The sequence below is a fragment of the Pantherophis guttatus genome, chromosome 4, assembly GCF_059756535.1.
Source record: "Pantherophis guttatus breed Tessera chromosome 4, ASM5975653v1, whole genome shotgun sequence".
NCBI classification, from domain to species: domain Eukaryota; kingdom Metazoa; phylum Chordata; class Lepidosauria; order Squamata; family Colubridae; genus Pantherophis; species Pantherophis guttatus.
In genome coordinates this window covers 10,068,475-10,140,278 of record NC_142066.1, presented here as the reverse complement: position 1 = coordinate 10,140,278, position 71,804 = coordinate 10,068,475, and the positions used below count along the sequence as shown (strand labels likewise).

The 71,804-nt window shown below is 38.9% G+C and overlaps 4 protein-coding genes across 4 annotated transcripts; 1 reads left to right on the top strand and 3 right to left on the bottom strand.

Moving 5' to 3' along the window:
* The first annotated feature begins 11,322 nt into the window (after nt 1–11,322).
* LOC117658699 (vomeronasal type-2 receptor 26-like) lies at nt 11,323–18,643 on the top strand. The gene is made up of 4 exons (XM_034406822.3): nt 11,323–12,264; nt 13,897–14,124; nt 14,644–14,770; nt 17,244–18,643. The coding sequence occupies exons 1-4, from the start codon at nt 11,449–11,451 to the stop codon at nt 18,143–18,145; spliced, it is 2,073 nt and encodes a 690-aa protein (XP_034262713.3). The 5' UTR covers nt 11,323–11,448; the 3' UTR covers nt 18,146–18,643.
* A 4,264-nt stretch (nt 18,644–22,907) lies between these two features.
* LOC148113704 (vomeronasal type-2 receptor 26-like) lies at nt 22,908–28,087 on the bottom strand. Its single transcript, XM_087893301.1, has 3 exons — nt 28,010–28,087; nt 23,946–24,021; nt 22,908–23,806 (listed from the first exon to the last, which is right to left on the bottom strand). Exons 1-3 carry the CDS (start codon nt 28,085–28,087, stop codon nt 22,908–22,910), a joined length of 1,053 nt encoding a protein of 350 aa, XP_087749427.1.
* Nucleotides 28,088–36,166: 8,079 nt separating this feature from the next.
* Nucleotides 36,167–43,691, bottom strand: LOC132711888 (vomeronasal type-2 receptor 26-like). The gene is made up of 4 exons (XM_087893300.1): nt 43,603–43,691; nt 38,292–38,397; nt 37,669–37,795; nt 36,167–37,065 (listed from the first exon to the last, which is right to left on the bottom strand). Exons 1-4 carry the CDS (start codon nt 43,689–43,691, stop codon nt 36,167–36,169), a joined length of 1,221 nt encoding a protein of 406 aa, XP_087749426.1.
* A 14,945-nt stretch (nt 43,692–58,636) lies between these two features.
* Nucleotides 58,637–65,255, bottom strand: LOC132711883 (vomeronasal type-2 receptor 26-like). Its single transcript, XM_060691771.2, has 5 exons — nt 65,178–65,255; nt 62,787–63,496; nt 60,753–60,858; nt 60,131–60,257; nt 58,637–59,535 (listed from the first exon to the last, which is right to left on the bottom strand). Exons 1-5 carry the CDS (start codon nt 65,253–65,255, stop codon nt 58,637–58,639), a joined length of 1,920 nt encoding a protein of 639 aa, XP_060547754.2.
* Nucleotides 65,256–71,804: the final 6,549 nt, after the last annotated feature.

Below are 71,804 nucleotides of genomic sequence, written 5' to 3'. Positions count from 1 at the left end.
GCTAAATCTGGACAGAAGCTACCTAGAAGCAACCAAAAAGAGAAGTAACCTAGAACTAGGGAGAAATCTCCTAAATCAACCAATGGAAGAGCTTTCCTTCAAAAGTTGTGGGTTCTCCATCACTGAAGACTTTCAAAAAGAGACTGGACAATCATTTATCTGAAATGGTATATGGTCTCCTGCTCAAGCAGGGAGTTGGATTAGAAGACCTTCAAAGTCCCTTCCAACTCTATTATTCTATATTCTATGTTCTTTAGAGATAGATCTATTGAATTACCTTCTGCTCTTCTTTGTAGCTGACAGAATAAAATATTTAAGTATAAAAAAAACTATCCATGAGTTTCTGGAGAATATCTAATATCTAATGTTCATTACAAAAGAAGTCAAGCTTTCTCTCTCATCCACTGCCCAAACTACCTGTGGAATTTTGTAGACATTTATACTTTCTGCCATATAAGATGATGTATCCGAGCCTAATCCTCCTATGATGGCCATGAGATTCTTCTGGCTATCACATTTGTAGTTAGGGACAAATTCCTGGGATTTGAAAAGCAGGTCCAGAGTGGTACGATAGGTCATCCTTGGATTGAGATAACTATCATAGATGTGGAACCCAAGACTGATGTTAGGTAAGATCTGGGAGTCCTCATTGATCTCTTTCACAGCAAAGGCCAAGGCAAGGACGTGCTGGTAGAATTTGGTTATTACACTGCAAATAGGTTAAATACCCCAGTTGAAAAATGATTCTACAATTCTTGTAAGGTGGCAATGTAATATAAGAAGAAGAAGCATTTCTGCCTCTTACTGAACTAGATAGATAACAGGTTTTCTAAAACACTCAATAATTAGTGCAGAATTTAAATATACTTTTTACACAATATTTCTGTGATTTGCAACAGATATGTACTATAACAATATAGTAGCTTTTTTCAAGCTACCACTTTTATTTTCTATCCACAGAACACAAATCTGAATATGAATAGATCATGTAGACCTTTTAAAAAGTACCTTAATTTCACTAAATGTTCCTCAAAGGACTTCTTGCATACATTTTACAACAAAGACTTTAACATAACATAAAGGAAATTATTCCTTCTCCCACACCCAAATACACTTGAAAGACAAACAGGGTTAGATAACATACAAAACCCAGCATTTATGTTCAAACAGCTTTTAGTTATAGAAGAAAGTTTTGGAGGATTTGGTTAAGCTTAGAAACTGTGGAAAGAAAAAAAAACCCTTACAGTGGTAAGCCATAACCTTTTAAAGACGGATGCTCCTTAAATTTAATTTCATAAAAGTGGTAAACAATGTGAGACACCATCCCACCAATGATAAGGCCACCAGGCTGGTACCACTCATGTGGAACAAGGAAAGCATCACTTGCAGGGCAGCTCAGAGTCACCACTTTGTTCACCAGGAATACCAGAAGTAGTAACTTCATGACTCTCTGCTTGGGGAGAAAATATCTGGGTCTATCATTGAAAGAGACGTTCTGGCTGAGGAGGCAGGAGATAGAGAATGTGTGGAAGTGAAGCTCAGAGATTCAGCATTACCCCTTTCCTGCCTCCATGTGGCTCTTGAAATATTTATGTGGATTGTTTCTCACTTCCTATTCCTTTCTGCACAGATCCTTTGTTGTGTTGGCTTTCTAGAATAATGCCGTGATTTCAGTAATTCATAAGGGACATACAGTAATTACCATTGAACAATTTTCTTTATGTAGCTGATCAACATCTTTCTTTTTGATAATGTAATGCAGGACTGAGACTGAACCTGTTTTGAAAACACCTGGTGAAATTGTTAGACTTAGAATAACTTTATTGTCACTTTGAATGTACACTAATGAGCATACATTAAAATAAAGTTTGTTGCATACAGCTCTCAAAGGGTCTCCACCTCCAATATACACTACATAAACATAACAAAATAAATAAATACAAAATTATGCATATACCCACATATATTATATGACGCAGAGAAACACCACAATCTAGTTTGGATATATACATGTATAAGACAAGAAAAATGAATCTTTCAAAACTGATGGCCTAGGGAACAAAGCCATTACAGAACCTGGTAGTTGTGCTAGAGATAGTTTTAAACCTCCTCCCAGAGAGGAGCAACAGAAACAGAATGTGAAGTTTGTGTGTGTGGTCTCTAACAATGCTTTGTGCTCTAGGACATAGCGCTTGTAAGCAGCATCCTGAATGACAGGAAGTGAGCTTCCTGTAATCTTCTCCGCTGTCCTTACTACTCTCTGTATGGACTTTCTATCTGAGGCACTTCTGCCACCAAACCAAACAGTCATGCAGTTTGTCAAAATGCTCTCAATCATGCCTCTGTAAAAAGTGGCCAGGACAGAAGGAGAAATATGTGCTCTCCTCATCTGACTCAGGAAATGCAGATGCTAGTTTGCACGCTTCACTAAGGATGTCGTGTGGAGAGACAAGTTCAGATTGTTAGTTATCTACACCCCCAGATATTTAATACAGTTGACCACCTCTATGGCTCCATCCTTAATACTGAGTGGAGTATGACCATGCTGGCTCTTCCTAAAATCTACAATGAACTCCTTTATTAACATTTAGAACCAGGTTATTTTTATTGCACCAGTCCATCAGAGCGTTTACCTCTTCCCTATAAACATCTTCACTGTCATCCCAGATAAGACCCACCACTGCCGTGTCATCCATATTAATTCACAATATGATTGAAACTATAATCAGTTAAGAGTTAATTAAAGGACCCAGATTATGGGGGCAATAAGCTGACTTTGTATAAATATACAAAAGTATGAAGGCTATTGCTTAACACGTTGTAAGCCGCCCTGAGTCTCCAGAGAAGGGCGGCATATAAATCAAATTTAAAAATAATAATAATTATTATTGGGATTATTGGTTAACGTATTTCATATGACATAATAGAATACAGCAATGTTTCTCAAGCTTGACAACTTTAAGCTGTATGGAGTTCAACTCCCAGAATTCCCCAGTCAGCTCTGGAATAGAGCATTAATGCATAAAATTCACAAAAGCAGCATATAGAATATGTATCAAAGTATAAAACACCAGAACAATGAATTATTTTGAAAATGCACAATATGGATGATGAATAAAATTATGAAAAAAATAAATTATGTATGAGCAGTTATTAGACTACTTAGACTAATAACCTAAGCCTAAGGCCAGATATCTAGATCATTTAGACTTTGGATAGCAATATCCTCAAGATGATGTAGTTCTTGCAGGGAACCAAGGAACCTTCATTCCATATTGGCATTCCATTCACATTTAGTATTATCAACCAGCCCCCATTTGTTTTTCCAATATTTTGCTGTTGTTAGTTGCGAAGTCATGTCCAACCCATCACAACCCCATGGACAACGTTCCTCCAAGCCTTCCTTTCCTCTACCATCCTCTGGAGTCCATTTAAGCTCACGCCAACTGCTTCAGTGACTCCATCCAGCCACTATATTCCCTGTCATCCCCTTCTTCTTTTGCCCTCAATCATTCCCAGCATTAGGCTCTTCTCCAGTGAGTCCTTCCTTCTCATTAGGTGGCCAAAGTATTTCAGTTTCATCTTCAGGATCTGGCCTTCTAAAGAGCAGTCAGGGTTGATCTCCTCTAGGATTGACCCGTTTGATCGCCGTGTAGTCCAAGGGAGTCACAGGAGACTTCTCCAGCACCATAGTTCAAAGGTCTCAATTCTTTGGCGCTCAGCCTTTCTTATGATCCAACTTTCATAGCCATACATTGCAACTGGGAAAACTATAGCCTTGACTATACACACTTTTATTGGCAGGGTGATGTCTCTGCTTTTTAGTATACTGTCTAGATTTGCCATAGCTTTCCTCCCCAGGAGCAAGTGTCTTTTAATTTCTTGGCTGCAGTCCCCATCTGCGGTGATCTTGGAGCCCAGGAAAATAAAATCTATCACTACCTCCATTTCTTCCCCATCTATTTGCCATGAATTGAGAGGACCAGATGCCATAATCTTAGGTTTCTTAATGTTGAGTTTCAAGCCAACTTTTGCACTCTCTTTCTTCACCTGCATCCAATATTGGTACCTGCCAATTGGGATCTGATTGAGTGCTGTCTAGTTTTTCCTTGGTCTGTTTGGTAGGAACTGCTGCTGTTCCCTGATTGACCAATGGAAACTCCTGGAAACTTCCATAGGGTGTGTCAGCTGTTTTTGGAATTGGCTTGCCATAGGATCATTGCTGGATACTTGGTTTTTCAGGTATGTCCTCTAGTTTCTTCAGGATTGAGTTAGCTGTGGAAGGAGTGTGTTTTAAGATAGTTTTAGTGCTTCTGGACTATTGTGGCATTCGGGTTCTCTAGTGGTGGACAGGCTGAGACTGCTTCTGAATTGGTCTATGTGCTTTCTCCATAGCCGTCCATCGGTTAGCTCTATCCGGTATGAGTGAGGACCTGTGATACCCATTATTTTACAGGGTACCCATGGTGCTCTGTCAGCATAGTTGTGTGCATATACTTGGTCCCCTATGTTAAAGGATCAGGTTTGGCTGACTGAATAGGATGGCTGCTTGGTAGAGTAGTTTCGGTGCAACTGGTCTAAGATAGATCTTAGCCGGCAGCCCATTAATAATTCCGCAGGGCTTTGGCTTGTTGTTCCACTGGGTGTAATAAGCTGTACTAAGCGGAATTTATCTATTCTGGCCTGCCAATCTCCTCGCCCCATTCTTGAGAGCGCTTCCTTGGCTTCCTCACCATTCTCTCCACCTGCCCATTACTGGCTGGATGGAAAGATGTGGTCAAGGCATGCTGGATTCCCTGCTCTGTTAAGAATCCCTTGATCTTGGTGGCCATGAATTGTGGCCGTTGTCTGAGACCAAGACATTAGGCAGACCATGTGTGGCAAACATTTTTCGGAGCACTCTGATCATGGCCTCCACTGTTGTTGTATTCATTGGGACTACCTCTAGCCATTTCAAATAGGCGTCCACAACAATCAGGAATGTTTGGCCATGCACAAGTCCCACAAAGTCTATATGTACCCTCGACCAGGGTGCTCGGGGCTTGTCCCATGCCTGTACTAGGGCCACTGGTGGAGCTGGTCAGGATTCCTAGCATGGGGAGCAGGTGGCAACCCATTCCGTAATATCTTTGTCCATGTTAGGCCACCATACATAACTCCTTGCCAGAGCTTTCATCCAGACAATCCCCAAGTGCCCCACATGCAATGCAGTTAGCACATAATTTCTTAGTTTAGGTGGAACAATTACTACCCCCATAACAAACAGCCCCCTTGAGCTGACATTTCATGCTGTTTTCCAATAAATGGTTTAAATTCCGTGCCAACCAACCCTTAGGCCAGCCCCTCCACATCCAGTTCAAAACAGAGCAGAAAACATTGTCTTTAGCTGAGTGCCTGGCTAAATGTCTGGGCCTGAGTCTAGACAGACAACCAGCAGGACAGGGATGCCAGGGTTCAAGTCTTCCAGCAGTTCTGGCAACAGACACCTGCTGAGGGCATCAGCGTGCCTCAGGGTCTTCCCCGACCAATGGATCAATTTTAGGTGTAGGCCGTGAGGAAAATCACCCACCTAGTAAGACGAGGGGCCAATGCAGCAGGGGTGGGAAAAGGCCCAACAGTGGTTTGTGGTTAGTGATAAGTTCAAAAGTCCAACCATTATTGGTATTTATGGAATCGTTTTATCCCAGCCACCATAGCCAGTGCTTCCCTGTCCAGCTGGTTGTAGTTCCGCTCCGCACTAAACAGAGTCCTGGAATAGTAGGCGACTCGGGCCTCCATGCCATTGGGAAGATGGTAGCTGAGGACAGCCCCAACGCCAAAGGGGGAGGCGTCACAAGCTAGCACAAGCAGCAGGATCTCGTTATATTGGATTAGGAGACTGTCAGCTGAGAGTAGTTTTTTAACAGCATCAAAAGCTGCAGCTTCTGCTCGGCCCCAGGTCCATTTGGCCTTTTTACCCAAGAGTTTGTGCAGCAGCTCAGCTATGGTTGCTTTGTTATGGAGAAAACACAGTAAAAATTCAATAGACCGAGTAAGGACTGCAACTCAATCCATTTTCAGGGTGTGGGAGCATCCTGGATAGCTCTCAGTTTGCTATCAGTGGGGTGGATACTGGCTCCATTGATCCAGTAACCCAAGAACTCAACTTTGGGTACTGCAATCTGACACTTGTCGCTTTTTACTTAGAGACCCACATCTCAAAATTTGGTTAGGATGTCCCGCAATCAGCTTCTGAGTTGTTCATCATTAGCAATGATAAGTACATCGTTGAAATAGGGCACCACCCCAGGGATTTTTTGCTTTCATTCTAAAGGGACCTATCTGTGTGTCTAGATTGAAAGATATTGGAGTTCCCACATACTTGCCCAGGTCTGTGCTGAAAAATTCTGAAATTCACAGAGTAGGTTGTCTGTGTCACCGTTGGCAATGGCATTGATATCTGACACTCACATGCTGAGGGACTTGAACCAATCTAAGCTGAGCAGGCTTGGCAAGTTCCTGCTGACTACAGTTAGTGACAACTCTCCATCAAACTTACCAAATTGTACCTGGAACTTGCGGCAACCCACAATGGGGATCCGATTCCCTTAATAGTCACCTAATTTAAGGTGTTGGTGTCTTAGCTATCTTCTCTGGAGGTGCGGAATTGCCTTTTTGATTGGCCAGGAGATGATGGTCACTGATGAACCGACGTCAATCTCCATCATGCATGGAGACCCTTCAATATGGATTGTTACATGTGGTTTCTTGTTGTAGGGAGTGCTAGCTTGCCTTATTCGCATCTGGTATGTCTCTGGCACCCCAGGATAGTTGTTTTTATGCTTTGGTCTCCCTGAGTCTCATTTGAGTCTCCTGGCTATTTGATGGCCTGGCCCATTGAAACGTGGGTTGGCTTGCTCTGTAGACCTGGGCTAGGTGCCCCTTCCATTTGCATCGCCTGCATATAGCGTCTCTGAAATGACAGAAAGCTCTTTGATGTTGCCCCCCACATCTGGCACACCCTGGTTGCTTTTCCCCAGCCTCAGGGTTCTTTTTTTGTTCCATGCGGAAAACATCTTCATCACTGTCCTTAGCACATTCATATTGTATGGATTCTTTATGGATGGTGGCCATTTTTCAGGCTACTGGGGGGCGTGTGTGGCCTGTCTTTGCAGTGACTCTGCCACTTGGTTTATGATTCCGTTGCTCTCACTTCATCTAGAGTGATGTACAAAATGAGATTTGTCTTTGCCAACAATTGGCATTGTAAATGGGTGTCTCTCATGCCACAAATGAGTTGGTCAAGGAGAATGTCGTCTAGATCTCTGAACTCACAGTGTGTGGCAGCCTTCTGTAATGCCATGATGTACTGGTTTATCAATTCCCCATCCTTCTGGTTCCATTGGCAGAACTCGTGGCATCGCACCACTTTTGACAGAACTGGGGGCATAGTGCGTTCTCAGAGTATTCTGCAGCACTTGCCATGGCACCGATTGTACCAGGGTTAGCTCTGATAGTGACTCTGCCATGTTGAAAACATTGTGCCGGCAATGACTGAGAAATAGAGCCCTCTTCCGATTATCCAACAACCTGAGGAGATCATTTGCCTCCATTAAGCATTTGAAATGAGTCATGTAGGAGCTCCATTGCTCCCTGGCTGGGTCAAATGGCATTGGCGGGGTGAATGCAGACATCTTTGCCAGTTTCTGGCATTTTGATTTTGGTGTGCAATATGTCCGTTGCTCCGATGTCCGTTCCTGCCTGGCTGGATATAGTTGTCAGCTCTTTTTCTCCGTCTACTTTATCCCACCTTCGTCGCCAGTGTTAAGTAGGGTGATTGAAGAGACAGAAACCAGGCTCAAACAACAGTTCTTTGTTATAACTATGTACAATCCAGCAGCTTGCCTACCTGACAGCTTGCCCTTATATAGGGAACTGTCAGGAGGCTTAACCAATCAAGTTCTAGTATTTTTCTCGCTTGTTCAGCGGACCTGAGTGAAGCCTATTGCTTCACTGGTAATATCTAACAAGTTTTAGTTGGCTCCATAGATTTTCAATTGGGTTAAGGTCTGGGCTATTCCCAGACCATTACAGCAGTGGAATATAATTATCTTGAAACTATCCAAAAAAAAGTGTGTTATTAGACTTCAAACCTCAAAAATACACTTTTCCCAAAAGATTTCCACAATTTTGGCCACTACTGTAGTCCAGACAGGGTCTCATTAGGGCATGAGTGATAGTGAGCAAAATTTCTCAGTCCAGGAATGAGCACAAGTGGTACATTACTGAAGATGTGCAATGGGTCCTCTGGCCATGGATGCCATTTGTTCTTCCAGAAGGCTCTAAGCATACAAAACTCTCAGATCAGCTGTGAGTTTCACATATTCTTACCACCGGTTCACCACATGTGCGTATGCTTGCTTTGCTTGTTCCCATGCCTTCTGCGCATGCGTCCGGCCTCAAAAGCATGGCTAGGGTGGCAATACATTCAGACGGGTGAGCGGGCCCACCTGCAGTCACCGCTACCAGTTCGCCCGAACCAATACGAACCGGTTGAATACCACCTCTGTCTCAGATGTATGCTGGGTCTGTCTGGGCCAGTGCTACATATTTTATTATGCTTTTTATTAATTGTGTTGTTGAGATGAGAGGAAAGGAGTGTTAGCTATTGCATTACATTCTTGTAAGTTATTGCATTACATTCTTAATTAAATTATCTTTCCATTGATATATAATTTTATGGTACTACTAAAAAAAATAGAAAAAGCTAGTTTTAGAAAATACATCTTTCCCAAAAGATTTCCACAATTTTGGCCACTAGTATACGTTGAGGACTACCTTAGATGAACGTCTCACCCAAACCTTGCTTTTTTTAGAAGAAGCTACTCCTGAGCTATATTCTGTTATCCAGGTATAAAATCCTACAATCCCACCTAAAAAAAGCTCTGTTCTCTATATGAAATACTGGAAAATAAGTCCATCGAAGTATGAATTTTAGTAAAGCAATAACAACTGCAAATATGTTTCTGCCATTTGGGGTTTGGTTATTTTAAAAGTTGAATTTACAGAGAATTTGCAAAGTTGACGATGGCTGTACTTCCCCTAAGAGAAGAGTACTTCTGGGAGAAACTGGGAAAACAATTTCATGATCAAATCTAATTTTTACTACTTCATTATTTATAAAATAGTTTCTTTTAATGACAGATGACATTCAGAGCGAAAATTGATGCTCTCCACTAGAATTATTTTGGTGACTGTCTTTTGTTCTCTTGGGCAAAGACGTAAACATCTGAAGCAAAGACAAACAATCTGTCAGTGAGAATGAGAAAGTATATAAAGGTTTTATCCCCATAGAGAGTTGCAAGTAAGAGTAAGAACTGGGAAGGGTAGAGTCTGTGTTTTCATTTGCTTCGAACTGTGGTTTTCAATAGTACCAGGGAGCTATCCTTTGAGCATAGTGTTGGGTGGATTTGGCAACTTTAATAAAGGACGTATATTGAACTACATTCTTGTTTTATGTTAGTAGTAGCAAAGTTCTTAAGAGATGTATTCAGCCAGGCTAATAGTTACTAAGGCAGGATTTTGATTGTAGTGAAATCAGATCCACTCCTATTGCAGAAGACGTTCAGATGTTTCTTCTTCTTCTTTTAATGACCCCAATAGTCAGAGTGAATAGTTTAGCAGTTCATGTGGGGGATCCAATACCTACTCTGTATGAGTGGTACCAGCAAGGTGACGTAATTTTCGGAGGGATGTCCGCTCTGATACATTACCATTTTAATGAAGTTTCATTTAAGAAGCATCCGTCTCAAGATTTTTTTGCATTTGAAGAGTATGGATTTTCTATCTTCTCCTCTTTAGTAGTTAGGAAAGTTTCAATGCATGGATAGAAAGAGGATGCTTTCTTACATAATGGCAATTCTTTCTCTCTGAGGGTGTTTCTACAACTCTGGAATTCAAGACAGCTTTTAATGAATGAAAATTCTGTCTGCCAAATGTGCAAAATTAGATCAGGTAACCTAGTTTATGTGGTGGCAGGGTGCTAGAGAGAAATAGCATGGGGTTTTCTCTAACATCAAGCCTACAAGATGAGAGCAAGCTATCATATCATTATAAGACTTTATTTTAAGTTTGTAGGGAAGAATGAAGAACAGCTTTAGGTTTTGAAATTTTATTCATGAAAACTGACGATATGTTGATTCATTCAGTGACCATGCCAATCGCAGACAATATTTAATTATGACAGAATTGTCAATTGACATAAAATATCCCTACCTAAAACAGAGAGAGTAGAGAGTAGAATAGAATAACAGAGTTGAAATGGACCTTGGACGTCTTCTAGTCCAACCACCTGCTTAGGCAGGAAACCCTACTCCACTTCAGACAAATGGTTATCCAACACCTTCTTTAAAATTTCCAGTGTTGGAGCATTCACAACTTCTGGAGGCAAGTTGTTCCACTGATTAATTATTCTAACTGTCAGGAAATTTCTCCTTAGTTCTAAGTTGCTTCTCTCCTTGATTAGTTTCCACCCATTGCTTCTTGTCCTACCCTCAGGTTCTTTGGAGAATAGCTTGACTCCCTCTTCTTTGTGGGAATCCCTGAGATATTGGAACACTGCTATCATGTCTCCCTAGTTCTTCTTTTCATTAAATTAGGCATTCCCAGTTCCTACAACCGTTCTTCATATGTTTTAGCCTCCAGCCCCCTAATCAGTGGTGGGATTCAAGTAATTTAACAACTGGTTCTCTGCCCTAATGATTTCTTCCAACAACCAGTTTTCCAAACTGCTCAGAAAGTTAACAACCGGTTCTCCCAAAGTGGTGCGAACTGGCTGAATCCCACCACTGCCCCTAATCATCTTTGTTGCTCTTACCTGCACTCTTTCTAGAGTCTCCACATATTTTTTACAGGTTATAGATATATTTAACTCAGCTAAAGCAATTGTTGTTGAGATATAAAATCTCCTTTAAAATTATTGATTTTTTCTTAACACTCTGTAAATTTTGTTTACAGGGTGTTAACAAAATACTACCAACATGTCCTTTCCTTGGCCTTTGCTGTGAAGGAGATCAATGAGAATCCACAAATCCTGTCTAATGTCAGCCTTGGTTTTCATATCCATGACAACTATTATCACCCAATGATGACCTATCGGACCACCCTGGACTTACTCTTCAAATCCCAGCAATTTGTCCCCAACTACAAGTGTGACACTATGAAAAACGTTATGGCCATTATTGGGGGACTCACCTCTGAAACGTCATCCTATATGGCAGACATTGTAGGTTTATACAAGATACCACAGGTAGGTGCTTGAAGAATAGACACAAGAGAGTTATGTTTCAGCTTACAATGAACTTACTAAAGAAGTTGAATATGTTACTGGCAATATCTTTCCACAAAATGTGTTTTTCCTTTTAGCTGACTTATGGTTCATTTGCCCCTCGGAATAGTGATAACAGTGAAATGCCATCTTCATACTCCATTGTCCCAAATGAATCTTCTCAGTACATTGGGATTATCCGGCTGCTTCAACATTTTGGGTGGACCTGGATTGGGATCCTTACTACTGATAATATGAATGGAGAACGTTTCTTGCAGACCATGGAAACCCTCCTTTCCCAACATGGAATCTGCTCTGCTTCCATCCAAAGAATTCCGTATTTAACCCAATGGGATAAAATGTATGACATGATTGGAAAAGCAACAATTATTTATAATGGCATAACTGATGAGAAGATCAATACCTTTATTGTGTGTGGAGACTCTTTGACAATTGCATGGGTGACTACTATTATATTCATGCTGGATCCCGGAGTTGGGCAGAGTTCCTTGGGGAAAGTGTGGATCATGACTGCCCAGATTGATTATGTTTTAACAGGAATTCAAAGAAAATGGGATCGACAGTTCTTTGATGGTGCCCTTTTTTTCACAATTCGCTCAAAACAAATTCCAGGATTCAAGGAATTCCTGAAATTGATAAAACCTCCTTGGATTCAAGAAGATGGATTTTTTCCATGTTTCTGGGGACAAGCATTTGATTGTTCATTACCATCACCTCGTTCGACCCCAGAGGACAACGATATTTGTACTGGAGAGGAAAAGTTGGAGGATATTCCTGGGTCTATGTTTGAAGTGCATCTTTCCGGGCACAGCTATAGTATCTACAATGCTGTCTATGTGTTGGCTCAAGCTTTACATCCTCTCTTCTTACTTGGATCTAATCACAGGCATTTGAGGAGACATAAATTATTAGACTATGAAGATACACAGCCATGGCAGGTGATTTGTGTTGTAAAAATACATTATATGAAACCATGGTAAATGCAAAGTTAGACTATAGGATTCAAACAGGGAAGAAGCAACTGTTCAAATAGTTCATCCTTTGATAAAATTTATATTTATTCCTTTATTTCCATACTTCAATATATTTTCCATTTTACTCCATGAACAACTTCAGAATGCAAGGATTAAGACTTAAATGAAGTGAGATCCGGGTCCTGGTTTTCAAATTCCTATAGCTTTTTAGGCATTTCACTGACTGATATTATTATTTTTTAAAAAATATTTTTAGTTTACATTTTCCTTTATTATACATCACATTTTAAGTTTTGCAATGACAGTGTAGTGGTTGTATTGTCCTTTTTAAGTATATATAATATTATATACCCTGATTATAACCATAATTCTCGTAGTCATACAAGTATAGTCTCTTTTCAATACATCATATCGTATGTCATAATTATAACCATTATTTTCATAATTGTACCATAACGCTCTATACATTTATCACTCTATACGTTTTAATCTATAGTCATGTACCGTCCAATAATACTATTGCTTACAATATATATGCTTATATGTATCTATACAACTTTATTTATTTCTATTTTGTTAATCTTCTTTCATTATTAAGTTACTAATCTCTGCACCTGATATCTAACCATTTGTACAATGAATCCCGTGTTTAAGTAATACTCTGATTCCTCTTTAAGTTCCATTGTTAACCTGTCCAATTCGACACATTCTAATATTTTCTTTATTACCTTTTCATCTATAGGTATACTTTTGTTTTTCCAATTTTCTGCATATGTGATTCTAGCTGCTGTTATTACATGTTACATTAAGTATGTGATTCTTTTAATGTATTTTCCCGGTAGTATATCTAGTAAGAATAGTTCTGGTTTTAGATCTCTTTGTTGTGCTGTCATCTCTTCTAACCACCTTTTTATCTTTGACCAATATTTTTTTGCCATTAGGCAGGTCCACCACATATGATAGTAGGATCCTGGTACCTGTTTACATTTCCAACACTCTGGTGACATATTCAGGAACATTTTTGCTATTCTTGCTGGTGGCAAATGCCATCTATAAAACATTTTGTACAGGTTTTCTTTGTATGCTGTTGACATCGTTAATTTGTAATTTCTTTCCCATAACTACCAATATTATTGAAGACAACAGAGGGATTCTGTTTAGTTGTGTCAGCTATCTTTCAGTCTTTACCATGTTCATAGCAGCCTTATGTCTGTGAGAATTGAATGAAATGAAAATCGGGTGGAAAATCACAAGAAGATCAGTCAGGTGAGGCTTACTTATAAAATGAGGAAGAGATCAGAGATAGAATGAGATTTTGGAAATCTAGTTCCACATCATTTCCTAGGCTATGTTGGACTGGGGAAAAACTTGCTGCAATTCATTTCTGTTATTTGACTATGACTCAGAAAAGAAGTATCTGATCCTTCGTATTATCCCCCAAATGTAGAGGGCAGCAAACAGGTTCTCAAGAGGTTGGAGAAATAATCTTTCCATATTTTCAGAGTTTCTCATTCAAAACCTTACCACAACTAAGACAAAATTACTGATATCTTTCTATTCTTTGTTTTCTATTTTTTTTTATTCCCAATAATATAGCTTCACCAATTTCTTAAAGGCATGAAATTCAATAATTCTCTTGGAGACATCATGACATTTTATGACCAAAAGAACATGGAAGGTGGATTTGATATCGCCAACATAGTCACCTTTCCCAATTCCACTTTCCAGAGACGTCAGATTGGAAAAGTGGATCCTGATGCTTTCAAAGGACAGGAATTAGTCATTAATGAGGACATGATTGTTTGGCATAGATCATTTAACCAGGTAGGGTTTCAAAGAGAGTTTATATGACATTCTCATATGGATAATTTGGATTGGAAATTTATTATTCTCTTTCCAGGCAGATCCTGAGGGATAACTAGATCAAAATTACATTTTCCACTTTGTTGAAAACTAACTTCACTAATATTGTGTACCAATATGTGAAAGAAAATAAAGGCATTTAAATGACTATATTTCCTTAGTTAAGTGAAACTTTGATGTGATTTAGAGCAAATTTGGTTGACTCATTCCTTTTGATTAAATGGATGAATTGATGTAATGAGTCACACATTCAATTTCTGGTATGCTACAAAATTGGAAATCCAGATGCTCATTAATTCAAACAGCAGATTTAAAGTTGATTTGAAATACATTCTGAAATCCTATTTATTTCTTGATCCTTTTATACATATTACGGTTTGGACATTTCTTTTTAGTGTAACAGTGAAACACAATTAACAACTGGTTTTTATTCAAAATAAGAAATCCTCATTTTCCAACATCTTTGATATTGAAAACTAGGTGCTTCCCATCTCTCTGTGCAATGAACATTGTCAGCCTGGTTATCAGAAAAGGAAGAATGAAGGGAAAAAATTCTGCTGTTATGATTGTGTCCCATGCCCAGAGGGAAAAATCTCAAATACGATCGGTATGTTAACAAGATCTCTGATTTTGTTCTTATAGAGATGAATTTGAAATATCAGCCAGAGTGCCATTACAAACAAGTACACCATGGGAACATGATTTCTGCAACATGATTTCAGCTAATTAGTTTTCAGGTTGCATATTCATTAGTTTTTATTTGGAAACAGCAAAGATATACAAAAGTGATTGTAAAATATAAAAAAATCTAGCTATATTACAGTATCCGAAAATGAGGAAGGGAAAGGAGGAATGCCCAGCTCTAAACAATTAGATCATCCTCTTTTAACAACCCCATAATCCCCTGCAGGGTGAAGTCTAAGTAACTGAATGGAGCTGAATGTTTACTGGCCGGATACCCTTCCTGTTGCCAATGCGGAGTTTTGTTCAGCAGATATATTCTCAATTTTAAATTTTAAATTCGTCTTATTTATAGGGTCATGGGTAAGGCGTTTTAAATTGGGGAGCCATTTTGAATTTAATTCTGTTTTAAACGTATTTTAATGTTTATATTGTATGTTTTTTAATTTTGGCTGTTCACTGCCCCGAGTCCTTCGGGAGAGGGGGCGGTATAAAAATCTAATAAATAAATAAATAAATAAATTGTGCCCAGAGAGAGAAATATCTGCCTCTACCTAGGATCGAACTCATAGCCTCCTGATTGTGCGGCGAGAGCTCCACCTCTAGGCCATCACATCACCCAAGCTCTAAACAATTAGATGATTTTATTTATTTATTTAGAAAATGTATATGGCTGCCCAACTCACTCATGGTGACTCTGGGAAGTTTCTAAAAATAAAACCCCAATACAAAAGCCAATAATCTCCAAAGACCTTAGTGACAACAATCAAACCAACCACTTGATGAGCTCCATGGTACACAGGAGACCCCAGGCCTATTGTTAAAACCAATGTTTTCAAGGCCTTTCTATAGAATGTCAAAGGGGGACCAATCTTAATTCTACAAAGAAGATGTTCCACAAGGAAGGAGCACCATGGAAAAATCAGCAGATTGTTCCCTTCAGATGGAGTTCCTTAAGAAAGCAAGCTCACAACATATCCCACCTCCTTTCTCAAGTTGGGTATAACTGGGAAAAAACAATATCTCAAATAATCTGGTCCCTAAGATATGTAGGGCTTTAAAGGTGAGAAACAACATGTTGAAATGGCATCCAATGGAACTTCTGTAAAAGAGGTGAAACATATATAAATCTTGGGTTGTATAGAACCATGCAGGCCACCTCATTTTGAAACAATTGAAGCTCCCAGATACATTTTAAGGGCAACCCCATGTAGAGGACTATCATTCAAATCTGAATGATAGTCATTTAAGCTCCATTGGTGAGGAAGGAAGGAAGGAAGGAAGGAAGGAAGGAAGGAAGGAAGGAAGGAAGGAAGGAAGGAAGGAAGGAAGGATTGAGAATTTATGTTTTGTTATTAGACTAATGAAACATTTTGTCAGCTGTCTGACTAGAGAACCCCAAAAAACAGAAACACTCTTGGGATCTTTGAATTTCTGAAAAATAAAACTTTATGGGATACACCATTTTGGTACTGAAGAATCAAAACCAGCTCTGGTTTTCCTGTGCAAATGCTTTCTTAGTTAAACAGTACTTTCCCATTCTTCCCACCCCTAGGTGATCACATTGTCCAATTTTGACCCGTCCTTTTGTTATGAGAACAGTCCATCTCTTTCTCAATCACCTGCAGTGGTGACCTCTCACAGTCCATGCACACATTCAAACATTCTATTTCCCCCCCCTTTCCTCCCTCCAGTCATTGATGTTGAGAAGTGTTAGTTTTGAAAGAAGTAAAACGGTTCAATCTTAACAAGTTTATTTAAAAATAACAACAACAATAATACTTTATTTCAAATGCTAATCATTTTCATTTCCCAATTACATTTATTATGCTCCACAAAAATGAACTTTAAAAGAAGTGAAGAGGTGAGAGAAATAATATATATTGAAGAATATAGGATATTGATATTGTAACAATTCAGATATTATAGGTAGATGTCATTAAGATGATGCTTGTTGTAAATTGTTTTACTTGCATTTATAAATGTATTATGTGGTTTCTTAAATTAATAAAAGTTTAAAAATTAAAAAAAAAGAAGTGAAGAAAGAAAAAAATAGAAAATAAAATTATTATATAAAAACGATGTCTTGTAGCATCAGAAAATTATGTTTTTGATGTAGTTTCTCCTCAAACTATGTGTAAAATATTGATCTTTTTGGAATTACCTCCTTGATAGTTTGTTTTTGCTTTTCACTTGAAATTTAGGGGAAACATTTCATTTAATTTACTTGCTTTCAATGTCCTGGAGATCTGTAAGCAAATTATAACAAAAAGGAATGCATCATGAAAACAATTAGTGACTTGTCTTACACAGAACTTTCAGGAATCAGTTTAGCCAGTGTTGCTACTCTACATTTATTCACTGCAACATTGGTGGGTTTTTTTTTCCTTCAATTTCAGACATGGTAGCTTGTGTCCAATGTCCAGAAGATCGATATGCAAACCAAGAAAGAAATGGATGTCTCCTGAAAAGGATAAACTTTCTGTCTCATGAAGAACCTTTAGGATATAGTTTAGCTTGTCTTGCTGCTGTGTTTTCCCTCATTACAACATGGGTGCTGGGAACTTTTATTAAGCACAAGGACAGCCCTATTGTGAAAGCCAACAACCGGGATCTCACCTACACTCTCCTCATCTCCCTTCTCTTCTGCTTCCTCTGCTCTTTGCTCTTTCTTGGACCACCTGGGAGAGTCACCTGTCTCCTCAGACAGTCTGCATTTGGTCTCATCTTCTCATTGTCCATCTCTTGTGTGTTGGCCAAAACCATCCTTGTTTCTCTTGCCTTCAAGGCCACCAAACCAGGATCTCGGATGAGGACTTGGGTGGGGAAAAGACTGGCTGTTTCTATTGTCCTTTTCTGCTCTCTATTCCAAGCAAGCATCTGTATTGTGTGGTTGTCAACTTCTCCCCCATTCCCAGAATTAGATGTGCACTCAGTCACTGAAGAAATGATTTTACAATGCAATGAAGGGTCAGTTGTTATGTTTTATTGTGTCCTGAGCTATATGGCCCTCCTTTCATTTGCCAGCTTCATTGTGGCTTTCCAGGCTCGTAAACTGCCCGACAGCTTTAATGAAGCCAAGTTCATCACCTTCAGCATGTTGGCTTTCTGCAGTGTGTGGGTCTCCTTTGTGCCAACCTACCTGAGCACCAGGGGAAAAGCCATGGTGGCTGTGGAGATCTTCTCCATCTTGTGCTCTACTGCTGCACTCCTAGGATGCATTTTTTCCCCCAAGTGTTACATTATTGTGTTGAGGCCTGATTTAAACAACAAGGAACAACTGATAAGAAGACATGCTTAAATATATTTTTATTTGCTTGATTATGTTTTTAGGTTAATAGGAGTAAGATTCATCAAAATTAGAAAATAAATTTTAAGTTATCCATATTAAAGGGTCTTTAACATTCTGATTTACTTGTTCTGAAATCTGGATTTAGGGGAAATCTGCATTAAGGGAAAGTTTAAGCTTTTCTCCAATGATATTTTAGGATGTCTCACAAATATAGCGTGGGAACTAGAGAGAAACAATTTTATAATCAAGCATTGATAATTTTCCAACTGTCCTCATATATTCTCTGGGCTGACACAATTAGTTTTCATGAACTACCCATTGTAAATGTGAGTATAATGATGAAGTTTAAAATGTGAAGCGGAAGTCCCACTCTGCATTAGAAAGTTTCTTTTTTAAGTGAAAATATAGGGGTGTCTACTATATAGTCACAGAAGTAATGTAAAATAATGTAATGTAAATAATTTCTTTTAAAATCAACAATTATTTTTAACAATAAAGCAAGAAAACAAAATTGATCATCTTGAATCATTATTGGAAGGATGTTCTAACACGTGTTTGCTTGAATTTGTTCCTCCGGGGAATGGTGCACCCCTGGGCCTCTGCCCCCGACCCAAGGCGAAGAGCGAGCAGGCAGCATGCATTGCTTACCTTTGGTGAGCTGAGTTGAGTGGATGAGGCAATTGGTGAGGTGATTAGCTGGGCCGCATGGTGAAGGCAACATATATAGGGTGGGAGGGCTGGAAGAGGTGAGTGTCGAGCCGCCGGAAGAGGCGAGCGGCCGGAAGGGGCGAGTGGCCAGAAGGGGACAGTGTGGGTGGGACCAGTCAGTACCAGTTCAGCGAACCAATTGAAATTGCTGCTACTGGTTCACCCAAACTGGTCCAAACCGGTCAAATACCACCTTTGGAACAAATCTGTTCCAAAGAAGTCCTCCTTCCCCTCATCCAAATCAGCAGTTGACACCCATGTTGCTGGCTGGAAAACATCTATAACGTCAGCAAGTATCTCCCCCTCATCCTTGGGACATGAATGCCCAAGTGGATAGTTGTGCATCATCAACCATTCTGCTTCTCCCCAGTGGTACCCACTGAGGCTGGTTAAGCCTGTCAACTATGGATTACTTGGGTGAAGTGTAGGGAGCTGGAAGTTTGGTGAGACAAGGCTTTTTAGGGAAATATTGGTGGAATTGCTGCAAAAAGTTGGGAGCACTCAGAATTTGGGTCAAATACTGGATGCCCTTGCCTGGATGCTTTCATCTAGAATCCAAAATTTCTTCCATTTCATATACTCTCCCCTCCAATAACAATGGCAAAAGTGGTGTCAGAGTTCCAAGTAACACCCTCAATGAAAGAAGACTCCAAGGCTAGTCATTCCTCAAAGTTCTATTTTACTAGAGATGTCATATTGGCACATCTGGTAAAACCCAAATCTGAGAGTTCCGGGTTTTCCACACCCAAAAGAAAGTCAAAGATCAATCTCCTGCACCCACAAGTCCATCACATGGTCCAATTATTTCAATGTCCCACCTGGAGATGGCCCCCAGTCACTCCCATTCAGGTGCAGGCCGAATGCCCTTGACTCCCAGAGAAAGGAATGTTGTTATGGCTAATCGTCCTCCACTCTGTGCAATCCCCCTCCCGTTTTCCAAGACACTAAATGTGGCAGCCCTGAAGCTCCAAGGATAAATATGGCATCCAGGGCTGACAGGCATAAGAGTTGAGAGCACAAGGTGCTTAGGGACTCTTTGAGCAACAACAAATGGTGAAAAACTGGAATTTGAAAGGAACTTCCCTTCAGCAGTTCCAAGAAGATTCCATCCCTATTTGCACTCTGATACAGCTGGCCTCAAGAGCTCTCAGGGAGAGTGCTAAGACCAGATGACTGCAAAGAAATTTGAACCTTCCAACCCTTCCCTTCCCCATCCTGGCAAAACCTTACCCCCATGGCCCCCACCATCCTGGCCAGAATCAATAAAGCTTCCTGGATGAGAAGTTTTATTTAAAGTGACTTTGTTTATCTAACATTTAAAGGCGATAGAATAGAATAACAGAGTTGGAAGGGATCTAGGAGGTCTTCTAGTCCAACCCCCTGCTCAGGAAGGAAAACATCTACCATTTCAGACAAATGCTTGTCTGATCTCTTCTTTAAAAATTCCAATGCTGGAGCATTCACAACTTCTGGAGGCAAGTTGTTCCACTGATTAATTGTTCTAATTGTCAGGAAATGTCTCCTTAGTTCTAGGTTGCTTCCCTCCTTGATTAGTTTCCACTCACAGCATCTTGTCCTGCCCTCAGGTGCTTTGGAGAATAGCTTGATTCAGTGGTGAAATTCAATTTTTTTTTACTACCGGTTCTGTGGATGTGGCTTGGTGGGCGTGGTGTGGCTTAGTGGGCGTAGCTTGGTGGGCATGGCAGGGGAAGGATCCTGCAAAATCTCAATTCCCACCCCACTCTGGGGCCAGCCACAGGTGGTATTTGCTGGTTCTCCAAACTACTCCAAAGTTCCACTACCGGTTCTCCAGAACCTGTCAGAACCTGTTGAATTTCACCCCTGGTTTGATTCCTTCTTCTTTGTGGTAACCCCTGAGATATTGGAACCCAGCTATTATCTCACCCCTATAATGTCTTTGTCTCTTTCTTCCTCAGGGAAAAAACATCCTAGCTGTCTTTTTCCAGTTGCACCAAATTCTGCAGGGCACAGATTGCACAAATGGTGCAGTACAGCATTCACTATTGGATGGTCGGTTGCTGCTTCTGCTTCTAGATTAGCTGCCATTCCAATCAGTGATGGGATTCAATTTTTTTTTACCACTGGTTCAGTGGGTGTGGCTTGGTGGACGTGATTTGGTGGGCATGGCATGGGAAGGATACTGTAAAATCTCCATTTCCACCCCACTCCAGGGGAAGGATACTGTAAAATCTCCATTTCTACTGCAATGTTCTCTACATGGGGCTCCCCTTGGGGTGTACCCGGAGGCTACAGTTAGTCCAGAATGCGGCCGCGCAGGGGATTATGGAAGCGACGGGGCGCTCACATATGACACCTCTCCTGCGCGAGCTGCACTGGCTTCCTGTGGTCTTCCGGGTGTGCTTCAAGGTGTTGGTGACCACCTTTAAAGTGCTCCATGGCTTAGGGCCGGGGTATCTGAGAGACCGTCTTCTGCCGCCAATAGCCTCCCACCGACCAGTTCGCTCACACAGAGAGGTCCTCCTCAGGGTGCCGTCGGCCAGACAGTGCCGGCTGGTGACACCCAGGGGGAGAGCCTTCTCTGTGGCAGCACCTGCCCTCTGGAATGACCTACCCTCTGAGATACGCACGATATCATACCTCCAGACTTTTCATCGGGCCCTGAAAACACACCTATTTCATCTAGCCAGGCTGGCTTGATCCCATCCTCTCAGTTTTAATTGAATTCGGTTTTAATTGGGTTGTTTTTAAATCTTGGGCCGAAATTATTTAATTGTTTTTTAAATTGTTTTTAAATTTTATATGCAATGTTTTATCTTGGCTGTACACCGCCCTGAGTCCTGCAGGAGAAGGGCGGTATAGAAATAAAATAAAATAAAAAATAAATAAAATAAATTTCCACCCCACCCCACTCCAGAGGAAGGGAAGGATACTGTAAAATCTCTATTCCCTCCCCACCCACTAACCTGCTTTCCAGCTTTTGTGTGGGGCAACAAAAGAAAACCCAGCCAATCAGCTGGGACTCGATCAGCTGGGACTCAGGAAGCAGTGAATAGATGGAGGCAGGGCCAGTCAGAGGTGATATTTGCCGGTTCTCCAAACTACTAAAAAATTCCCCTACCGGTTCTCCAGAACTGGTCAGAACCGGCTTAACACCACCTCTGGTTCTGGTATTTTCCTTTGCTCCCCAGTAAAAAAAATTGAGAGTGGAGATAATGTCAGGCAGAAAAACGAGATCCACAAGTGAAGGTTCAAATAAATTGATTTATTGTTTAAAGTCCATCCAGAGGAATCTACTCAACTAATGATAACCATACTTTGAGAAAGGATCAATGGCTTTCAAGGGGGTTTTAGACTTAGTTCACTTGTGGTTAGGTCTCTAAACTAATCCCTTTTTTTACTCTACCAACCTTCCATACAAATAAAATCACTCGTCATTATAGTTATTGAGTAGCAACTACCTTGAATATAGATGAGACAGAAGCAAGAATACATTTCATTTCATTTCACTAAATTTCAAGTATTATTAATATCTGATAACTGATAGCATTGGAAATAAATTTCTGGGTAAAGGGTGAATGTCCCAGTTAAAAAAAGTGTAATTTTTCAAGATTAAACTTAAACGTATGGGATTCACAAACTCAATAAATTTTACATTTGAAAGAACCATAAAAAATCCAAAATTGATATTTTATGATACTGAGTTAAATAAATGTTTCTAAAATAGAAATCAGCTTTTTACTGAATTCAAAGTATTAAAACCATGAAAATGTCTCTGCAAATCTGGAACTTCATTTGAGTCAATTTGTCAAACACCTTAACAGGAAGCAGGAAAGCTAAATTATCAAAGTCAATAGGTGTGTTGAAAAGGAGAAAGCATTAGGTTAAATAATCTTGGAAAATGGTGAAAATAAAGCACAATGAGCACTGATTTTGGAATGGGCAATCATAATAAATAATCATAAATACCCTACACAAATCTTTCTTTGACAGAAGTAAAAACTTATGTTATATATTTTTCCTACAGATAGAAGTCTTTTTATTCCTTTTTTCAACAATTTCTCTGACCCAGAAATATAACACATTAATTTCTCTTTGTCAGCTGCTCCCGGTGGTTGAGGTCAGGCCGGAAAACAATGATGTAGCATTTTGGCAAAAATATGCATCCCACTAATGCAGCACCAGAAGACAAGATGGAGAATATCTCCACGGCTACCATGGCTTTTCCCTTTGTGCTCAGATAGGCTGGAAAGAAGGAGATCCACACACTGCAAAAGGCCAACATGCTGAAGGTGATGAACTTGGCTTCGTTAAAGCTGTCGGGTAATTTACGGGCAAGAAAAGCCACAACAAAACTGGCGATGGCCAAGATACCCATATAGCCCAAGACACAGTAGAAGAAGAAAGCTGATCCCTCATTGCACTGTAAAATCATTTCTTGCAGCTCTGAGTGCATGTCCATCTCAGGGAATGGGGGAGATGTTGACAACCAAAGAATAAAAATGCATACTTGTAAGAAAAAGCATAAGAGGACAATAGAAAAGGCCAATCTTTTCCCCACCCATCTCCTCATCTGAGATCCAGGTTTAGTGGCCATGAAAGCCACAACCACAGTGATGGTTTTGGCCAGTACACTAGAAATGGCCACTGAGAAAATGAGGCCAAACAGTGATTGTCGGAGAAGGCAGGTTACTTTGCCAGGTTGGCTGAGGAAGAACAAAGTGGAGAGAAAACAGAGCAGAAGAGAGACAAGCAGGGTGTAAGTGAGGGACCGGTTGTTGGCTTTGACAATGGGAGTATCCCTGTACTTAATAAAAGTTCCAAGAACCCAAGCGGTCAAGAAGAAGAAACAAAGAGCTGCTGAGGATAAGGCAATTCCTAAGGTTTCTCCAAAAGTTAGAAACATCACCGGTTTCAGGATACAGCCTTTCTTTTCTTTATTTGGATAATGATCTTGTGGACATTCAAAGCAATCTTCCATATCTGGAAGGGAAATCAATGATATTTTTTTTCATCTAGACATTCCAAATTATTAAAAATCACTTTATTAATGTTATGCAACCTAAATAAAGTTTTAAAGCTTACTTAAGTCTAATGAAAATTGGTAGAATTCCTACCCTACCATTTTGATTTGAAATCTTCCCTTCTGGGCATGGAACACAGTCATAGCAGCAGAACTGATCCCCCTCAATCCCCTTCTTCCAGGATCCAGGGAAACAAGGGTCATTGCATAGAGAGAGTGGGAGAACCTGATAATAAATATGAAAATGTTTTGAAAAGAAGAATTTTTAAAAGAATTTATGAAATTTCTCCTTAATTGAGTGACATGTTTATTGACTTCCAAAATGGACACTGAATTAACTGGGATTTATAGTGTAAATGAAAATGATGTAGATATTACAATGTTGTACCAAGTGCTGTTGCACCATTTTTTTCAATTTGAGGAATGATGGATAATCAGCATTTGAAAATAACATTTCACTGTTTATTTTTTAAAAAATCAGAAATTAAATTTCTAAAGAAACTATTTTCAATATTGAATCCTAATGGATTTAGGCATGGTCGATTCACTAATTCGATACCTGGTTAAAAGCTGGATTCCAGACAATCACATCTTCATCAATCCATAATTCTTTCCCTTTTGGAGCCTCTAGATCCAGCTTTCCAACTCTAGATCTCTGAAAGGACCTGTTTGGAAAAGTGATCAAGTTGGTGATGTCGAATCCACCTGTTGCTTCCCCTTTCTCATTCAGGAACACTCTCTCCCCAGCTGAATTGTTGAAAGAAATGCCTTGAAGAAATGGATGGAGCTACTTGAAAGGGAACGCAAAAGAGAAGGGGTTAAAAGCAATATAATAGAGAAGAGAAAATCATATCCAAGTTTCATTCACTAATTCTTCCCATTCCTATAACAATTATTAAATATATATACTAAGAAATTTGATAATTGATAATGGATGGAAATGTACATCTCCCCACTTATTATTCTATTATTAATTTGATATTACTTAAATAACTAATTCAACTTAGATCATGTCTAATCTTCCCTCATTGGTACAAAGCTATTTGGCAGCCTGGGGTCAGGCTAATTTTCTTTGGCCAAATTTTAGAATCTGAGACTCAAGCATTTTTCCATAGATAGATGAGAGATTGAGGGATTTAAAAATGACCACTTTTATTTAATTCCTCTAAAACTCTGATAGAGACATAAAGTTGTTTGTCAGACTGGAAAAATTCCTAAGCCACACAGAAATTTATTGGAGAATTATTATTCTTGGAAGAGACAAATAAAGTAATCTAAAATATCATTTTAACTATCTCTCATTGTGCAAGCTATTCTGATTTACTAAATAACTCCTATCAACACTTAAATCATGATTGATACAGAAGGTTCCGGATGATCAGAATAACAACAGAAATCAGTTTTTCTGTATCTAACAGAGCTGGAAGGGACTTTGGAGATCTCCTGGTTTAACACCCTTGTTCAAGAAGGGGACCATACAACATTTCAAACATATTGCTGTCCAATCTTTTCATAAAAATCTCCTGTCATGGAGCACCCACAACTTCTGAAGGCAAGCTGTTCCATTAATTAATTGTTCTCACTGTCAGGAAATTCGTACTTATTTTTACGTTGTTTCACATACTTAAATTGATTCCACATGTAGAAAATGTCAAGACTTTCAAGAAGGAGTTCAAATGATAATTCTACATTAAACTGTTCTTTGAAATAAAAGAAGAGTCCAATGCAAAGAGAATACCTGCCACGCCTGCAGATTTGGAACATCAGTTTTTTTACCCATCATAGTTTTCCTCCTATTGGACCCCAACATGTGTAGAGTCCGCAAAGCATGAGCCACAGCATAAACAGCATTGTAGACACTGTAGCTTTGTCCAGTCATTTCCATTTCAAACACGGGCCCAGGAAGATCCTCCAGTTTCATCTCCACAGTGCACTGCCTACTGTGTGTTTCTTGTAACTCTGGTTTTGGAAATGAACAGTCAAATGCTTGTTCCCAAACTTCCTGCAGAAACCCATCTCTGTAGTCTGAAAGAGGATTTATGGTCTGAAGAAATTCCTTGAAACCTACAATTGCTGTTGAATGAACAGTGAAGGAAATAGCCCCATGGAACATCTGGAGATCTGAACTGATTTGAATGCCTGAAAGTACAAAATCAATCTGTGCAGTCATGATCCACACCTTTCTAAATATTGCACTTTCCTTACTTGCAGGATCTACCAGAAATGTTACAAATCTTAGCCACAAAATTGTCACTGATTCTCCATAGAGAAGAAATGTGTTGGCTTTGCTAGTCATCAAATTAATGGAAATAATGGAGATTGTTTGATAAAGTTGTGGGAAGTTTTCTATGGGAAGTTGTTGAGAAAGCCTTTCTATAAACGCTGAGCAGATTCCGTTCTGTGAAAGTAAGGGATGTATTTTCTGTAAGAATTTTTCTCCATTGTTATTATCAACAGAAAATATCCCAATCCACGTCCACCTGAAATGATGAAGCAGTTGGATGATCCCCATGTACTGATGGTCTTCTTTTGGAACCATGAAATAAACTGAAGAGAGTTTACTGGTCTGAATTTCCTCTTGGGCTAATGAGCCATATGTCAGCTAAAAGAAAGGCCAGCAGTATTCTGTTTGGTTGTTAGATAAAACTTGACAAGGGAAAAGCAATAGACGCAATTTACATAGACTTCTGCAAAGCCTTTGATTGGTACACGACAAACTACTGTTAAAACTAAGTTCTTACGGCATTTCTGGATCCCTATACAAATGGACAGCCGCATTCCTGTCAAATAGGCAACAAGTAGTCAAAATAGGGAGGGCCCTATCAAATCCTGCACCAGTTAACAGTGGTGTTCCCTAAGGCAGAGTTCTAGGACCCACACTCTTTCTGCTTTACATCAATGACCTATGTGATCATATTAAAAGCAGCTGCATCCTCTTCACTGATGATGTAAAATTATTCAACACCACTAACAATACCACTACCCTACAAACCGACCCTGACCCTGTGTCTGAATGGTTGCGGAATTGGCAACTCCAAATCTCAATTAATAAATGCTCTGTCGAACACATTGGCAATAAAAATCAGAACATCAAATACAAGTTGGACGGAAACGACCTCGTAGACAACCCCCACTCTGTCAAGGACGTAGGAGTACTCACTTCAAATGATCTAAGCCCCAGATACAGCTCATCTGCCTGGAATCCACATTGTATAGTGGACATTAATATGATTGAAAGGGTCCAGAGGTACTTCACAAGAAGAGTACACCTCTCCTCTACTCACAATAGAATTCCCTATGCCACCAGATTTGAAATTTTGGGCTTGGAAAATGTGAACTGTGCTGCCTGCAGTATGATCTAAGCACAGTATACAAAATTATCTGTTACAACATCTTACCTGTCAACGATTTCTTCAGCTTCAACCTCAATAATACACAGGGAAACAATTGGTACAAACTCAAGGTAAACTGCTCCAAACTTGATTGCAGAAAATACAACTTCAGCAATAGAGTGGTCAAAACCTGGAATGCTCTACCTGAGTCAGTTGTTACATCCTCTAACTCTTACAGCTTCAACCTTAAACTGTCTACCATGGACCTCACCCCATTCCTAAGAAGTCCTTAAAGGGGGCATGCATAAATGTACCAGCGTGCCTACCATCCCTGTCCTACTATCCCCATTTATTTCTATTCATTTATTTCACTCATATCCATGTTTATATTAATATATCTGCTATCTTGTACATGTTTGACAAACTATAAATACAAAATATAATTTTCCTATCTAGATTTCATATAAAACATATCCAATGAACATTTTTCCCTAGAATACTTTTAAGTAATAATATAGAAAGGAATTTCTTAGAAATATTTCAAACACATATACTAGATCAATTGTTTTAATAGAAACAATTCAAATCTTCTTTTACCTATGCCTAAGGGTTGGACTTGAAGATCTCCAAGATCCTTTCCAACTCTGTTATTCTATTCTATGGAATCACCTTTGATAATCACTTCCTGACATTACAATTTCAGAAAATATTGCTAACTAGTAGACCTTAAGCTAGCAGAACAGAAACCTAAGCTTAACCTTTGACGCTCATTAATCATTCCATAATAACAATAAGGTGAAGAATTTTCTGCTCAACCCCCTCAGAACTTACTTGTGGAATCTTGAAGAAACCTGTAACTTCAGCTACATAAGATGATGTATCAAAATCCAGTCCTCCAATGATAGCCATGAGATTCTTCTGTCTATCACATTTGTAGTTAGAGACAAATTCCTGGGATTTGAAAAGTAGGTCCAGAGTGCTGCGATAGGTCTTCCTTGGATTGTGATAACTGTCATAGATGTGGAACCCCAGAGTGATGTTAGGTAAGATGTGGGAGTCCTCATTGATCTCCTTCACAGCAAAGGCCAAGGCAAGGACGTGTTGATGAAATTTGGTGATTACACTGCAAATAATTTAAATATCCAAGTTGAAAAAGGAAGTTTATAATTCTAATTAGTTGGCATCATTTCCTTATGAATAAGAAGCATTTATTTCTTTGATGAAAGAAGCAACATAATAGATCTTCTAAAATGCTGACTAATTTAACAAGGTTTAAATTTTTCTATGGTATTTCCATGATAAGCAACAAGCATCTACTACAATAAATAAAAATGCCTAGTACTTTCTTTCATGGTACTAGATTTATTTTGTAACACATTCCCAATATAGAATATGAACAAATCCAGCAGTTATCAGTCATTTCTTGTATGTATGTTTTGTGAAGAATGACAATGCAGAATTTTTTAAGCTCACTAAATGTTAAACCTTAAGCTCACTAAATATTCTTCAAAAGCTTTCTTGAACCAACATTTTGCATATTTTATGATACATCCTTTATCACCAAGTAAAGAAAATTGTTTATTCTCCCATAACTAGAAACATTGAAAGGCAGAGAGGCTTCCGTTTAGATATAAAGCCTACATTTATGCCGAAAACCTTTTATTAATATCAGCAATTTAGTGAGAATCGATTAAGATCAGAAAAAAAAACCCCTTACTTTGGTACATCATAAAATGTTATATAAGGATTGTCCTCAAAATTCGTTTCATAAAAATTGTAAAAGATGTGAGACACCATCCCACCAATGATGAGGTCACCAGGTTGGTACCACTCATGAGGAATAAGGAAAGCATCACTTGCAGGGCAGCTTGGAGTCACTATTTTCTTCACCAGGAATACCAAGAGGAGCAACCTCTTCATTCTTAGAAATGTCTCACTTCCATCATCTTCTATCCTACCTCAGTGTATTATTATTCCAATGGCTAATCCATTGATTAATTCAAGGTTTATATCTGAGAGTGTATCTAATCAGAAAATCCACCATTGTCTATTTGAAGATCAACGAGAGTTCAAATTTGTTTCTTAATATCATCACCGTTTGAACAGATATTTTGGCAGAGGATAATAGAGGGAGTCAACTTGTAGCAATGGCTCTGACACAACAATTATTGTCCTTCTGCCAATCTCCCTGGGGTTCAAGTGTTGCTGTATAACTATATGTTGATTGTTGTCGACTTGAAATACCCTTCTATACAATCTTTGATGATTTTGCCTATTAAGAAAATATGATGATTCCTATAGGAGCTAATTATTTTGTTTTCGATGAGAGAATAAATGTTTTTTTTTTTCAAGTGCACAATCGCTAATAAAATGTACAAAGGGGAATTTGCAATACAAAATACCCTTGATTTTTGAAATTGATCTTATTTTTTTATAATGAACGATGAATGTAGTTCACCTTCATTTCTTTTTTCTTTTTTAATTTTTTATTGAAATTTATTATAATACAATACAGTACAATCAGTCAGACAGTGTTATTTTTCTACACAGGTTAGATTGATTCTTCTTTTACTTTTCATCAAAATATAACATAATTTACATATGCATTTTAAGATTTATATTAACTTTTATTTTTTCTTTATTCTATTATCAATCCACCTGTACCAATCATCCCACATCGTATAATATTCTGAGTCTTCTTTCTCATTTAATTCTAACGTTAATTTGTTCATTTCGGCACATTCTAGAACCTTCTGAATAATATGTTCCTCTGGTGGTGTGTCCTTTCCTTTCCAATATTGGACGTAAGCTATTCTTGTTGCAGTGAGTATATATATGATTAGATATCCCCCTCCCCCCCGATATTTCGTCTTTAGTATTCTCAGGAGAAATGTTTTAGGTATCAATTCGATTTTTTCATTGGTTGATTCTTGTAGCCAATTTTGAATTTTTCTCCAATACCTCATCGCTTCAGGACAGTTCACCTTCATTTCTATAGCATTAAGGTGCATAGAAATTTTGGCATTCCCTCATTTTAAGAAGTTTTCCATTATTTCTTTCCAGATTCCCCTAGAAGGGAAGGGATAGCTTAATTGTTTCCACAACATATAGGTTTTACTTATGTTAGCCATGAGGAGGCAGTATATTTTTATTCTATTTGGAAATGGAAGGGGCCCTGTAGCCTTAGATATTACTTTGGGTTTCAATCCTTCTGTGGATCAATTCCAGCACAGGGCTTAACTCCATAGTAAAGTCTGTGGTCATCTACCCCTCACAATTTCCAAAGAGAGGAAAGTTGTTCTTATTTTATTTCCTTCTTTTCTCCCTCTCTTCTCCCATCTGTTACTCACTCACATTATCAGATTTCATTTTACTATCATTGCTGAACACAACAGAACTAAAAATTCTACAGACTAAAATGCACAATGTATGAATTCACTACTTTCTTCTTCTTCTTCTTCTTCTTCTTCTTCTTCTTCTTCTTCTTCTTCTTCTTCTTCTTCTTCTTCTTCTCCTTCTCCTTCTCCTTCTCCTTCTCCTTCTCCTTCTCCTTCTCCTTCTTCTTCTTCTTCTTCTTCTTCTTCTTCCATATCCATCACTGGACATCGGCGATCATGTAGGCGAGCCTATTTTTTATCACCACCCATATGAAAAAGTGCTGCTGAGTTTTGTCCAAACCAGTCCCTTACATTTGGAAGCCATGATGTTATTCTTCTGCCTGGACCTCATTTGCCTTCAATCTTTCCCTGGAGGATTAAGTGACGGATGCTATATTTTTCTTGCCATTTCTGTTTGGTCCAAAATATTCAATTTATGCTTAACTAGGGTCATTTTGCTTTTAATTTGTTCATCCTCCGGATCTGTTTGTAGTTGATTTTCTAATTTCTTAATTTCCTCTGACAACATGTTATCTTCTCTCCACTTATCTTTATTTCTTTTTGCACTATATGCTATTGTAATTCCCCTTAAATAAGCTTTTGTAGTGTCCCAAAGATTTTGTAATGAGGTGTAGTGTTTTTTATTGTCTCTAAAAAATAATTCCAATTCTTTCAGAATCTTTTGAATATATTCTTTCTCTTTTAAAATTTGTGGATTCAATGTCCATCTACCTTTCTTTTATGCCCTTTCCATATTATTTTGAGAGGATTATGATCGGCCCAAGTGTTTGGCATAATCTCTAAAGTTTCAACATCTTTAACTAGATCTCCATATATCCAGGCCATATCGATTCTCAACCAGGATCTATGGGGGTTGGAATAGAAGGTAAATTTTGTTTCTTGTGGATTACAAAATCTCCAGATGTCTAATAGATTTAATTCTTCTGCCATTTCAAAAAAAAAAAATGGGTAAGATGTTCCTTTTTATTTTTTGTTTTTTGGTTATTTACATAATCTTTTTTAATGTCCACTATTGCATTATAATCACCAATCAAACAAACATTGTCATTCCCTATCTCTATTATCTTATCATATACTTTTTTATAAAAATCCGCTTGGTTCTTATCAGGTGCATATATCACCACTAACAAAATCTTTTTTTGACCTATTACTATTTCAATTATCAACATTCTACCTCTTGTATCTGTGTATATTTGTTTAGCTCTTATCCCCTGTTTAATGTATACCACCACTCCTCTTTTTTTTTTCTTCTGCCAATGTTATATAAAGTTTCCCCAATTTGTTATATTGTAAATATTTTTCATCTTGTTTTTGGATGTGTACCTCCTGGAGGCACACAATATCTACTTGTTGTTTTACTAATTTGGAAAATATGAGCCTTCTTTTAGATGGTGAATTTAAACCATTCACATTTAATGATATTAATTTCAGTTCCTCTTCCATTATTTATTTTGTGTCTCTCATTGCCTTCTTTGGATCCCTGTTCTTACTCCCTCTTCTCCTTGATGATGTTTCTCCTCTTTTCTTTTCTCCTCTTGGTCTTTCTTTTGTGTCTCCTGCCTTTGTTTGTCGTGTGATTACAATTCCTCCCTGCTACTATAATCTTCTTCTGTGCCAGCTAGCTGGTCATACAGTTCTTGAGCTTTCTCCATATTATCCACTTTAATTTTTTTTTCATTCCAGGAGACTAGCATCCCCTCCAGAGTGATCCATTGAAACAGTATATCCCTTTTATTTAATTGGGTTGCTAAAAAGCGATAATCTTTCCGTAGTTCGAGGACCTTCCTAGGGATTTGTTTCAGCATAATAATTTCTTTTCCTCTGTACATCATTGGTTCCTCTCTTGTGATCTTATATATCATATCTCTCACTTTCTTACAAGCGAATCTTATGTGGACTTCCCTGGGGAGTTTATGGCATCTAGCATAACTTGTATAGACCCTGTACACCTCATCTAATTCATTTCCTATCTCTCGCTTGTCCCTTTGCAGTGCATCTGAAATTAAGCCTGCCATCAGTATCCCTAGATCTTCATCTTTTGTCTCCATGACATTTTGGAACCTCAGAAAAAAGGAAGCCTGATCCATCTCCAATTTTAATAAGGAAGCTCCTATCTGTCATTTCTAATTTTTTCTCAGTTTGTTCTGTTCTATTTTCAATAGTTTTTATTCTCTCTTCATTCTTCTGTATTGCTTCTTGAATGGCGCTCATTTTTTCATCCAACTTGTGCAACTCGATCTTCATCTCTCCCATTTCTGAATTTATGTCTGGTCTAATTTCTCTATGACTTTTTGTCATATTTTCCTGTAGTTTTCCCATCGTTTCTTGTAATGATATCAGGACAGCTTGCATTGCCTGCATATTTGGAGAGTTGTTCGATTTTCCAGTAGTTAACATTCCTTCGGTGAGTCTTTGGTTCGATGGAGATGCAGTCGGTGTTGGGACTAATGGTGTAGCCTTCTTTCCTGTTCTCAGGGTTGTAATGGTGGTCATTTCTCTTATAATTTTATGCTGTTCACCTAAAATTTTATCTATATTCTCCCAAATTACCATCCAATTTTATTGATCTAGTTTGTATTTATATATATATTATACTTTTCTGTAAATTAAGCTAATTTCCTTCTACTCAATGTAATTCTATCTCTTTAAATCAATATCAGTTTTACTATTATGTATCAATAAGTAGGTTAGTTGATAATAAAAATAGTAAAGATAATATGAATAATAAATATTAACTATTGGGTATTTAGTACAATAAATACAATATATAAAATAAATATGATAAATACTCTTCAGTCTAATTACAAGGATCAAATTATTCACAAGTACAGTTGATAAAGTTAGTAATTACAATAAATACAGTTGGTATTGGGTACAAGAAATATTATTATATTTTTCTACAACTATCACCACAACTGACTATTTCCTAAGTTTCTTAAATAGATATAATTTTGTCAGCATGGTTAAATATTTATATATTTCTAAAAACTATATATGATCTATAGCCAGCTCTAACAATACTAAGTAATATTTTAAACATATAGATATGGAGGGATATTAAGCTAAAAAAAGTTGATAAGAGCGCAAAGAAAAAGGAAGAAAAGGGGTATTTGAATTTTTGAATATTATTATTCCCGTTATATTCACTATTGCATCAGCTTCCGTCTTACGATGTCAATCTCTCTCTGTTTGCACAGTCACTTTTCATAGTTTGCATAGTCTTTTCTTCTCAACTGTAAGCCTTTCGTTTCTCCGTTGGAGCTCAAGTTTCTGAGATTCAAAGTCCAAAATACAGTTCCTTATTTGCATTCCTTGTTTATCTCACAGAGTGAAACTCTGGTCCCTTCGCTTTTTAAATGTTTTTGTTCTCTTCTGCTCACTATACTGCTCCTGATGCCAGAATGCCACCAATTGTTCAAAATAGTCCTTCTCTATTGGAGACTCACTCTGTCCCTTTAATCGTTCCTCCGGCTACTTCTTTGCTGGTCTTCAAACCTCGGCTAAATCCACTGCTCGGGTTATGCCTGCTGTACTGTCTTTTCTCCTCACTTCCCTTTTCTTTGGCCGGTGCATCACACCTCCAGGACTGCCATTAGGGCAGGCTTCTTCCAGGTCGGGTTGGAGGTTCTCTTCCTAGCGCTGCAGGAAACCGCACCTTTCTTCGCTGCCTCAGAGACTTCCTCCTTCTATTGTTTGTCCCTCTAGGACAAAACTTCGCCTCTCAAGGCCCCCGATCCCTAGAAATCCGGCACAAGGAATGGAGTCTCAGTTCCTCTGAACCACCACAGCACGATGCCACCACCGGAAGTCAAAGTCTGACCTTTCTATTACCCCACTCAAGCTAATGAATTGTGAGGGATAATTATAAACTATTGGATAGGTATCCGATCTCAGAGATGGCCATGAAATTCTGATAGCAATCCATAATCAAGTCATTAGCTAAGTGATCTAAGTGCCCAGCTGAGGCTGTTAATGTTGTGGTCTGCCAGCAGCCTTAGGAGCTGGTAGCAGAGTCGGACAGTGAGGAGGCTGGGGAGGACAATGGGCCAGTCCTGGAGTCAGGGGAAGGCCCAGACGAGGGCTCTGCGTCTGAGACAGAGATGGGGCCAGGGCCATCTGGGAGTGATGCATGGACTCTGGAGCCTCCAGAGTAGGACAGCAGGGAGGCAGAGGAACAGAAGGAGTCTCTCCCTAGTGCACACATGCAAAGCAGCACTTGTCCAGAAGACAAGAGCAGCTAAAGCAAAAAGGACGACTTGGGAGTAAGGCCAGGAGATGATTGGCCCTCCATTAAGGTTTAAAAGAGCAGCAACGGCTCTTGGGATCTTTGTAGGAAAACAATGTTGCTACATTTGTTTCTTGTCGGCGTCTCTTCCTTTTGAACTTTGTGGGGGTTTTGCCAAGAAAAGCCTTTGGCAGGGTGCCAAAGAAGACAAAGGTTTGTGATAAGACCAAAGGACTGTTTATGAAGGACTTGTTTTGGAATTAATTTGGACTAAGCTGAGAATGAAGTAATTCTCAGCTGTTCTAATAAAATATGTTTGTTTAGGACTGATTGTGTCTGATAATAACTATTTGGGCCTAGGTCACAACAGTTAATAGACTCAATAAAGGAGATTCATGACTGGTTGATTGGGAATCCCACTGCTAAAGTTCCCACAAACAGCTCTCCTTGTGCTTTGAAGGTTGTCGTCCATTCTGATTCTCCTCTTAATCTTTCTGGTAAGCTTCCATGACTCCTTTGCAGCATGAATTGTAGTACCGAGGCTGCTGGTGGTGTCAGAGGAGCAAGAGGTACCAGTTATACCAAACCTGCATTTGTTATGTTCTTAGAGTGCTGTCAAATTGCACAAATGGCACACAGGGTGCAGGACAGTGTCCACTGTTGTGTGGTCAGCCATTGCTTCTGCTTGTAGGTCTGATGCCTTACTGGTGCTTTCCATTGGTCCCCAGTGAATTTTTTTTCGAGTATAAATTAATCAGGCAGAAAATAAACAGATGCACACATGGAGGTTTAAGTAATGTGATTTATTGCTTAAAGTGTATGCACAGGAATCTAAACAAATAATGTCAGCCTTTTTTTAAAAGATTCAAGATTCAACAAATTTTACATTTGAAAGAACCCTAACAAATCCAAAACTGCTATCCTACGATACTGTGTTAACTATACGTTCATAAAATGATAGTCAGCCTTTTACTGTATTTATGCAACATTTTAGGAATGGATAGTATAAAAATGATGAACATGTCTCTGTAAACATTGGACATCATTTGAGCCAATAGCTGTAATATCCTAACAGAAAGCAAGAAAGCCTGATGACCAAAATCAAGTTGAAGGTATGTGTTGAAAAGGAGAAAAGAGTAGGTTAAAAAAAAAACTTGGAAAAGGGTGATAACACAGCAACGTGAGCACTTCTTTTGGAATGGGCAATCATAACAAATCTTAATAATCATAAACATCATATACAAATCCTTCTTTCACAAAAATAAAAAATAACTGTTCCTATAATTATATATGTTTCTTACAGCCTGCATTCTTTTTATTTCTTTTTTCAACAATTTCTCTGACCCAGGAATATCACATGGGGTATTAATTCCTCTTTATGAGTTGCTCCTTGTGGTTGAGATCAGGACGCAAAACAATGATGTAGCATTTTGGCAGGAATATGCATCCCAGTAATGCAGCGCTGGAGGCCAAGATGGAGAAGACCTCCACAGCTACCATGGCTTTTCCTTTTGTGCTCAGATAGGCTGGAAAGAAGGAGATCCACACACTGCAAAAGGCCAACATGCTGAAGGTGATGAACTTGGCTTCATTAAAGCTGTCAGGTAATTTACGGGCAAAGAAAGCCACAATAAAGCTGGCTACGGCCAAGATACCCATGTAGCACAAGATACAATAGAAAAAGGAAGCTGAGCCCTCATTGCAATGTAAAATCATTTCATGGAGCTCTGAATGCATGTCCAACTCAGGGAATGGGGGAAATGTTGACAGCCAAAGGATACAAATGCATACTTGTAAGAGAGAGCATGAGAGGACAATGGAAAAGGCCAATCTTTTCCCCACCCATTTCCTCATCTGAGATCCTGGTTTAGTGGCTATGAAAGCCACAACCACAGTGATAGTTTTGGCCAGTATACTAGAAATGGCTACTGAGAAAGTGATGCCAAACATTGATTGTCGGAGAAGGCAGGTCACTTTGCCAGGTTGGCTGAGGAAGAAGAAAGAGGAGAGAAAACAGAGCAGAAGAGAGACAAGCAGGGTGTAGGTGAGGGACCGGTTGTTGGCTTTGACAATGGGAGTATCCCTATACTTAATAAAAGTTCCAAGTACCCAAAATGTCAAGAAGGAGAAACAAAGAGCTGCTGAGACTAAACTGATTCCTAAGTTTTCTTCAAAGGTTAGAAACACCACCGTTTTCAGGATACATCCTTTCTTTTCTTTATTTGGATAATGATCTTCTGAACATTCAAAACAGTCGTCCATATCTGGAAAGAAAATCAAGGATATTTTTTTTCCGTCTAGGCCACAGCTGTAAAACTTGTGGCCCACAAGCCAGATGTGTCTCGTCCTGGTCTTGCCCATGCCCAGTTTAGCAAAGGGGGAAAAAGTCACGATACATCACATGATGGCACTGTGATGATGTGACTTTGACACCCCTGATCTACGCAGTCCGTATTATTGAGGGGTGCTTGGTGCTCTCTGAGCTTGCTTGTTTTCTTGCACACGTTTCATTACCATAAAAATGTACCATCATCAGTGCTAGTAAGGAGTGCTGTTTGCTTGCTAAGGTGTTTTTGGGCTACTTTAAATGAAGTCCTTACAGTGGATACCCACACAACTGACAGCAAACAGCACACCTTACTACCACTGATGATGTTACCTAGTTAGGGTAATGAAACATCTGCAAAAAAACCAAACAAAAAAAAAACCAAGCAAGCTCAGAAAATACCAAGGACTCCTCATTTCAACCCGAGCTGCAAATATTCTCCTTTCTTGGTATTCCATATGATTGAAAATCACCTTATTAATTTTATGTATCCAAGTAGTTTATCAAAGTCTAATTAAGTTTGGTAGAATTCTTAGCCTACCATTTTGATTCGAAATCTTCCCTTCTGGGCAGGGAACACAGTCATAGCAGCAGAACTGATCCCCCTCAATCCCCTTCTTCCAGGATCCAGGGAAACAAGGATCATTGCATCGAGAAAATGGAAGAACCTGGTGATAAGCATAAAAAGGTTTTGAAAAGGGAGATATTTAAAACAGTTTGTAATTTTTCTGTTTACGGAGATGAATTATTTTTGACTTCCTAAAGGATACTGAATTAACTGGGATTTATAGTGTAAATGAAAAAGATGTAGGTATTACTTAATCCACAATTTAAAAGGATGTAAAAATTAAGCAAGTAGAAATTAGAATAGTGTACAAAATTTCCTGTTTGAGGGACAGGGTGGGCAAATAATAACAATTGGATACAAACTCATGGAAAGATGTCCACTCTTGTGATTTCAAATGGTAATACAATTCAAATACCCAAAGATGGCTTTTGTATTGTAATATCATTTTGTCAATTTAATGAGTGCTTGATCATCAACAACATTTGAAAAGGATACTCCACTGTTTCTTTAAAATCCAGAAATTAGATTTCAAAAGAGATTATGTTCAGTATAGGATCATAATGGTTTAAGGCACAGACAATTCATGAATTTGATACCTGATTAAAAGCTGGATTCCAGACAATCACATCTTCATCAATCCATAATTCCTTCCCTTTTGGAGCCTCTAGATCCAGCTTTCCAACTTTAACTCTCTGAAAGGATCTGTTTGGAAAAGTGATCAAGTTAGTGATGTCGAATCCACCTGTTGCTTCCCCTTTCTCATTCAGGAACATTGTCTCCCCAGCTGAATTGTTAAAAGAAATGCCTTGAAGAAATGAATGAAGCTATTTGAAAGAGAATAGAAGAGAGAGGAAACTGAAAGCAATATAATAGAAAAGTGAAGTCATATTCCAGTTTCATTCACTTATTCTTACCATTCCTATAACTATTATTAAATATGTACGCTTAGAAATTTGATAATTGATATTGCATGGAAACTTGGTCCACTCTATTATTAATTTGATATTATTGTAAGAAAAGGTAAACATGAATTGAAGCAGAATGAAAAATAGGTTTTGGGAATTATGTAACGTCCTTCAATTATGATTTGGGTTCCCTACTTAAATAACTAATTCAACCTAGCCTAATCTTTCCTCATTGGTATAAAGCTATTTTAGAGTTTGAGGTCTGACTAATTTCCTTTAACCAAATTTTAGAATCTGAAAGCATTCTTTGATAGATGGATGAGAGGAAGAGATTATTGTAAACTTAGGTTTGTTTCATACTATGGCTGCCACATGTAAAAAGGACCACTTTTATTTTATTCCTCTAAAACTCTGACAGAGGCAGAAAGCTTTGCTTGTGACCCATGAAAATTTCATGAGCTACACCGAAAGTTCAAGGAGAATTGATTATTTTTGGAGGAGACAATAAAAAGTAAGCTAAATTATAACTCCATCTGTGATTGTACAAGCTAGGGTGATTTACTAAACAACTCCTGCCAACATCTAAACCATAAATTATACAGTATCTCCTTGATGATCAGAATAATAGAATAACAACAGAAACCATTTTTCTCTTTTAGCCAGAACAGTATAATAGGGTGGGAAGGGACTTTGAAGGTCTTCTAGTCAAACACCTGCTCAAGGAGAAGACCCTATGCCATTTCAGACCCTTCTCTTCATAAAAATCTACGGTGTTGTAGCATCCACAACTTCTGCAGAGAAGTTATTCAACTAATTCATTGATAATTGTGCTCACCATCAGGAAATTCTTCCTTATTTCTACTTTGTTTCTCATACTTGCTTCCATTTGCAGAAAACATTAAGACATAAAACATTAAGACATTAAGATAGGGGACTGGAGGCTAAAACATATGAAGAACGGTTGCAGGAACTGGGTATGTCTAGTTTGATGAAAAGAAGGACTAGAGGAGAGACATGATAGCACTCTTCCAATATCTCAGGGGTTGCCATAAAGAAGAAGGAGTCAAACTATTCTTCAAAGCACCTGAGGGTAGAACAAGAAGCAATGGGTGGAAACTAATCAAGGAGAGAAGCAATTTAGAACTAAGGAGAAATTTCCTGACAGTGAGAGCAATTAATAAGTGGAACAACTTGCCTGCAGAAGTTGTAAATACCCCAACACTGGAAATTTTAAGAAGATGTTGGATAACCACTTGTCTGAAGTGTTGTAGGGTTTTTTGCCTGGGCAGGGGGTTGGACTAGAATACCTCCAAGGTCCCTTCCAACTCTGTTATTCTATTCTATTCTATTCTATTCTATTCTATTCTATTCTATTCTATTCTATTCTATTCTATTTCCAAATTGGGTTCAAAGATTTTTACATCGAACAGAAGAAGAAAAAAAGGAGAAGGAGAAGGAGAAGGAGAAGGAGAAGGAGAAGGAGAAGGAGGAGGAGGAGAAGAAGAAGAAGAAGAAGAAGAAGAAGAAGAAGAAGAAGAAGAAGAAGAAGAAGAAGAAGAAGAAGAAGAAGAAGAAGAAGAAGAAGAAGAAGAAGAAGAAGAAGAAGAAGAAGAAGAATCCAGTGCAGAGAGAATACCTGCCAAGCCTGCAGTTTGGAAGCTCAGATTTTTTAACCACAGTTTTTTTTCTATTGTACCGTAATGTGGACAGAGCCTGCAAAGCATGAGCCACAGCATAAACAGCATTGTAGACACTGTAGCTTTGGCCATTCATTTCCATTTCAAACACAGGCTCAGGAAGATCCTCCAGCTTCATCTCCTCAGTGCAATTCTTACTGTGTGTTTCTTGTAACTCTGGCTTTGGAAAAGAACAATCAAATGCTTGTTCCCAAACATCTTGTTGAAACCCATCCCTGTAGTCTGAAAGAGGATTTATGGTCTGAAGAAATTCCTTGAAACCTGCAACTGCTGTTGAATGAACAGTGAAGGAAATGGCCCCATGGAACATCTGGAGATCCCAACTGACTTGAATGCCTGAAAGTACAAAATCAATTTGTGCAGTCATGATCCACACCTTTCCAAATAAAGCAGTTTCCTTGCTTTCAGGATCTACCACAAATAATATCAATCTTAGCGATATAATTGACCAGGATTCTCCATAGACAAGAAACACATTGGCTTTCCTATTCATCATATTAATAGACATAAGTGTCATTATTTGATAAAATTCTACTAATCTTTCCAAGTGGATTTGTTGAGGAAGCCTTTCTATAAACGCTGAGCAGATTCCATTCTCTGAAAGTAAGGGCTGCATTTTCTGTAAGAATTTTTCTCCATTGTTATTATCAAAGGAAAATATCCCAATCCACGTCCACCTGAAATGGCGAAGCAGTTGGATGATCCCGATGTACTGATGGTCTTCTTTGGGAACCATGAAATAAAGTGAAGAGAGCTTACTGGTCTGAAATTCCTCTTGGGCTAATGAACCATAGGTCAGCTATAAGAAAGTCCAGAAGTATTCTGATGACTCTTTTGATCAAATTTAATTTTTCTATTTGTTTTCATATAAAATATATCCAAGGAACACTTTTTGTACCATTCCCTAAAGAATATAGAAAAAAAGGGAAGAAGGGAAGAAGGGAAGGAAAAAGAAATGAGAAGGAAGGGAGAAGGAAAAAGAAGGAAAGGAAGGAAGGAAGGAAGGAAGGAAGGAAGGAAGGAAGGAAGGAAGGAAGGAAGGAAGGAAGGAATCCTGCCTTAGCATCAGTAGCCCTGCTGCCCTTTCACCATCCCTTTGTCTCTTCCTCCTGACTTCTCCTAGTGTTCTCTCATCCTATCACTAAGGATGTTTTGGTTACAAATCCAGGTCTCCTCGAGTGGAGAGGGAATGGCCTCCCTCTGTCTGCACCCACCATGAGTAACCTGGCCAAGGAGAGTGAACAGCATCCTCAAGAAGGAGGTAAGCACAGCTGGGCACCCCATCGGGGCTGGGCTGGGCTGTGGGGTCCCAGCATTTTGGAGAGCTGGGGGCTTGCCCTCCATTGCCTAAGGCTCTGGACAGCCTGAGCCACCATCCAGGGGTCCTCCACATGGCCTGAGAGGGACAGTGAGGCTCCTCTGGAGGACAAGGATTTGTCCAGAATGCGGCCGCGTGGGTAGTTATGGGAGCAACTCGTTGTGCCCACATGACACCCCTCCTGCGCGAGCTGCACTGGCTCCCAGTGGTCTTCCGGGTGCGATTCAAGGTGTTGGTTACCACCTTTAAAGCGCTCCATGGCATTGGACCTGGATACCTTCGAGACCGTCTTCTGCCACCAGTAGCCTCCCACCGGCCAGTTCGCTCCCACAGAGAGGGTCTCCTCAGGGTGCCATCGGCCAAATTATGTCGGCTGGCGACACCCAGAGGGAGGGCCTTCTCTGTGGGAGCCCCTGCCCTTTGGAATGATCTGCCCCTAGAAATTTGTAAAATCTCTGATCTCCGTGTGTTTCGCTGTGCCCTCAAAACCATGTTGTTCCACCAGGCTGGGCTATCAATGTAAAGATTTTTAATTGGTTTTAAATGGGATTTTAAATTTGGGGTTTTACAAATTGGGCCTATTATTTAATAATTTTAATTATTTTAAAATTTTGTCTATCTTTGTGTTTTTAATTAGGCTGTACACCGCCCTGAGTCCTTCGGGAGAAGGGCGGTATAGAAATAAAATAAATAAATAAATAAATAAGGATTTGGCACTCTTCCTGATCTTGCCTTCCTCTGCTGCAGACAATGGATTCCCCCCAGTTCCACCCAGGCCACCACAGGTGCCCCAACATGATGGATATGGAGCTGATCATGTCCACACCAGCTACGCCCAACACTGCCCTTATGCAGCCTTCAATGAAATTGAGCTTGACACCCCTGTACTAGATCAATTGCTTTGTGCAAAGCAGTTCAAATCTTCTCTCAGCTATTGGATGACCCCAATATTCACTTTGTCTAACTGGCATGGTAGTTTCAGGAAACAATGCTAAGTATTTGACCTTAAGCCATGCAGACCATATTAACCCATATTAAGAAAAACATAAGACTAATTTGGGATGTTCATTAATTATTCCATAACAACAATAAGATTAAGAATTTTCCCCTCAACCCTTTCAAAACTTACTTGTGGAATCTTGAAGAATCCTATAATTTCAGCTACATAAAATGATGTGACAAAATCCAATCCCCCAATGATAGCCATGAGATTCTTCTGGGTGTCACATTTGTAGTTAGGGACAAATTCCTGGGATTTGAAAAGCAGGTCCAGAGTGGTGCGATAGGTCATCCTTGAATTGTAGTAACTGTCATAGATGTGGAACCCAAGAGTGACGTTAGGTAAGATCTGGGAGTCCTCATTGATCTCCTTCACAGCAAAGGCCAAGGCAAGGATGTGCTGGTAGAATTTGATTATGACACTGCAATTGATTTAAATACCCCAGTTGAAAAAGGAAGTTGGCAAATTCTCATAAGGTGGCATCATTTCTATATAAAATTTCTTTCTCTGATGAAAGTGGGAAAGTAATAGGTTTTCTAAAATGCTGTACAACCAAAAACAATTCCAGCATGTATCAGTCATTTATTGTATATACTGTATTTGGTTAAGAACAATGATACAGATTTAAAACAAATATTACAAATGTTCTCCAAAATATCTTTTGCACCAAAGTTTCATACATTATATGACAAGTAAATAAAGTCAAACAAAATTTCTGTATTCTCCCATAACTAGAAACATTTGAAGGACCGAGAGGCTTAGATTAGATATAAAGCCTATATTTATACTCTCAGAAGCAATTTTGGGGAAACTGATTAAGATTAGAAAAAGAAAAAGAAAATTCTTACTTTGTTATATTGTAAGTTGTTATACAAGGATATTCCTTAAAATTAATTTGCAAAAGGCTGTAAATGATGTGAGACACCATCCCACCAATGATGAGGTCACCAGGCTGGTACCATTCCTGTGGAACAAAGAAAGCATCACTTGCAGGGCAGCTCAGAGTCACTATTTTCTTCACCAGGAATATCAGGAGGAGCCACATCTTCACTCTTGAAAATGTCTCTGTCTTTCATGGTGATTAATTCAAGGTTTATATCAGAGAGTGCACCTAATCAGAAAACCCACCCCTGGGATATCCATGAAATTTCAAATTCATTTCTCGAATTGCATCAGGGTTTGAACAAATATACTGGCGGGGGAGAATAAAGGAAGGAAACCTGTAGCCGTGACTCAGACACACAGCCATTATTATCCTTGCGCCAATCCCCTGAGATTCAAGATACATTGATTGTTGTTGAATTGAAATAGCCGCCTATGCAAGTCTTTGAGTTTTTACCCAGTTCACAAAATATGGCGATTCCTGTAGGAGATGATTACATTGTTTTTGATGAGAGAATAAATAGATAGTGTTTAAATACTTTTTTTGAAATGCACAATTGCTAATAAAATGTAGAGAGGGGAATTCTGCAATACAAAATACACTTGATTTTTGATTTTTTTTTTTTTTACAATGAATAATGAGTGCAGTTCTATCTTCTTTGCCTTGCATTAAGATGCATAGATATTTTGGCATTCCCTCATTTAACCATTTCCATGGTTTTCTTCCAGGTCCCCCTAGATGGGAGGGGATACCTCTATTTTTTCCACAACGTTAGGTCGGTTGACATTTTTACTCACGTTAGCCATGAGGAGGCTGTATATGTTTAATTTATTTGGAAATGAACAGGAGTCTGCATCCTTAAATGTTACCCTGGCTTTGAAAACACTTGACGGATCAATTCCAGAACAAGGTTTAACTCCATAATTTCCAAACAAAAGAAAGTTGTACTCGTGTTCTTTCTTTCTTCGATCTTCCTTCCTTCCTTCCTTCCTTCCTTCCTTCCTTCCTTCCTTCCTTCTTTCCCTCCTCTCTCTCTTTCTCTCTCTCCCTCCCTCCCTCTCTCCCTCCCTCCCTCCCTCTCTCTCCCATCTGTTCCTGACTCAAATTATTAGATTTCATTTTACTATCATTTTTTGACACAACAGAACTAAAAATTCCAAACTAAAATACACCAAGTATGAATGCACTGTAGAGACCTATTTGATAGAGCGGGTAAAGGAGAAAAGAGGTGATGGAGTCTAATGTTTATGATTAATTTCTCTCTTCAGATCATTATTTAATGGCAGAAACCAGAGCTCTGATTTACTGTGTGAGAAATGCAGAGGGAGAGAATTCTCTTGTTTGTTCTGGGCATGCCTCGGTTGCTTGGGGAGATGTGCAACCTGCTCTCCACCCCAAGACACTGGCCTGACCCAGCCACAACCTAAGTCAGCCTTGCTAACATGAGGGCTGGCGGGGTGGGAATGGGATCTTGGAGAAGGGCACAAAAGAAAGAGGGATGGGCTAGCAGTGCCCAGCCATAGCTTTAAGAAGCTCAGGACAGTGGGAAAAGGGGGCTGGCCCTGCGAAACCTCGCATGCCCACCCCAGGGATCAGGCTCGGAGAAAGACACTCGCCCATCATCCAGTTTCCCCCTCTCTCTATGTCTCTCTCTGTGTGTTTAGCTCTCTCTCTCTCATGTGCACTCTCTCTCTCTCTGTGTCTCTGCATCTCTTCTCTCTCTCTTGGAACGCCAAGGCTGGGACAAGCTGGAGAGCTCTCCTCAGAGCTCTTCGCTATTCCTTTTCTTTCTTCTTTTTGGAAATTTGGGCTGGCTGAGGAACATGCAGGAGCCACAGCAGAAGCTTCCCTTTGGGCCACCCTCCTCCTCCTCTCCCCCTCCTTCTCCTCCCATGAACCTCTGGCTGGTGTGGCAGGGCCAGGAGGGTGCGCATGCACAGGAAGACCCACCTCAAGCAAGCGGCCGCCCACCCATGCACGCCTTTGCTGCACTTTGCCCGAGTCTGGCCACTCACTTGAGGAAGGTCTCCCAACACATGTGCACCCTCCCGGCCCCACCACAGCACTGCCGAGCCCGCTTGCAAACTCTGCCGAGCGCCACCACACTCTCAACAACCTTCGCAACAAAGCAAAGGTTGGAGACTGGATGATAGTTTGCTAATATAGCCGGGTCCAGGGAAGGCTTCTTGAGGAGGGGCTTCACCACCACCCCTTTCAAAGAGGGAGGGAAGAAACCCTCACTCAAAGAAGCATTAATAATCCCCTGGAGCCAGCCTCGTGTAACCACCCGGGAGGCCAGCACCAACCAGGAGGGACACGGATCCAATAAAGATGTGGCAGCGCTAAGCCTACCCAGAATCCTGTCCATGTCCTCGGGAATCACGGGGTCAAACCCCTCCCAGATAACATTCTCAAGACCCACCTCTGTCACCCCATCTGAATCTACCCAATCAGAGTCCAAGCCTTCCCGAATCTGAGTGACTTTGTCATGCAGGAATTGCACAAAATCCTCAGCCCTGCCCTGTAAGGGGTCTTCCCTCGCTCCCAGTTGAAGGAGGGAGCGGGTCCCCCTAAACAGGGCTGCTGGGCGGTTCTCTGCAGACCTGATAAGAGCGGAAAATAATTAAATTTTGCCACTTTTATCGCCACTAGGTAGATCTTAATATGAGACCTCACCAGTGTTCAGTCAGATTCGGAGCGGCTGGCCCTCCAATCGCTCTCCAGGCATCTTTTCCAGCGCTTCATCTCTCTCAGCTCCTTGGAGAACCAGGGAGCCAGCTGAGATCGGCACCAGGTGAGAGGCCGCAAAGGCACAATGCGGTCCAAAGCTCCAGTGGCCGCCCTATCCCAGGAGGCCACCAGTTCTTCAGTCGCGCCGTGAGCCAGTGCCTCAGGGAATGGCCCAAGCTCCGTCAGGAACCTGTCAGGGTCCATCAGGCGCCTGGGACGGAACCATCTAGTTGGCTCCGTCTCCCTGAGGTGAGGGGTAGCGGTTTGAAAGTCCATGCAAAGGAGAGAGTGATCAGACCATGACAATGGCTTGAAGACTAAATCCCCTATTTCCAGATCAATCTGCCACTGACCAGAGACAAAAATCAGATCCAGAGTGTGTTTCAGAGTGTGAGTAGGGTCATGAACTAACTGGGTCAGGTCCAAGGCTGTCATGGAAGCCATGAACTCCCGAGCCGCCTTAGATGTTTCACCGACAGATGGCAGGTTGAAATGCCCCATAACCATAAGTCTGGGGGTATCAACTGCCATCCGGCTATCACGTCAGGCAGCTCGGGCAGGGCCGCTGCCATGCAGCAGGGAGCCAAGTACATAATCAGCAGGCCCATCTGCACCCCACGGCCCCACTTCACGAGGAGGGACTCACACCCGGCTATCTGAGGTACAGTGGTTTCCCTCGGACATAGACTTTCTTTAATAATAACCGCCACCCCCCCTGCCCCTACCCTGGGCCCTTGGCTGATGGAATGCTCTGAAGCCTGGTGGGCACATCTCAACAAGAGGCACCCCCCCTTCCGGACCCAACCAGGTCTCCATGATACCCACCAGGTCCGCTCCCCCCTCTTGAATAAGATCATGAATGAGGGGGGCTTTATTTACCACGGACCTGGCATTGCACAACATCAGCCGGCCCAGGCCCTGAGGATCTGCGCTACCTGGGGAACGAGAAAATCATTGGGGACCGGAGTGCGCAATCGCTCGAAGATAGCGAGTGCGCACTCCCGAAACATGATATGGCCCCCTGCTTCTTTATAGATTAAGAAGTCTATAATGTTGGCTTTTTATCCACTGATACTGCAATCCCTTATTCCCACTAATGTGATAGGGTCAAGGCAACATAAAATTCCAACAATGGACTTTTTAATGTTTAATGTTTGAACAGTCCCTTTTGTTTTGTTTTTTTCAAAACAAGTTTTATTGGTGTCCCCCCCCCCCCACATTCACCCACATCTTTTTTGAACAGAGTATCGGCCATATCTTATCTTGTACAATTTATCAAATTCAAATACATTTTACTCAATTACAATTTTTGCCACAATTCCCCCCCCCTTTTTAATCATATCTCAATATTTCTTTGCTTACTTATATAAACAACTTCTTCATTCGCCCTCAAATTCTATTTTTCCTGCTTATTCATATTTATTCTCTTCTATTTTTTAACCATTCATTCTTTATCTTACTTTCTTTTTCCCTCCTCTCCTGCTCCTCTCTTATTCCTCTTCCGTTCTCCTTCTCCTCCTTTCTTCCTCCCTGTCTAACCCTCTCTCCTACTCTGATTTCCCCTCTCTTCCATCCCTCCCCTCTCTTCCATCCCCCTCTCTTCTCCCCTTCTCCTCCATCTCTCTACTCTCTACTCCTCTTTCATCTCTCTTTATTGCTGTATTCATTTTCAATTTAATATTTTCCACTATGGTGACCAGGCAACCCCGATCTTTCTCATTTATTAAAAATATTACTCGAAATTCCCCTCCACTTTTTAATTATTAACAAATATTTCAACTTATTACATTTTTTCCTTGAAATTTTCTTCCGTTTTACTTCTTACAGGTCTGTCATTTACATCATTTACTAACATTTCATTTTCATTCAATTTTACATTTCAATTTCAATTCCCATCTTAATTTCAATTAATTCTTTTGTTGCTTTTATTTCTCTCCACTTAGTGCTTCCTTCAACATCAAAAACAGTTCATTGTTTTTCACGTTTCATTTACTGATCTATTTTACATTGAACAGTATTTTCACATATAATTTCTACAGCTAACAGCCTTCTCTTTATTAACATTTTAATATTTTCACTGACTCTTAACCATTTTCTTTTAAACTCTCCACAATCCCATTTCTTGATGCTTTCCTCCCTTTCTCCCATTCCCTTACCTTCTTCCTCTTCCTTTTCTTATATCTCCCTTTCTGCCTCTTTTTTTAATTTTCCCTCTGTTAATTTTCCCTCTCAATATTTCCCCATTTGTTTCTCTTCTTTTCAGTTTTGAGATGTATTCTCTCTTATCCATTTTTATTCTATCACTGTTAATCCCAGTGTAATCATCTTTATCTTTATTTTCATTTATTTCCTTTTCAATATTTTCTCCTTGTTTCTCTTGCTTCTCATTCATCTTTTCTCTTTCTTTTTTCCTGCATTCTAACCAATCCTCTGCTTCCTTATTTCCCCTAAATGCTTCTCTTATTTTTTCAAATGTCTCCCTTAATATATCACATTCATCCTCCCAATTCTCCATATTGTCATTTAGAAGGCTAGAATTTTCCAATTTATTATTTTCATTTACTTATACTTCTAGTTTCAAAGTGGATGTGATATCTCCTTTTTCTTTCCAGATAGTGTCCAATTCAAATGCTCACTTGAGCCATCACAATCTCAGTCCTCGTCCTCTCTGCTTCTCTTAATCTTTTCAGCTGTATACTCCTATGGCTCTTTCCCATGATCTCTCCTCCAGCAGATGTCTCTTTTCAATTCACAACTCTTTCAGCAACAAAGTATCCATTTTATAATGCCCATTTCCTCTCTTCCGAGTTAAATCTTTTTATTGTTTAAAAAATGTTCCTCTGTCTCCTTTTCCCTTGTCTTGTTTTTATTTCTTTCAAAATCCAATTTTAAATCCAGGTGGAAGATTCCTTTTAGGGCTTTTGTTTTAACTTTAAAGTTCCTCTCCCCCCCTCTCCGCTTAAATTCCCAAGTAAGAGCCTGGTGGCACAGCAGACTAAACTGCTGCTGTTAAAATAGCACTTAGTTGCCAGCTGCCTGCAATTACTGTGAGTTCAATTCTCACCAGGCTCAAGGTTGACTCAGCCTTCCATCCTTTTGAGGTAGGTAAAATGAGGACCCGGTTTATGGGAGCAATAAACTGACTTTGTATAAAATAGAACACCGCTTGGGGGCGGGGGTCAAAAAGCCCTACTAAGCAGGTATACAGTATACAAAAGTATGAAGGCTATTGCTTAATGCATTGCAAGCCGCCCTGAGTCTCCGGAGAAGGGCGGCATATAAATCGAACTAATAAATAAATAAATAAATAAATAAATAAATAAATAAATAAATAAATAAATAAACAAACAAACAAACAAACAAATAAATAAATAAATAAATAAATGCAGATTAGCTGCTAATTGCTCGTTGGGACTTCTTTCAAGCTTTTAAAAGTTTTTTCTTCTTACCTGTGAGTTGGCCAATCACTCATCCGGTAACAATACTCTGTTCAATCACCACTCCTGCACTTCCTCTTTCTGATCATGGCCACTCCAGCCTTTGACAGCTCTATGGCTGCCTTCCTTTGCCAATGGGTCGAAGACTAATGCCGGCACTTCAGGGAACTTGCTCTTTCCCTATCCGTGCGAGCCTGCATCTTCTTTCTTCACTGTCCCTAAAAGACAGCTATGATCCCTAGGGATCCCCAAAATCAGCTGGGATATCGGCGCTCTTCTGGAGCTCCAGAATCCACACCGTATCGCCTGATGCCGGCCACGCCCTCTCCCTGAACAGTCCCTTTTGTGAGCTCTGTGTTCCATACAATGATCTCCCATGCCCTGTCTGAGAGGTCTTTTTTCCTTTCTGGAGGCTCTGGTTGGGCAGATTCTCACTACATGCCCAAAATCTCCACAGTAAAAAGCAGAGGGTCGGGTCATTGCATTTCTGTCTTTCTTCAGCAGCCAATAATCTCTTTATGGCTCCTATTTGCATGGGCTTCTCTCCCTGGGGCTTCATCTTTGTCAGCAGTAAGCTTTGTCAGAAGCTAAACTGTGATGTTAGTTGTCTCTGACGTCTGAATTGGCTTTGAATCACTTCCAAGCATGAGCTGATGATAATACAAAGGAGGTAGAAGTCCTTGCCTTTGTCAGGGTTCCAAGTAACACCCTGAATGAAAGAAGAGGTTTGAGGTTTGAGGAAAAAAGAATCTCTGAGACTCTGACATTCCTCAAGGTTCCATTTCATTAGAGATGTCATATTGGCACATCTGGGAAAACCCAAATCTGAAAGTTTCCAGGTCTTCCCCACCCAAAGAAAAGTTCAAGTCCCTGCCCAACACCCATAAGTCCATCACATGATCCAGTCAAAGCACTGTCCCAACTGGAGATGCCTCCCAGGTCCAGCCTCCCAGGTGCAGGGCAAGATGGCCTTGACTTTCTGAAAAAGGAATGTTATTATGACTATATATATTACCCATGCTCCATGCAATCCCCCCTCCCAATTTCCCACAACAGTAAATGTGGCAGGCCTGAAGGTCCAAATGTAAAAGATGGCTTCCAGGTCTGACAGCCTTATGATTTCAGTGCCAATTTGGTTCTTCAGTCCCCATCTCAACGGAACAATTACAGTTGCCTTATTCTAGTCTAGGTCTGCTGTGATTAATTTGTATTCTACTACATAAAGTCTGACCTTTCCTTCTTTCTTTCTTTCCTTTTTTTGAAAAACCTTTATTAACACTTAAAATCCAAAAATACAAATTAAAATACCTCTACAACAAAAATACATCTGTAATAATTATTCAATTCAACGTCTTTCTGACAGTACTTAATTCTTAACTTTCTTCATCTATTCTCACATATTCCTACTTAATCAATATATTTAATCACATTTTATATCTTATTTTGTTCTATACATTCCTTATTTTTAATTTCTATCCATTGATACCAATTATCCCAAGTTAAGTAATATTCCGAGTCTTCCTTATTATTTAATTCTAAAGTAAGTTTGTCCATTTCTGCACATTCAAAAATTTTCTGGATTATTGCACAGTCTGTTGGAATAGTGGACATTTTCCAGGCTTGTACAAGTACGATTCTAGCTGCTGTAGTTATATGAATAATTAAATATTTTATCCTTTTAGGATAATTATCTTTAATAATCCCCAGAAGAAACAGTTCAGGTATAAATTCTATTTTATAATGTGTAATTTCTTTTAGCCATTTTTGTATTTTAATCCAGAATTTTTTAACTTCTGGGCAAAGCCACCATACATGGAAGTAGGTGCCTTGTACTTGATTGCATTTCCAGCAATTAGGTTTTAGGTTAGTGTACATTTTTGTGAGTCTTGTTGGGGTTAAATGCCACCGATAGAACATTTTATACTCGTTTTCTTTATATGCAACGGATTTTGTTAATGTATAGTTTTTCTCCCATATTTTTTCCCATTCTTCTAACTCATTGTTGTGCCCAATATTTTTTGCTCATGCTATCATTGGTCCCTTTACAATTTCTTCTTCTAAATCAAAATTTAATAAATAATTATATAGTTTAGATAATAATTTCTCTTCCGGGCCTGTCAATAATTAATCTAATTGTGTAAATTTTGATTCAAATCCAAATTCCTCTAAATCTTTTCTGTATCTAGATTGCAATTGAAGATACAGCCACCAATCTATGATTATTCCCTGTTCCTTTAGTTCTTGGTTAGTTTTTAACCTTCCTCCATTGTCCAAAATTTCATTGTATTTTACCATTTTACCAATATCTAATGTGTTGCGGTAGATCATTGCCTCCATAGTGGATAACCAGCCTGGCATTTTGAGATAATGTTTCTTCCTAATTCCCTCCCAAGTCTGTATCAGTGAATCTCGAATTGTATATCTATAAAAATATGAATGTGAATATTTCTTATTTCCGGTGTTCCATATGGAGGCATGCCACCCCATCTGGAGATCATGTCCTTCTAATTTTAAAATTCTCCTATTCTTTAAACTAATCCATTCTCTAACCCAGACCAAACTCGCTGCTTTGTAATAAGTTTCCCATGCAGGGAGTCCAAAGCCACCTGTGCTTCTTCTATCCTGAACTGAGATTAATTTTATCCTCACCTTTTTTCCTGCCCATACAAACTTCATAATTGTTTTGTTTAACTCTTTAAAAAACTTTTTATCTAATTTTATAGGAATCGTTTGCAATAAATAGAGTAGTTTTGGCAAGATAGTTATTTTAATTATTGCGATTTTCCAATCGCAATAATAGTGACAACTGTAATTTCCCCCATCTTTCTAAGTCTTTCCCTATTTGACATAGGACAACCCTGTCTAACTCCTTTCATTATCTTAAATGAATTTGTAATCTCCCCGTTTATTATTACCCTTGCCTTTTGCTTGGAATAGATCAATTCAATCATCTTTTCCAATTTTTCTCCAAATTTCATGGCTTTAATTTGTCGAATCATAAATTCCCAATTTACATTATCGAAGGCTTTTTGTGCATCCAGAAAGACAAGGGCAACTTGTCTTTCTGGATGTGCCTCGTATAATATATTAAAGCCATTATATTAATCACTATTCTGTTATTGTTTCTAATTTGTCTCTTAGGAAGAAATCCATTTTAATCTGTGTGTATCTTATCATTTAGTATTTTTTTTTACCCGTTCCGCCATAATGTTTATAAATATTTTGTAATCCGAATTTAAGAGTGAGATTGGTCTATAATTCTTGATTTGTTTATTATCTGTGCCTTCTTTAGGAATCAAAGTAATATATGCCTCCTTCCATGATTCTGGTAACTTTGCTTCCCTCAGGACTTCATTACATACTTCCAATAATAATAATTCTACCGAATCTCCTAAGTGTTTATAAATTTCCCCTGGCAATCGATCTGGTCCTGGGGTCTTGTTATTTTTTTTTCGAATGTTTCTTTAATTTCTAATAATGTTATCTCCTTATTCAATATTTCCCTTTCTTCTTCCATCAGTGAAAACCCAGTCCCTTCCTTCAAGTAATCACTTATTCTTCCCCATTCTGTCCCTTCCTGTCTATAGAGCCTCTCAAAGAATTCTTGTGTGATTTCTTTTTTCTTCTTCATATTGCTTTCCACAATTCCATTTTCATCCTGTAGTTGGTGTATTATTCTTTTTTCTCTCTCCTTTTTTAATTGATAAGCCAGCCACCTCCTTGGTTTATTTGCATGTTCAAAATAATTTTGTTTTGCAAATTTTAAGTTTGTTGCCATTTCTGTTTGGTCCAAAATATTCAATTTATGCTTAACTAGGATCATTTTGCTTTTAATTTGTTCATCCTCCGGATCTGTTTGTAGTTGATTTTCTAATTTCTTAATTTCCTCTGACAACATGTTATGTTCTCTCCACTTATCTTTATTTCTTTTTGCACTATATGCTATTGTAATCCCCCTTAAATAAGCTTTTGTAGTGTCCCAAAGATTTTGTAATGAGGTGTAGTGTTTTTTATTGTCTCTAAAAAATAATTCCAATTCTTTCAGAATCTTTTGAATATATTCTTTCTCTTTTAAAATTTGTGGATTCAATGTCCATCTACCTTTCTTTTATGCCCTTTCCATATTATTTTGAGAGGATTATGATCGGCCCAAGTGTTTGGCATAATCTCTACAGTTTCAACATCTTTAACTAGATCTCCATATATCCAAGCTATATCGATTCTCGACCAGGATCTATGGGGGTTGGAATAGAAGGTAAATTTTGTTTCTTGTGGATTACAAAATCTCCAGATGTCTAATAGATTTAATTCTTCTGCCATTTCAAAAAAAAAAAATGGGTAAGATGTTCCTTTTTATTTTTTGTTTTTTGGTTATTTACATAATCTTTTTTAATGTTCACTATTGCATTATAATCACCAATCAAACAAACATTGTCATTCCCTATCTCTATTATCTTATCATATACTTTTTTATAAAAATCCACTTGGTTCTTATCAGGTGCATATATCACCACTAACAAAATCTTTTTTTGACCTATTACCATTTCAATTATCAACATTCTACCTCTTGTATCTGTGTATATTTGTTTAACTCTTATCCCCTGTTTAATGTATACCACCACTCCTCTTTTTTTTTTCTTCTGCCAATGTTATATAAAGTTTCCCCAATTTGTTATATTGTAAATATTTTTTATTATGTTTTTGGATGTGTACCTCCTGGAGGCACACAATATCTACTTGTTGTTTTACTAATTTGGAAAATATGAGTCTTCTTATAGACGGTGAATTTAAACCATTCACATTTAATGATATTAATTTCAGTTCCTCTTCCATTATTTATTTTGTGTCTCTCATTGCCTTCTTTGGATCCCTGTTCTTACTCCCTCTTCTCCTTGATGATGTTTCTCCTCTTTTCTTTTATCCTCTTGGTCTTTCTTTTGTGTCTCCTGCCTTTGTTTGTCGTGTGATTACAATTCCTCCCTGCTACTATAATCTTCTTCTGTGCCAGCTAGCTGGTCATACAGTTCTTGAGCTTTCTCCATATTATCCACTTTAATTTTTTTTTCATTCCAGGAGACTAGCATCCCCTCCAGAGTGATCCATCGAAACCGTATATCCCTTTTATTTAATTGGGTTGCTAAAAAGCGATAATCTTTCCGTAGTTCGAGGACCTTCCTAGGGATTTGTTTCAGCATAATAATTTCTTTTCCTCTGTACATCATTGGTTCCTCTCTTGTGATCTTATATATCATATCTCTCACTTTCTTACAAGCGAATCTTATGTGGACTTCCCTGGGGAGTTTATGGCATCTAGCATAACTTGTATAGACCCTGTACACCTCATCTAATTCATTTCCTATCTCTCGCTTGTCCCTTTGCAGTGCATCTGAAATTAAGCCTGCCATCAGTATCCCTAGGTCTTCATCTTTTGTCTCCATGACATTTTGGAACCTCAGAAAAAAGGAAGCCTGATCCATCTCCAATTTTAATAAGGAAGCTCCTATCTGTCATTTCTAAATTTTTCTCAGTTTGTTCTGTTCTATTTTCAATAGTTTTTATTCTCTCTTCATTCTTCTGTATTGCTTCTTGAATGGCGCTCATTTTTTCATCCAACTTGTGCAACTCGATCTTCATCTCTCCCATTTCTGAATTTATATCTGATCTAATTTCTCTATGACTTTTTGTCATATTTTCCTGTAGTTTTCCCATCGTTTCTTGTAATGATATCAGGACAGCTTGCATTACCTGCATATTTGGAGAGTTGTTCGATTTTCCAGTAGTTAACATTCCTTCAGTGAGTCTTTGGTTTGATGGAGATGCAGTCAGTGTTAGGACTAATGGTGTAGCCTTCTTTCCTGTTTTCAGGGTTGTAATGGTGGTCATTTCTCTTATAATTTTATGCTGTTCACCTAAAATTTTATCTATATTCTCCCAAATTATCATCCAATTTTATTGATCTAGTTTGTATTTATATATATATTATACTTTTCTGTAAATTAAGCTAATTTCCTTCTACTCAATGTAATTCTATCTCTTTAAATCAATATCAGTTTTACTATTATGTATCAATAAGTAGGTTAGTTGATAATAAAAATAGTAAAGATAATATGAATAATAAATATTAACTATTGGGTATTTAGTACAATAAATACAATATATAAAATAAATATGATAAATACTCTTCAGTCTAATTACAAGGATCAAATTATTCACAAGTACAGTTGATAAAGTTAGTAATTACAATAAATACAGTTGGTATTGGGTTCAAGAAATATTATTATATTTTTCTACAACTATCACCACAACTGACTATTTCCTAAGTTTCTTAAATAGATATAATTTTGTCAGCATGGTTAAATATTTATATATTTCTAAAAACTATATATGATCTATAGCCAGCTCTAACAATACTAAGTAATATTTTAAACATATAGATATGGAGGGATATTAAGCTAAAAAAAGTTGATAAGAGCGCAAAGAAAAAGGAAGAAAGGGGGTATTTGAATTTTTGAATATTATTATTCCCGTTATATTCACTATTGCATCAGCTTCCGTCTTACGATGTCAATCTCTCTCTGTTTGCACAGTCACTTTTCATAGTTTGCATAGTCTTTTCTTCTCAACTGTAAGCCTTTCGTTTCTCCATTGGAGCTCAAGTTTCTGAGATTCAAAGTCCAAAATACAGTTCCTTATTTGCATTCCTTTTTTATCTCACAGAGTGAAACTCTGGTCGCTTTTTAAATGTTTTTGTTCTCTTCTGCTCACTATACTGCTCCTGATGCCAGAATGCCACCAATTGTTCAAAATAGTCCTTCTCTATTGGAGACTCACTCTGTCCCTTTAATCATTCCTCCGGCTACTTCTTTGCTGGTCTTCAAACCTCGGCTAAATCCACTGCTCGGGTTATGCCTGCTGTACTGTCTTTTCTCCTCACTTCCCTTTTCTTTGGCCGGTGCATCACACCTCCAGGACTGCCATTAGGGCAGGCTTCTTCCAGGTCGGGTTGGAGGTTCTCTTCCTAGCACTGCAGGAAACCGCACCTTTCTTCGCTGCCTCAGAGACTTCCTCCTTCTATTGTTTGTCCCTCTAGGACAAAACTTCGCCTCTCAAGGCCCCCGATCCCTAGAAATCCGGCACAAGGAATGGAGTCTCAGTTCCTCTGAACCACCACAGCACGATGCCACCACCGGAAGTCAAAGTCTGACCTTTCTATTACCCCACTCAAGCTAATGAATTGTGAGGGATAATTATAAACTATTGGATAGGTATCCGATCTCAGAGATGGCCATGAAATTCTGATAGCAATCCATAATCAAGTCATTAGCTAAGTGATCTAAGAGCCCAGCTGAGGCTGTTAATGTTGTGGTCTGCCAGCAGCCTTAGGAGCTGGTAGCAGAGTCGGACAGTGAGGAGGCTGGGGAGGACAATGGGCCAGTCCTGGAGTCAGGGGAAGGCCCAGACGAGGGCTCTGCGTCTGAGACAGAGATGGGGCCAGGGCCATCTGGGAGTGATGCATGGACTCTGGAGCCTCCAGAGTAGGACAGCAGGGAGGCAGAGGAACAGAAGGAGTCTCTCCCTAGTGCACACATGCAAAGAGCTTCCAGAAGACAAGAGCAGCTAAAGCAAATAGGACGACTTGGGAGTAAGGCCAGGAGATGATTGGCCCCTCCCATAAGGTTTAAAAGAGCAGCAACGGCTCCTGGGATCTTTGTAGGAAAACAATGTTGTTACATTTGTTTCGTATTGGTGTCTCTTCCTTTTGAACTTTGTGAGGGTTTTGCCAAGAAAAGCCTTTGGCAGGGTGCCAAAGAAGACAAAGGTTTGTGATAAGACCAAAGGACTGTTTATGAAGGACTTGTTTTGGAATTAATTTGGACTAAGCTGAGAATGAAGTAATTCTCAGCTGTTCTAATAAAATATGTTTGTTTAGGACTGATTGTGTTTGATAATAACTATTTGGGCCTAGATCACAACAGTTAATAGACTCAATAAAGGAGATTCATGACTGGTTGATTGGGAATCCCACTGCTAAAGTTCCCACAAACAACTCTCCTTGTGCTTTGAAGGTTGTCGTCCATTCTGATTCTCCTCTGAATCTTTCTGGTATGCTTCCATAACTCCTTTGCAGCATGAATTGTAGTACCGAGGCTGCTGCTGGTGTCAGAGGAGCAAGAGGTACCAGTTATACCAAATCTGCATTTGTTATGTTCTTAGAGTGCTGTCAAATTGCACAAATTGCACACAGGGTGCAGGACAGTGTCCACTGTTGTGTGGTCAGCCATTGCTTCTGCTTGTAGGTCTGATGCCTTACTGGTGCTTTCCATTGGTCCCCAGTGAAATTTTTTTCGAGTATAAATTAATCAGGCAGAAAATAAACAGATGCACACATGGAGGTTTAAGTAATGTGATTTATTGCTTAAAGTGTATGCACAGGAATCTAAACAAATAATGTCAGCCTTTTTTTAAAAGATTCAAGATTCAACAAATTTTACATTTGAAAGAACCCTAACAAATCCAAAACTGCTATCCTACGATACTGTGTTAACTATACGTTCATAAAATGATAGTCAGCCTTTTACTGTATTTATGCAACATTTTAGGAATGGATAGTATAAAAATGATGAACATGTCTCTGTAAACATTGGACATCATTTGAGCCAATAGCTGTAATATCCTAACAGAAAGCAAGAAAGCCTGATGACCAAAATCAAGTTGAAGGTATGTGTTGAAAAGGAGAAAAGAGTAGGTTAAAAAAAAAACTTGGAAAAGGGTGATAACACAGCAACGTGAGCACTTCTTTTGGAATGGGCAATCATAACAAATCTTAATAATCATAAACATCATATACAAATCCTTCTTTCACAAAAATAAAAAATAACTGTTCCTATAATTATATATGTTCATTACAGCCTGCATTCTTTTTATTTCTTTTTTCAACAATTTCTCTGACCCAGGAATATCACATGGGGTATTAATTCCTCTTTATGAGTTGCTCCTTGTGGTTGAGATCAGGACGCAAAACAATGATGTAGCATTTTGGCAGGAATATGCATCCCAGTAATGCAGCGCTGGAGGCCAAGATGGAGAAGACCTCCACAGCTACCATGGCTTTTCCTTTTGTGCTCAGATAGGCTGGAAAGAAGGAGATCCACACACTGCAGAAGGCCAACATGCTGAAGGTGATGAACTTTGCTTCGTTAAAGCTGTCAGGTAATTTACGGGCAAAGAAAGCCACAATAAAGCTGGCTACGGCCAAGATACCCATGTAGCACAAGACACAATAGAAAAAGGAAGCTGAGCCCTCATTGCAATGTAAAATCATTTCATGGAGCTCTGAATGCATGTCCAACTCAGGAAATGGGGGAAATGTTGACAGCCAAAGGATACAAATGCATACTTGTAAGAGAGAGCATGAGAGGACAATGGAAAAGGCCAATCTTTTCCGCACCCATCTCCTCATTTGAGATCCTGGTTTAGTGGCTATGAAAGCCACAACCACAGTGATGGTTTTGGCCAGTACACTAGAAATGGCTACTGAGAAAGTGATGCCAAACATTGATTGTCGGAGAAGGCAGGTCACTTTGCCAGGTTGGCTGAGGAAGAAGAAAGAGGAGAGAAAACAGAGCAGAAGAGAGACAAGGAGAGTGTAGGTGAGGGACCGGTTGTTGGCTTTGACAATGGGAGTATCCCTATACTTAATAAAAGTTCCAAGTACCCAAAATGTCAAGAAGGAGAAACAAAGAGCTGCTGAGACTAAACTGATTCCTAAGTTTTCTTCAAAGGTTAGAAACACCACCGTTTTCAGGATACATCCTTTCTTTTCTTTATTTGGATAATGATCTTCTGAACATTCAAAACAGTCGTCCATATCTGGAAAGAAAATCAAGGATATTTTTTTTCCGTCTAGGCCACAGCTGTAAAATTTGTGGCCCACAAGCCAGATGTGTCTCGTCCTGGTCTTGCCCATGCCCAGTTTAGCAAAGGGGGAAAAAGTCATGATACATCACATGATGGCACTGTGATGATGTGAGTTTGACACCCCTGATCTACGCAGTCCGTATTATTGAGGGGTGCTTGGTGCTCTCAGAGCTTGCTTGTTTTCTTGCACACGTTTCATTACCATAAAAATGTACCATCATCAGTGCTAGTAAGGAGTGCTGTTTGCTTGGTAAGGTGTGTTTGGGCTAGTTTAAATAAAGTCCTTACAGTGGATACCCACAAAACTGACAGCAAACATCACACCTTACTACCACTGATGATGTTACCTGGTTAGGGTAATGAAACATCTGCAAAACAACAACAACAACAAGCAAGCTCAGAAAGTACCAAGGACTCCTCATTTCAACCTGAGCTGCAAATATTCTCCTTTCTTCGTATTCCATATGATTGAAAATCACCTTATTAATTGTATGCATCCAAGTAGTTTATCAAAGTCTAATTAAGTTTGGTAGAATTCCTAGCCTACCATTTTGATTTGAAATCTTCCCTTCTGGGCAGGGAACACAGTCATAGCAGCAGAACTGATCCCCCTCAATCCCCTTCTTCCAGGATCCAGGGAAACAAGGATCATTGCATCGAGAAAATGGAAGAACCTGGTGATAAGCATAAAAAGGTTTTGAAAAGGGAGATATTTAAAACAGTTTGTAATTTTTCTGTTTACGGAGATGAATTATTTTTGACTTCCTAAAGGATACTGAATTAACTGGGATTTATAGTGTAAGTGAAAAAGATGTAGGTATTACTTAATCCACAATTTAAAAGGATGTAAAATTAAGCAAGTAGAAATTAGAATAGTGTACAAAATTTCCTGTTTGAGGGACAGGGTGGGCAAATAATAACAAATGGATACAAACTCATGGAAAGATGTCCACTCTTGTGATTTCAAATGGTAATACAATTCAAATACCCAAAGATGGCTTTTGTATTGTAATATCATTTTGTCAATTTAATGAGTGCTTGATCATCAACAACATTTGAAAAGGATACTCCACTGTTTCTTTAAAATCCAGACATTAGATTTCAAAAGAGATTATGTTCAGTATAGGATCATAATGGATTAAGGCATAGACAGTTCATAAATTTGATACCTGGTGAAAAGCTGGATTCCAGACAATCGTATCTTCATCAATCCATAATTCCTTCCCTTTTGGAGCCTCTAGATCCAGCTTTCCAACTTTAACTCTCTGAAAGGATCTGTTTGGAAAAGTGATCAAGTTAGTGATGTCGAATCCACCTGTTGCTTCCCCTTTCTCATTCAGGAACACTCTCTCCCCAACTGAATTGTTAAAAGAAATGCCTTGAAGAAATGAATGAAGCTATTTGAAAGAGAATAAAAGAGAGACGAAACTGAAAGCAATATAATAGAAAAGTGAAGTCATATTCCAGTTTCATTCACTCATTCTTACCATTCCTATAACTATTATTAAATATGTATGCTTAGAAATTTGATAAATTGATATTGCATGGAAACTTGGTCCACTCTATTATTAATTTGATATTATTGTAAGAAAAGGTAAACATGAATTGAAGCAGAATGAAAAATAGGTTTTGGGAATTATGTAACATCCTTCAATTATTATTTGCGTTCCCTACTTAAATAACTAATTCAACCTAGCCTAATCTTTCCTCTTTGGTATAAAGCTATTTTAGAGTTTGAGGTCTGACTAATTTCCTTTAACCAAATTTTAGAATCTGAAAGCATTCTTTGATAGATGGATGAGAGGAAGAGATTACTGTAAACTTAGGTTTGTTTCATACTATGGCTGCCACATGTAAAAAGGACCACTTTTATTTTATTCCTCTAAAACTCTGATAGAGGCAGAAAGCTTTGCTTGTCACCCATGAAAATTTCATGAGCTACACTGAAAGTTCAAGGAGAATTGATTATTTTTGGAGGAGACAATAAAAAGTAACCTAAATTATAACTTCATCTGTGATTGTACAAGCTAGGGTAATTTACTAAACAGCTCCTGCCAACATCTAAACCATAAGTTATACAGTATCTCCTTGATGATCAGAATAATAGAATAACAATAGAAACCATTTTTCTCTTTTAGACAGAACAGTATAATAGGGTGGGAAGGGACTTTGAAGGTCTTCTAGTCAAACACCTCCTCAAGGAGAAGACCCTATGCCATTTCAGACCCTTCTCTTCATAAAAATCTACGGTGTTGTAGCATCCACAACTTCTGCAGAGAAGTTATTCAACTAATTCATTGATAAATGTGCTCACCATCAGGAAATTCTTCCTTATTTCTACTTTGTTTCTCATACTTGCTTCCATTTGCAGAAAACATTAAGACATTAAGATAGGGGACTGGAGGCTAAAACATATGAAGAATGGTTGCAGGAACTGGGTATGTCTAGTTTGATGAAGAGAAGGACTAGAGGAGAGACATGATAGCAGTGTTCCAATATCTCAGGGGTTGCCACAAAGAAGGAGTCAAACTATTCTTCAAAGCACCTGAGGGTAGAACAAGAAGCAATGGGTGGAAACTAATCAAGGAGAAAAGCAATTTAGAACTAAGGAGAAATTTCCTGACAGAACAATTAATCAGTTGGACAACTTGCCTGCAGAAGTTATGAATACCCCAACACTGGAAATTTTAAGATGATGTTGGATAACCATTTGTCTGAAGTGGTGTAGGGTTTCCTGCCTGGGCAGGGAGTTGGACTAGAAGACCTCCAAGGTCTCTTCCACCTCTGTTACTCTACTCTATTCTATTCCATTTCCAAATTGGGTTCAAAGATAATTTTACATCAAGAAGAAGAAGAGGAAGAGGAAGAGGAAGAAGAAGAGGAAACAGAAGTGGAAGAGGAGGAGGAGGAGGAGGAGGAGGAGGAGGAGGAGGAGGAGGAGAAGAAGAAGAAGAAGAAGAAGAAGAAGAAGAAGAAGAAGAAGAAGAAGAAGAAGAAGAAGAAGAAGAAGAAGAAGAAGAAGAAGAAGAAGAATCCAGTGCAGAGAGAATACCTGCCAAGCCTGCGGCTTTGGAAGCTCAGATTTTTTAACCACAGTTTTTTTTCTATTGTACCGTAATGTGGACAGAGCCTGCAAAGCATGAGCCACAGCATAAACAGCATTGTAGACACTGTAGCTTTGGCCAGTCATTTCCATTTCAAACACAGGCTCAGGAAGATCCTCCAGCTTCATCTCCACAGTGCAGCGAGTATTGTCCATTTCTTGTAACTCTGGCTTTGGAAAAGAACAATCAAATGCTTGTTCCCAAACATCTTGTTGAAACCCATCTCTGTAGTCTGAAAGAGGATTAATGGTCTGAAGAAATTCCTTGAAACCTACAACTGCTGTTGAGTGAACAGTGAACGAAATGGCCCCATTGAACATCTTCAGATCCCATCTGATATGAGTGCCTGGTAATACAAAATCAATTTGTGCAGTCATGATCCACACCTTTCCAAATAAAGCAGTTTCCTTGCTTTCAGGATCTACCACAAATAATATCAATCTTAGCGATATAATTGACCAGGATTCTCCATAGACAAGAAACACATTGGCTTTCCTATTCATCATATTAATAGACATAAGTGTCATTATTTGATAAAATTCTACTAATCTTTCCAAGTGGATTTGTTGAGGAAGCCTTTCTATAAACGCTGAGCAGATTCCATTCTCTGAAAGTAAGGGGTGCATTTTCTGTAAGAATTTTTCTCCATTGTTATTATCAAAGGAAAATATCCCAATCCACGTCCACCTGAAATGGCGAAGCAGTTGGATGATCCCGATGTACTGATGGTCTTCTTTGGGAACCATGAAATAAAGTGAAGAGAGCTTACTGGTCTGAAATTCCTCTTGGGCTAATGAACCATAGGTCAGCTATAAGAAAGTCCAGAAGTATTCTGATGACTCTTTTGATCAAATTTAATTTTTCTATTTGTTTTCATATAAAATATATCCAAGGAACACTTTCTGTACCATTCCCTAAAGAATATAGAAAAGAAGGGAAGAAGGGAAGAAGGGAAGGAAAAAGAAATGAGAAGGAAGGGAGAAGGAAAAAGAAGGAAAGGAAGGAAGGAAGGAAGGAAGGAAGGAAGGAAGGAAGGAAGGAAGGAAGGAAGGAAGGAAGGAAGGAAGAAACAAGATTATAATGAGAGCAAGGGAGTATCTGAGGGAAATCAGTAGCCCTGCTGCCCTTTCACCATCCCTTTGTCTCTTCCTCCTGACTTCTCCTAGTGTTCTCTCATCCTATCACTAAGAATGCTTTGGTTACAAATCCAGGTCTCCTCGAGTGGAGAGGGAATGGCCTCCCTCTGCCTGCACCCACCATAAGTAACCTGGCCAAGGAGAGTGAACAGCATCCTCAAGAAGGAGGTAAGCACAGCTGGGCACCCCATCGGGGCTGGGCTGGGCTGTGGGGTCCCAGCATCCTGGAGAGCTGGGGGCTTGCCCTCCACTGCCTAAGGCTCTGGACAGCCTGAGCCACCATCCAGGGGTCCTCCACATGGCCTGAGAGGGACAGTGAGGCTCCTCTGGAGGACAAGGATTTGTCCAGAATGCGGCCGCGTGGGTAGTTATGGGAGCAACTCGTTGTGCCCACATGACACCCCTCCTGCGCGAGCTGCACTGGCTCCCAGTGGTCTTCCGGGTGCGATTCAAGGTGTTGGTTACCACCTTTAAAGCGCTCCATGGCATTGGACCTGGATACCTTCGAGACCGTCTTCTGCCACCAGTAGTCTCCCACCGGCCAGTTCGCTCCCACAGAGAGGGTCTCCTCAGGGTGCCATTGGCCAAATTATGTCGGCTGGCGACACCCAGAGGGAGGGCCTTCTCTGTGGGAGCCCCTGCCCTTTGGAATGATCTGCCCCTAGAAATTTGTAAAATCTCTGATCTCCGTGTGTTTCGCTGTGCCCTCAAAACCATGTTGTTCCACCAGGCTGGGCTATCAATGTAAAGATTTTTAATTGGTTTTAAATGGGATTTTAAATTTGGGGTTTTACAAATTGGGCCTATTATTTAATAATTTTAATTATTTTTAAATTTTGTCTATCTTTGTGTTTTTAATTAGGCTGTACACTGCCCTGAGTCCTTCGGGAGAAGGGCGGTATAGAAATAAAATTAATAAATAAATAAATAAGGATTTGGCACTCTTCCGGATCTTGCCTTCCTCTGCTGCAGACAATGGATTCCCCCCAGTTCCACCCAGGCCACCACAGGTGCCCCAACATGATGGATATGGAGCTGATCATGTCCACACCAGCTACGCCCAACACTGCCCTTATGCAGCCTTCAATGAAATTGAGCTTGACACCCCTGTACTAGATCAATTGCTTTGTGCAAAGCAGTTCAAATCTTCTCTCAGCTATTGGATGACCCCAATATTCACTTTGTCTAACTGGCATGGTAGTTTCAGGAAACAATGCTAAGTATTTGACCTTAAGCCATGCAGACCATATTAACCCATATTAAGAAAAACATAAGACTAATTTGGGATGTTCATTAATTATTCCATAACAACAATAAGATTAAGAATTTTCCCCTCAACCCTTTCAAAACTTACTTGTGGAATCTTGAAGAATCCTATAATTTCAGCTACATAAAATGATGTGACAAAATCCAATCCCCCAATGATAGCCATGAGATTCTTCTGGGTGTCACATTTGTAGTTAGGGACAAATTCCTGGGATTTGAAAAGCAGGTCCAGAGTGGTGCGATAGGTCATCCTTGAATTGTAGTAACTGTCATAGATGTGGAACCCAAGAGTGACGTTAGGTAAGATCTGGGAGTCCTCATTGATCTCCTTCACAGCAAAGGCCAAGGCAAGGATGTGCTGGTAGAATTTGATTATAACACTGCAATTGATTTAAATACCCCAGTTGAAAAAGGAAGTTGGCACATTCTCATAAGGTGGCATCATTTCTATATAAAATTTCTTTCTCTGATGAAAGTGGGAAAGTAATAGGTTTTCTAAAATGCTGTACAACCAAAAACAATTCCAGCATGTATCAGTCATTTATTGTATATACTGTATTTGGTTAAGAACAATGATACAGATTTAAAAAGAATATTACAAATGTTCTCCAAAAGATCTTTTGCACCAAAGTTTCATACATTATATGACAAGTAAATAAAGTCAAACAAAATTTCTGTATTCTCCCATAACTAGAAACATTTGAAGGACTGAGAGGCTTAGATTAGATATAAAGCCTATATTTATACTCTCATAAGCAATTTTGGGGAAACTGATTAAGATTAGAAAAAGAAAATTCTTACTTTGTTATATTGTAAGTTGTTATACAAGGATATTCCTTAAAATTAATTTGCAAAAGGCTGTAAATGATGTGAGACACCATCCCACCAATGACGAGGTCACCAGGCTGGTACCATTCCTGTGGAACAAAGAAAGCATCACTTGCAGGGCAGCTCAGAGTCACTATTTTCTTCACCAGGAATATCAGGAGGAGCCACATCTTCACTCTTGAAAATGTCTCTGTCTTTCATGGTGATTAATTCAAGGTTTATATCAGAGAGTGCACCTAATCAGAAAACCCACCCCTGGGATATCCATGAAATTGCAAATTCATTTCTCGAATTGCATCAGGGTTTGAACAAATATACTGGCGGGGGAGAATAAAGGAAGGAAATCTGTTGCCGTGACTCAGACACACTGCCATTATTATCCTTGCGCCAATCCCCTGAGATTCAAGATACATTGATTGTTGTTGAATTGAAATAGCCGCCTATGCAAGTCTTTGAGTTTTTACCCAGTTCACAAAATATGGCGATTCCTGTAGGAGATGATTACATTGTTTTTGATGAGAGAATAAATAGATAGTGTTTAAATACTTTTTTTGAAATGCACAATTGCTAATAAAATGTAGAGAGGGGAATTCTGCAATACAAAATACACTTGATTTTTGATTATTTTTTTTTTACAATGAATAATGAGTGCAGTTCTATCTTCTTTGCCTTGCATTAAGATGCATAGATATTTTGGCATTCCCTCATTTAACCATTTCCATGGTTTTCTTCCAGGTCCCCCTAGATGGGAGGGGATACCTCTATTTTTTCCACAACGTTAGGTCAGTTGACATTTTTACTCACGTTAGCCATGAGGAGGCTGTATATGTTTATTTTATTTGGAAATGAACAGGAGTCTGCATCCTTAAATGTTACCCTGGCTTTGAAAACACTTGACGGATCAATTCCAGAACAAGGTTTAACTCCATAATTTCCAAACAAAAGAAAGTTGTACTCGTGTTCTTTCTTTCTTCGATCTTCCTTCCTTCCTTCCTTCCTTCCTTCCTTCCTTCCTTCCTTCCTTCCTTCCTTCCTTCCTTCCTTCCATCTTTCCCTCTCTCTCCCTCTCCCTCTCTCTCTCTCTCTCTCTCTCTCTCTCTCTCTCTCTCTCTCACTTTCTCTCTCTCTCTCTCTCTCTCTCCCTCTCTCTCCCATCTGTTCCTGACTCAAATTATTACATTTCATTTTACTATCATTTTTGGACACAACAGAACTAAAAATTCCAAACTAAAATACACCAAGTTTCTCCTGGGAACCAAGGACGTTCTCACCAGGTTCTGGGGAGGCGTGGACTGAAACCAACTGGAGTTGGGATGGTGACCGGATTGGACCATGTGACAGACATGTGGACTGGGGATTTTTTTTTTTTTTTTACTTTTCATTTGGGTGGGGAAAACCATGGGACTTTCAGAGTTGGGTTTTCACCAAATGTGCCAATATGGCATGCCTAATAAATTTGGACTTCGAGGAGCACCTTGGCCTCGTAGTTATGATTGCGTTGTATCTATTACTTGGAACCCCAACAACTATTTCTGGGAGATACATTCCTCCAGGAGTTTACTGATTTCATTATCTGAATTTTGATCTGCTGGATGGAACAAAAAATTTCTGTCAGAATCAGCTTCCTGGTTTTGCTCAGAAGAGCAGGCAAAATTAGTCAATGTGGTTTTCTGACACACTAATTCAGGGCAGTGTCAGCAGCTGACAAGGAGTTCAACTGAAGGGGAAACCCATTCTTGGCATTGTCTGAAGCAATGGTGGTGCAGCTCTAAAGAAAAGATGAATACCATTTGCTTCCATCTTAGGGGTAGATTCCGCCAATGCATTGTAACCATTTTCCTGGAGGCTGACAGATCCAGTCCCAGCCATAGTTACTATTAGTGATAGAGACAACTGTAACCTTACAGAACAAATTGAGATTTCAATTTGAGAAAATTGAGAGTTCAAAGCCCTGGGGAAAGAACTTGTACATCAGAAAGGGACCCTAAAGAAGGAGAAGAAATAAAATTAGAATTCACATACATTGGGGGCGGGGGAAAACAATCTCTAAGAGTTTGTTTGGGCATGGCTATCAGACAAAAGAAAAACAGCAAGAATTTCAAAGTGTATCTTTAAATGAATTTCCTACAACTTGACATATACAGTTTGAAGATGTTCTGCCTGGCTTAAGCTCTATTACTTAGCATGATTTTGAAACTACAATGCCAAATACTAATCTTATCTAATTACTAATTACCCTGTCCTAATGTTCCCTTTTATTCATATCCATTTCATGTATTCGTAATTATGTTTATACTTGTATCTGTTATCTAATACATGCTTGATGAAAATAAATAAATAAAAAATAAAAATAAAGTATGAATTCATAGCCATTCCATACGGGAGGGAAGATTTGAACTGTTTGCTTCTATGGGAAAAAAAAAAAGATCAATTAGATGTGTTTGAAATAATTCCAAAAAAATTCCTTTTTGTATTAATACTTAGAAGAATTTCAGGAAAATAAATCCTTTCTTGGATGTATTTAATATAAAAACAAGATCAGGACAACCAGATTTTATCTAACAATTCAAGAGAATACTGCTCTGCTTTCTTACAGCTGTCATATTGAGCTCATTAGACCAAGAAGAATTTTGGACCAGTAAGCTCTCTTCACTTTATTTCATGGTCCCAAAAGAGGAACATCAGAGCATTAGGATTATCCAACTGCTTCATCATTTCAGGTGGATGTGGATTGGAATTGTTGCTGTTGATAACAATAATGGGGAAATTTTCTTCTTCTTTCATCTCCCTTCTAGGGGGATCTGGAAGGAAATCATACACAATTTCTTAAAATGAGGGAATGTCAAAATACCTATGAAACTTAGTGCTATGCAAAAGAACGGAAACTGCATTTATTATTCATTGTAAAAATAACACACATTTCAAAAATGAATCAATTTTGTATTGCAAATTCCCCTCTGTACATTTTATTTAGCAAGTGTGCATGATTATAATGATTATGATGATGTTTATATTTTAACACTTTGGATACCTATTAAACACACTGTTCAATATAGAAATAGAATTTGTGATACAAAAACAATAAAAAATATTAAAACCCAAAAAAAAAAAAAAACAACCAACAATCATCGGCCACTTATTCTCTCATCAAAAACGAAGTAATTATCTTGTACAGGAATCACCATATTTTCTTCACTAGGCAAAAACATCAAAGACTGCACAGAAGGCTATTTCAATTCAACAACAATCAATGTATCTTGAACCTCAAGGGATTGTCACAAGGGATTGTCTGTGTCAGAGTCCTTGCTATAAGATATCCTCCCTCTGTTCTCCTCTGCCAAAATATCTGTTCAAACACTGATGCTATTCAAGTCACCAATTTCTACTCTCATAGACTTCAAATAGATAATAGTGGATTTTCTGATTAAGTGCATTCTCTGATATAAACCTTGAATTAATCATGGGATTAACTATTGGAATAATACAACCTTTATTTTAGGATGGGATTAAAGACAGAGACATTTTCAAGAGTGAAGATGTTGCTCCTTCTAGTGTTCTTAGTGAAGAAAATAGTGACTCTGAGCTGCCCAGCAAGTGATGCTTTCCTTGTTCCACATGAGTGGTACCAACCTGGTGACCTCATTATTGGTGGGATAGTGTCCCACACCTATTACAACTTTCATGAAATTAATTTTAAGGAACACCCTTATAAAACATCCTGTGACATACCAAAGTAAGGTTCTTTTTCTAATCTTAATTACTTTTTATGAAAGTAAAGGATTCTCAGTATAAATGTAGGCTTTATATTTTATTGAAGTCTTTATATGACAAATAAATCTTTCAAATGTTTTAGTTATGGGAAAATAAATATTTTTCTTTACATTATGGTGAAGTATTTGTCATATAATGTATGAAACTTTGGTGCAAAACATCTTTTGAAGAGCATTTAGTAAGCTTAAGGTAACTCTTAAAAAAAATATGTATTGTCACTCTGAACAAAACATACATACAATAAATGACTGATACATGCTGGAATTGTCCATATTCCATTATGGGGAATAGGTACCATGAATGGGGTTGCATCAAAAAGCACTATTTTTATTTCTTGTAGCAGATATTAGTTGCAAATAGTGCAAATAATGTAAAAAATCAAATCTGTGTACAGATTATTCAGTATTTTAGAAAACCTATTACTTTCCTACCTTCATCGGAGAAAGAATTCTTTGCTATTTTATATAGAAATGATGCCACCTTATGAGAATTTGCCAACTTCCTTTTTCAATGGGGGTATTTAAAACATTTGCAGTGTAATAATCAAATTCTACCAGCACATCCTTGCCTTGGCTTTTGCTGTAAAGAAGATCAATCAGGACTCCCAGATCTTACCTAATGTCACTCTTGGGTTCCGCATCTATGACAGTTACTACAATTCAAGGATGACCTATCGCACCACTCTAGACCTACTTTTCAAATCCCAGGAATTTGTCCCTAACTACAAATGTGACACCCAGAAGAATCTCATGGCTATCATTGGGGGATTGGATTTTGTCACATCATCTTATATAGCTGAAATTATAGGATTCTTCAAGATTCCACAAGTAAGTTCTGAAGGGGTTGAACGGAAATTTTTTAATCTTATTGTTGTTATGGAATAATTAATGGGCATCAAACATTAGGCCATGTTCTACATGGTTTTAGGTCTACTACTTGGTCTTCTTTTCTGAAACTACAATGCCAGTTACAGGAAGTGAGTATCAGGGATACCTGAGGGTAGATTTGAATGGCTTCTATTAAAACAATTGATCTAGTGCATGTGTTTGAAATATTTTCATGCAATGAGAACATCCTCAGAAGAACAGAGTTGGAAGGGACATTGGAGGTCTTCTAGTCCAAGAAATCTGTTAGTATATTCTTAAAAGAATGCTAGGGCGGGAATGTTAGAATAGAATGGAGTAACAGAGTTGGAAGGAACATAGGAAGTCTTCTAGTCCAAGAAATTGGTTACTATATTCTTAAAAGAATATAAGGGGGAAAATGTTCCTTGGATATATTTAATATGAAAACAAGATAGGAAAATTAAATTTAATCAAAAGACTCAACAGAATACTACTGGATTTTCTTTTAGCTGACATATGGCTCATTAGCCCAAGAGGAATGTCAGACCAGTAAGCTCTCTTCACTATATTTCATGGTTCCCAAAGAGGACCATCAGTACATTGGGATTATCCAACTGCTTCACCATTTCAGGTGGACGTGGATTGGGATATTTTCCTTTGATAATAACAATGGAGAAAATTTCTTACTGAAAATGCAGCCCTTACTATCACAAAATGGAATCTGCTCGGCGTTTATAGAACAGCTTCCTCAACAACTCCACTTTGAAAGATTCCCAGAATTTTATCAAACAATCTCAATTGTTTCCATTAATATGTTGACTAGCAAAGCCAATACATTTCTGGTCTATGGAGAAGCCTGGATAATTATATGGCTAAGGTTTGTCACATTTGCGATTGACCCTGAAAGCAAGGAAACTGCATTACTTAGAAAGGTGTGGATCATGACTGCACAGATTGATTTTGTACTGTCAGGCATTCAAATCAGTTCAGATCTCAAGATGTTCCATGGGGCTATTTCCTTCACAGTTCATTCAACAGCAGTTGTAGGTTTCAGAGAATTTCTTCAGACCATAAATCTTCTTTCAGACTACAGAGATGGGTTTAGGCAGAATGTTTGGGAACAAGCATTTGATTGTTCATTTCCAAAACCAGAATTACAAGGAATGGACAATACTCGCTGCACTGGGGAGATGAATCTGGAGGATCTTCCTGCACCTATATTTGAAATGGAAATGACTGGCCAAAGCTACAGTCTCTACAATGCTGTTTAT

Coding starts and splice junctions, on each gene's coding strand:
- LOC117658699 (XM_034406822.3), top strand. CDS start 11,449: ATGCCATCTTCATACTCCATTGTCCCAAATGAATCTTCTCAGTACATT. Junction 14,125..14,643: donor GGCATAGATCATTTAACCAG/GTAGGGTTTCAA, acceptor ATTGAAAACTAG/GTGCTTCCCATCTCTCTGTG. Junction 14,771..17,243: donor AAAAATCTCAAATACGATCG/GTATGTTAACAA, acceptor CTTCAATTTCAG/ACATGGTAGCTTGTGTCCAA.
- LOC148113704 (XM_087893301.1), bottom strand. CDS start 28,087: ATGGCTATCATTGGAGGACTGGATTTTGATACATCATCTTATGTAGCT. Junction 24,022..28,009: donor GTTTCTTCAAGATTCCACAA/GTAAGTTCTGAG, acceptor GGATCCTGGAAG/AAGGGGATTGAGGGGGATCA. Junction 23,807..23,945: donor GAAGATTTCAAATCAAAATG/GTAGGGTAGGAA, acceptor TTTCCCTTCCAG/ATATGGAAGATTGCTTTGAA.
- LOC132711888 (XM_087893300.1), bottom strand. CDS start 43,691: ATGAAAGACAGAGACATTTTCAAGAGTGAAGATGTGGCTCCTCCTGAT. Junction 38,398..43,602: donor GACTCTGAGCTGCCCTGCAA/GTGATGCTTTCT, acceptor TTTTCCAAACAG/ATCCTTTCAGAGAGTTAAAG. Junction 37,796..38,291: donor GGAATCCAGCTTTTAATCAG/GTATCAAATTCA, acceptor GCTTATCACCAG/GTTCTTCCATTTTCTCGATG.
- LOC132711883 (XM_060691771.2), bottom strand. CDS start 65,255: ATGGCTATCATTGGGGGATTGGATTTTGTCACATCATTTTATGTAGCT. Junction 60,859..62,786: donor GAGGATCTTCCTGAGCCTGT/GTTTGAAATGGA, acceptor TTTTCCAAACAG/ATCCTTTCAGAGAGTTAAAG. Junction 60,258..60,752: donor GGAATCCAGCTTTTCACCAG/GTATCAAATTTA, acceptor GCTTATCACCAG/GTTCTTCCATTTTCTCGATG.